Source organism: Mytilus galloprovincialis, chromosome 5, assembly GCF_965363235.1.
Source record: "Mytilus galloprovincialis chromosome 5, xbMytGall1.hap1.1, whole genome shotgun sequence".
NCBI lineage: Eukaryota > Metazoa > Mollusca > Bivalvia > Mytilida > Mytilidae > Mytilus > Mytilus galloprovincialis.
The window spans coordinates 85,460,208-85,532,296 of NC_134842.1; the positions used below are offsets into that span (position 1 = coordinate 85,460,208).

At 31.9% G+C, this 72,089-nt stretch overlaps 4 protein-coding genes and 1 long non-coding RNA gene across 5 annotated transcripts; 4 read left to right on the plus strand and 1 right to left on the minus strand.

The window, feature by feature from the left end:
• Positions 1–863: 863 nt before the first annotated feature.
• LOC143074181 (von Willebrand factor D and EGF domain-containing protein-like) lies at positions 864–15,761 on the plus strand. Its single transcript, XM_076249729.1, has 6 exons — positions 864–1,207; positions 2,725–2,804; positions 6,315–6,378; positions 7,879–8,067; positions 14,834–15,039; positions 15,461–15,761. The coding sequence occupies exons 1-6, from the start codon at positions 980–982 to the stop codon at positions 15,759–15,761; spliced, it is 1,068 nt and encodes a 355-aa protein (XP_076105844.1). The 5' UTR covers positions 864–979.
• Positions 15,762–16,192: 431 nt separating this feature from the next.
• On the plus strand, positions 16,193–24,117 carry LOC143074796 (von Willebrand factor D and EGF domain-containing protein-like). The gene is made up of 6 exons (XM_076250066.1): positions 16,193–16,336; positions 17,325–17,538; positions 18,493–18,686; positions 20,217–20,477; positions 21,522–21,700; positions 23,158–24,117. Exons 1-6 carry the CDS (start codon positions 16,262–16,264, stop codon positions 23,225–23,227), a joined length of 993 nt encoding a protein of 330 aa, XP_076106181.1. The 5' UTR covers positions 16,193–16,261; the 3' UTR covers positions 23,228–24,117.
• Positions 24,118–24,164: 47 nt separating this feature from the next.
• Positions 24,165–39,221, minus strand: LOC143076591 (protein GUCD1-like). Its single transcript, XM_076252414.1, has 9 exons — positions 39,187–39,221; positions 36,675–36,801; positions 35,844–35,909; positions 35,039–35,138; positions 29,663–29,754; positions 28,038–28,140; positions 27,185–27,242; positions 26,703–26,777; positions 24,165–24,279 (listed from the first exon to the last, which is right to left on the minus strand). The coding sequence occupies exons 1-9, from the start codon at positions 39,191–39,193 to the stop codon at positions 24,188–24,190; spliced, it is 720 nt and encodes a 239-aa protein (XP_076108529.1). The 5' UTR covers positions 39,194–39,221; the 3' UTR covers positions 24,165–24,187.
• A 21,034-nt stretch (positions 39,222–60,255) lies between these two features.
• Positions 60,256–67,499, plus strand: LOC143076593 (uncharacterized). Its single transcript, XR_012978710.1, has 4 exons — positions 60,256–60,433; positions 64,694–64,851; positions 65,881–66,131; positions 67,361–67,499. It is a non-coding gene; the product is annotated as an uncharacterized LOC143076593 (long non-coding RNA).
• Positions 60,995–63,797, plus strand: LOC143076592 (uncharacterized). Its single transcript, XM_076252415.1, has one exon. The coding sequence runs from the start codon at positions 61,022–61,024 to the stop codon at positions 63,653–63,655; it is 2,634 nt and encodes an 877-aa protein (XP_076108530.1). The 5' UTR covers positions 60,995–61,021; the 3' UTR covers positions 63,656–63,797.
• Positions 67,500–72,089: the final 4,590 nt, after the last annotated feature.

The window sequence follows — 72,089 nt, forward strand, 5'->3', positions numbered from 1 at the left end:
AATTACATAATGCTAATCTTTTAATTACCTTGAGTTAAACTACGCATTCCACATTCTTTAGGTGTCACAAAACAATACACATTTTATTGTTTCCACCGTACAAGCAAGTGAAAATGATTGCTGGAATGAAGCAAAAAGGTCAGAATACAAACATGTATTTTTAATACACTATCGATCATGTCAGTTTCGTATGTTTGTTTAAAGTATTTTTAGAAAAAAAATCATAAAAATGTTCTATTGTATGATTTACTTTTTATATTAAAATGCGTTTTAAAAAATCCACACGATCTTATTTTAAAAGTTGCATGGCTATCACTTATTTTTCGTTGGTTAATAGCTACACCAAAAGTCGTCGATGCGCTTTAAATCGCGTTATTAGATGGTTAACGAACAAGACTTAAATGAGATATTTTCACTCCCGGCATGCATCAAAGACTTAAACTACGTCACATAAGTCAGGAAGTTTCAAAAAATAAAATTAATAATTCCCAATTTTCTTCTTTATTAGATTTCATATCAAAATAAAACTTGGTGAATATGTTTTTTATGGTATTATGAACATAATAAGATGAAAAGTGAAAAATCGCGAATTATCCCTTTAAGGTAAGGATACAAAAAACTACACGCAAAAACATGACATTTGGATTTCTTTCCTTAATGTTAGGGATTTTGCAATGCCCTTAATACTCATTGCATTACTGTTTTGTACATTTGTAGATGTTCATTGCCTGAATAACAATATAATAGAAGTAATATTTCTGAAAACTTCAATTTTTAACTAAAAGGACTAAAAGAACAGTCTACAGTGTCTAGTACTGTTAGGGATGCTAAAACGAAAAGTTCATTTTTACTATAGGTAGATACGTCAACGTTAATAGTGAACGCTGGTGAAACTGCAGTTGTACAAATTCGTTCCACTGTTCCAATAACATGTTCGATCTATCATGGAATCAAAATCGATTGCCATATTCGATTTCAAATGTTAGAGTATAAGGCAGGACATGGCCAAATCTGCAAGACAAATGAACCACCAACATTGTGCAGTGTCTATTTTGATGCGTGGAAATGGAATACCTTTCAAAAGTTAACAATTCCTACAAAATCAGAACAAAGAATAATAAATGAGTACCCTGCAATAGTCAAGCTTAAGTCTGGTAAAATAAGAAGCGATGATCTATGGAACGATTATTTGCTTCCAGATATTGCAGTAAGTATAGATAAGATGTAAAAGTAGTTAACTTAGTTTGTTGAAATCTGATACCCATTTTGGATATACAAACTTGATGGTCCCAGATCCATAGCCTGTGGTTCAGTGGCTGTCGTTCTTTTTGTTATGAATTAGGCCGGTGGTTTCATGTTTTAAATTGATTACCATTTTAGTCAATTGCAACTTTCTAAAACATCCTTTTTTTGGTAATGATTCAATAGTGAAAAGGTATTTCTATCCTACCAGGTTCTTCCATAAATTTGATTTTCTTTGGTCAAAATGTTGAAATATAACTTATGTTTGGTATATATAAACAATCTGCATTTATTTACTCTAAAATATTGATAAACTGTGCATGATCATGTCAGGGGTCCTCAAAATGTTGTCTAAAGTAGAAAAGCTTAATTCTGGTATAAGTTAGCAAAATCAAATATGTCGGAAATATGATAATTTAGTTTAACATTTTCAGAGTAACTTGAAGCTGTACCTCTATTTTGAAAATTTTACCTATTAGGTCTGTTTTGTTCACGCATCGTTGTCAATATACTGTAAATTCTAATATTACTGCGTGCATTTATTATTGCGAATTTGCCATTTAGATTAAATACGATCTAAATTTTTGCGATATTGAAAAAATCGTTTTAAGTTCATATAACAAATTTCAAATTGCGAGTTTACATTAATGCGATTTTAATCCTTTCTCATTTTTTGCAATAATAAAAAAACATGGTAATAATTTCTCAATTTACAGTAATGGAATTTGATGCGACTGTCATACAAGTGAAAGGTTTAACGCTATAAAACCCGGTTCAATCCACCATTTTCTACATAAGAACATGCCTGTACCAAAACAGGAATATGACAGTTGTTGTCCACTGTTTGATGTATTTTATCTTTTGATTTCGCCATTTGAATAGGTTTTCCGTTTTAAATTTTCCTCGGCATTCAGTATTTTTGTGATTTTATTTTTATGCCCCACCTACGATAGTAGAGGGGCATTATGTTTTCTTGTCTGTCCGTCCGTCCGTCCGTCCGTCTGTTCGTTTGTGCGTCCTAGCGTTCATTCGTCCGTTCGTCCCGCTTCAGGTTAAAGTTTTTGATCAAGGTCGATTTTGATGAAGCTGAAGTCCAATCAACTTGAAACTTAGTACACATGTTGCTTATGATATGACCTTTCTACTTTAAAAGCCAAATAAGACTTTTGACCCCAATATCATGGTCCACTGAACATAGAAAATAAAAGTGGGAGTTTCAGGTTATAGTTTTTAGTCAAGGTAGTTTTTGATGAAGTTGAAGTCCAATCAACTTGAAACTTAGTACACATGTTCCCTATGGTATAATCTTTCTAATTTTAATGCCAAATTAGGTTTTTTACGCAATTTAACGGTCCATTGAACATTGAAAATGATAGTGCGAGTGTGGCATCTGTGTACTTTCGACACATTCTTGTGTTATTATACATTTGATATTCTTTTCTTCGTTTCAGAAGCATATCATTTGTACTTTTTCTTTTCAAGATCAGAATAAGAGGGAAAACATTTATACCAGCATCATGCAGATCAGTATCCGACCCTCATGTATTTACATTTGACGGCAGGTAAATAAGTGGTAATTTAAAGTTTAAAATAACCAGCCGTTATTTATTTTTATGGGACTTTTTTCAATTAAATGTCCCTGCACTCCTATCATTCATGGTCATTTAATGGAACTTTTTCGTTGTTGATTAAATCAATAATTGACGCTTTATCAATTGGGATTAAATCTTATCGTTTACTTTGATAGTTGAAGTTTTCATAGCTGCGCTTGACGAAAATGGCATGATTATTGAGTAAGATACATCATTTCAAAAAGATAGTGTAAAGAAAAGCATTAATGCTATGAACATATAGTGTTGCTCATTGTTGAGTTCCGTACGGTGTCTTACATATGTAAACTTCTATTTTATTTGGTATCTGTTGGAGAGGTGTCAGATTGTCAATCATACAAATCTTCTTATTTTCATATTAAAGAATTAGTATTGCTAAATGTGAGGAAAGTATCGTATTTGCAAGTTCAATGGCCAACACCGTTATTATATTCAAAGAATAGCTTCTGAAAATTTATTTCATTGAGAAAATGATAAATAACAAAAAAATAGGGAACAAACACACAAACGCCCAACGAACACACAAACGTCCAAGAAACACACTAAATGTGAGTCATAACAACAGCTAGTATTTGAATTCTTTCTAATATGTCTATTTTGATAACGACAAACTTTTTGACTGCTAACTAAAGGTAAAATCTTTCCCAACTTATATGTAGCATTCAATAAGAAATAGATTTAGAAACACATACATTTGAGGCAGACCATCACTATAACGAGCTCTAATGCGTACCGACACCATACTTTTCAAATAAATGTGCAACGTGTTGGATGAATCATGCAATGATTCCTAACTATGTGTGTGAAAAGGTTTACCACCATTGGAAAACAGTTGTGTATGTTACTTCGGAGTGCATATCCTTAGTTTCAAGAAAATAAAAGTGTGCACAATCAATACATTTCCTAACATGTACTCCACGTTATTAAGGATTAGTCGTTCATAGTATTTACAACCATTGACCAAGCATGATTAAAAATATCATTGATAATAAACAATGCTATTGTAAAATGTTTTTTTCTCTTTCAAACACTATAACAGCTGTGGCTATATCTTGGTAGATTATATCCAAAATGTCCGTTACCATGGTTACGATAAGGATTTGACAAAAAAGGATTCCGAAATGAATGTGTTCCCGTGGTCTAGTTTGTTATTTCGTTTCTCGATAAGAATAGGTCTGCAGTTACAGCTCTGTAGGGATTTTTTTCAATTTGAATTTTAACACAGCGAAATCATCATATTTCTTGCACATATGTTACGATATATATTGATTTACGTGTAAGGATAACTCTTCACAGCCATAATTATCTACGTCTGTGAGTCTGCGCTAAATACAGATGTATTGAGACATTTATCAAGCTGATGTTTACAAAGCGAAAAAAGCCTATCATACATACGACATGTTATGAATAACCGTTTCACAAATGATATCGAATGTGTTCCTTCAGTCGTAACTACAATCTCCTTCCCTTTTATGAATGTGACCTACCGAATTAGACTATTTACCGGATTTGTTATCACATAAGCAACACGACGGGTGCCACATATGGAGCAGGATCTGCTTACCCTTCCGGAGCACATGAGATCACCCCTAGGCTTTGGTGGGGTTTGTGTTGCTTATTTTTTTAGTTTTCTAGGTTGTGTCATGTGTACTATTGTTTGTCTGTTTGTTTTTTTTCATTTTCAACCATGGCGTTGTCAGTTTATTTTCGATTTACGAACTTGACTTCCCTTTGTATCTTTCGTCCCTCTTTTAGAATGCTTTTCAAATTTGTAATTATTTAATTTGTATCGGATACATATTTGCAAGATAAAAATGCTAGTATACTTGATTTAAAGATAGAGGGGTGAAAGATATCAGAGGGACAGTCAAACTCATAGAAGGAAAACAAACCGACGTCGCCATGGCTATAAATAAAAAAAGACAAACAGACAAATAATAGTACACTTGACACAACATAGAAAATTAAAGTCAAAGCAACACGAACCCCACCAAAGCCTAGGGGTGATCTCAGGTGCTCCGGGAGGGTAAGTTCTGCTCCATATGTGGCACCAATCGTGTTGCACATAATATTACAAACCCGGTAAAAAGTCTAATTCGGTAGGCCACATTAATGAAAAGGGAAGGGGATGTAGTTACGACGTAAGGAACATATTCGATATCATCTGTGAAATGGTTATTCTTAAACCATAAAACGTTCAACCAAATCGTGATGGCGATCAGCAACCCTCTATCAAGGAAATCGTGATAGGAAATACAAGCACGGGAATATCGTATCAATTGGGAGATATATTCTCTGTATGCAGGCGCTGCTGGAATATTACTACTAAGGAATGGAATGTTCACAATTGGGAAGCTGAAATCATCTCTTTTGTCGTAAAGTTTTGTTTTCAACCGACCCTCATTGTCAATTTCTAGATGTAAGTCAAGATAATAGACTGACTTAACTGTATCTGTTGTATCTTTTATGTCTAGTTCGTTCTTGGTCAAGAGCGTCACACTTCATAATGGGTGGAAGACCACCCAATGTTGATATGTTAAGAAACAGCAGTGACAAAGCTACAATATGTAAGATCTGTATAAGAGCCCATATACTGAAGATTGAAAGAGAAAGGCATCTAAATATTACCAGAAATGAGAGATACTGGTTCAATTGAAAATGAAATTATATTTGTTTACATTGTGAAAAATACTCAACTAAAAAGCCTATATTTTACCAAAAAGTTTCAAATTCAATCGATGATTCTACAAAATTTGAATAAAATGAAAATAATACAAGCATTTTATTAAGGTGTCACACCACCAATTACTCCCTCAAATTAAGAACGTATGTGAAATTAGGCCTACTCGGACAAAAATAGTGCATTTGATGTCATTGTTTACTTAAACTAACCAACAAATTGGCAGAAATGAAACTTTTGTTGACAGAGAAATATATTAAGACAATTTTGAGCTAAAATTTACTTGTTTATGAGTTTGCATTCAAAATTGAGGATTAATGCACTCCATAGTATACTAATTTAAGATTTCCAGAAAACCAGGGGTTGTTTTTAGTGGTACCTCTATTCGGAACACCTAATGTTTTTTATATGATTTTAAACATTTGTTGAAAATTGGCATGTAGAAAGCTGATACATGTATGATTCAGGATATACCTGGTTTCTATGAAGTTAAACTAAAGGTAAAATATTTAGAAAGCTGTGAAAATTGTAAAATTTGGTTGAACAGATAGGGACTTTTAATTGGTGGTTTGACACCTTAATAACAATTCGGATTAATCCTTAGATTGACTTTCTCTTTTATTTCAGACAGTTTGAACCTGCGTAACGCTTATCAAACTCTATTATGTAATTGACATGCCATGAGCCTTAAACATTTATTGTTGATGAGTTTGTGCCAATAAAATATTTATTCATTTGTACATATACTTGGCTTTATAAAATGTCTTTTGTCATTTTTTAAGGTATTTCACTACATTTGAAACCGGGGAATATGTTCTGTATAAACATTTACAAAAGCCAATTGCAGTAAGTATAAATGAATCAATCATATTTGCCAGATCGTTTTGCATGCTTTTATATAGATACTTATCATTTTATTTGTATTCACCTTGGTCATAGTAAGGGACGATAATAGTGTTTTGAAAGAAAATATTATAGGATTAAACGCCTTTATAAAAGAATTTTAAATTGGTGTATAAACTCGACCAATTCACTCCTAAACGAATAAAAGTCTTATAGGTTTGTGAGTGATTTGGTATAGTTTATACACCAATAAAATCCTTATAATGCTATAAAATTGGAATATATTTTTTTCACACTCGAAACCACTATGATACTCTACCACACGTAAAATGTATGTTTGTTTCATTGAATAGGACTGGCGCATTTATATATTTGTTAAGTAACGCAAAAATGTGTACTCCATGAAATATTATATCTGATAAAAAATTAACTACAATAACTTTTATTTTCTTTCAAACGAATGTTTGTGTTTACTATTTAATTTTACGCTTAACGCGAAGTGAAAATAAATTTTGTTTACGTCGATCAGAATTGTGTTTTTAACGCCGCCATCTTGTTTACATTGGTTACGAAAAGAAGTTCGGTCAACGTCGTCTATCGAAAAATAAACGACGCCAAGAACAACAACCGGAAGTCCACACAACCAATCATATCAACGTATTCCCTGATTTGCAAATCATATAAGAATTATTACGAAATATTTAACCACTTCTATTTCTATATTAATGATAATATTGGTTAAGGAGCGACAGTTTTAATGAGGAAATGGGTGTTCTAGCAAATCTGCTGAGGTCAGGATATTTATTCCTGACTTAAAGGTGACCATATTTTCCCCATTCAGACCAGATACAGAATATGTATTGTCCGTACGTCCAATGAGCGACAAAAAAAAAACCAAACTACACCCTCAAAATTAAATGGTCGTCCTTAAAATAATAAACCATAAAGATTTCGGTCTGCTGCACATACAACTTCAAACAAAAACTTTATGTTCAGTCAAAATAGACTAGATTTTTTTTTATATTTAAATATGAAAATATAAGAGCATGACAATCATGGGTTGATGATTCGGGCATATTTGCCTTTCACCTTGACAAAAAGTCCGAAGAACATATTTTGGTGCAATTTCCTTTGACGATTTAAAGCAAAACAAATATAGTAGCACCATTAATCTGTCACTGTCAATACTCTGTCACAATTGTATTTCTTTATAAATTTGGGGAGTGAAAAGGTCCAGATATACATTCTTTAGTATTATGGGGCTAGCATATATAGTTTAATGTTTAAGAATGCAAAATAATATTTGAAAGATTTAATGGACCAGAACATTCATTTTTTTTATTTGCCAGCCCTTCCCACCCCCACCCAACAAAAATAGTCATGTATGCAAATAAATTGAAATAAACAGCACTTTACGGTAATTATGAAAGAATTACTTGTCGACATGTGAAAAATATAATATATTTATAATCCCTACTAGAAAACCTTAAAAAATTCTTAAAGGTGCATGTTATTCATAAAAGCCTTGGGTCATACCCACGTTGGAATTGCGCAGTTGCAGTGCAAGCTGGAGCTGACACATTTATTGTTTATGGATGTGACAGACGTTGGCGCCACAGAAGGGCTTTCTGTGACAAAGAACACGGCTCATATCTTGATGTTTATGAAAGAAATCAGGGAAAGAATTTTGAGGTAAATCTATAGTTCTTTTACAAACTGAATTTAAACATACATATTCAGCATATTCATCTGATATCGATAAACATTTAATAATCCATGTTTACAGTTTCTAACGCTCTAAGTCGTGTTACTCGAAAATTAAGTGAATATAGATTTATTCTTTCGAGGAAGCGTTTTAAATAAGTACTGTTAATGGTAGAAAAGAAATTTTAGATAATATAATATAGTTTCTTTTACTATATTATTAGTTACATAAAAGAAACCAAAGACACAAATTATGGTAATTTACTTCTACTAATTTGTTAAACTTTATATGACATAGCAAACTTAGTTCTTTAATAAAAAAGATGGCTACTTTAGGAAAAATTTTAAATTCATTATTAAGAAGGCATGGTTGAAAAACTTTTCACAATATAATAGTAATAATAAATGGATTTAAGTTCATCAATCCTGTATATCTTTTTTTTGGATAACTTTATTTATATTGTTTTTATAAAAAGTAAAGGGACTCTAGGAAAAAAAACTTTAGAACAAAAATTTATACTTTGTATTGTAATCCCTTTTGTTCGTGCAAGACAACTTCCTTTCTCAAAATGTTTACAGAAAAGTTTTGATAAGATGTTTTATTAATATTGATTATGTTTCCTGAATAAAGATAAAATTTGATAAATGATAAATTATGAGGTTTCAATTTAATGCTACAATTTTAAACTTTTCTATGGACTTTTCTTTTCTCATATCTTAAAAGAAAGTGCAATAAAATAATTTATCTGGCCAGACCAATACCATTGCTATGATTTGTACCGTACTATTAAATATAGAAAAGTATTGGAGCATCTTTTTCTAATCTTAAAGCTCTCAGCTTCTTATTTTATCTCAGATTCTTTTTCTTCAATACATATTGATTTGTGTAAAACAATCAACCTATTATTTAAACTATCTATTTTTAGCATAATCAAAATGCAGAAAGTCATAATTTCATTTGATACCCTGAATGCCAATTGCAAGATGTCTATTTTTCGTAATCCTCCGTTTCTGTTGATAAATGTTTTTATATTACTGTTTACCTCTTTCAAAATTGAAATCATTTATTTTTGTTGAAGATTGTTTTTATTCAAACAGCAAACAGCATTTTAGTATTAAAAAATATTTCATATGGAACATAAAAGAGGATGCTCGAATATATTTATCCCTGCTGAAACTATAAAATTTGTATTCCCCTTACTATAATGTTTATATAAATGTATCATGCTGTTATATAAACCTTTGATAATAATGTTTTGTCTCCACAAAGATTATGTTCAGTATTTTTGAATAGCTGCAGACATATTTTTATCAGTATTTTTTACTTTTAAAATAGTGTAATCATATTTCTATATGTGTATATTAAACCACATAAAACAAGCACCAATATTTGGTTTAACTCCAAACAACTGCCACAATATCCTAAACTAAGGAACATAATTATGCCTAAAATTAATTTTGTTTGATGTTGGTTTTTATAATTATACTCATAAAATTAAAAACAAAAAATTAATCGTTTAGAAAAAAAATCAGTTTATATATATTTATATATTTGGGATCTGTTTTATTGATAGTATTTTTTGTAAAGGCCTAAACAAAAAGACTTTTTACAAAGGCGCTGAGCTTCCTCTTCATTGCTTTACTTCCCTTTTGAAGTTGTTTAGATATATCGAACAATTATTCAAATTATTACAAAGAGATGTAGAATATCACTGAATTAAAATCCATAAATAATACTCTACCATATTGTCTTAGTTCTTTCAAGGTATAATACCCCCAAAACATAGTATATCAAATCCAGTTACATGCGAAAAAGGGGCAAACAAGATTTGAATTTGACAGTTGTGATAAATTAACACTGCTATTCATTGCAGAAAAAATATTCTTAGTCTTAAACATGCATCTTGATTTTTTTTCACAGCAAAATATTTTTTTTATTTGGTGTTGCATTTAAATATTTACGAAACTTGAGGTGATATGGTTAAAAATAATTAAACAGGAAATAAGGGGAGGGGAATTTGTTTGCTTAACGTTTTGTGATGTTTACCATATTAAATGCAGGCATGGGACGAATTACATTGCAATGTAATCAATTATATTACAATTACCTTGACAAAACCATGCATTCAATTTTAATTCAAATTAGATGCATTTTTCAAAGTAATGCATTGAATTACTATTACTTTTGCAAAGTAATGCATTGAATTACACAAAAACATCAGTAAATGTTATCTTAAAGTGAAACAAAATCAATCATTTTGAAAAAAAATGAAGTCCCAAAAGATTCTAGCATATGCAATAACTGTTCCGTATAAATATAGAATTTAACAATCAAGTTAAAAGTATCTTCAATACAACTATTACGTTTAAACATCGTAAGGGTTTTAATGTATACATCTGTGTTTTCTCTTAATTGAAATTAAAGCAATAAAGTTTAATATTTATTTTAACAAATGTAAACTTCACTTTTATTAGCTCACCTGGCCCACGGGGCCAAGTGAGCTTTTCTCATCACTTGGCGTCCGTAATTTTAAACATTTTTTTTCCGTTTTTGGATATTATCTTGAATATTATTATAGATAGAGATAAACTGTGAGCAGCAATAATATTCAGCAAAGTAAGATCCTGAAATAATTCAACATGACCAAAATGTTCAGTTGACCCCTTAAGGTGTTATTGCCCTTAATAGTCAATTTTACCATTTTTTCTTAAATTTTTGTTCTTTTACAAAAATCTTCTCCTCTGAAACTACTAGGCCAAATTTAATCAAACTTGGCCACAATCATCATTGGGTATCTAGTTCAAAAAATGTGTTCGATGACCCGGCCAGCAAACAAAGATGGCTGCCACGGCTAAAAATAGAATACAGGGGTAAAATGTAGATTTTTGCGTATAACTCTGAAACCAAAGCCTTTAGAGCAAATATGACATGAGAATAATTGTTTATCAAGGCAAGACCTATCTGCCCTGAAATTTTCAGATGAACAGGACAACCTGTTGTTGGGTTGTCACCCCTGAATTGGTAATTTTTAGGAAATTTTGCCGTTTTTGGTTATTATCTTGTATATTATAATAGATAGAGATAAACTATTTCAGTACTGAAGTGTACATGGATAAGGAGATTATTTAAAACAGACAACAAATGGCAGAATGGGTTTTTGTCAAATGTTCATGTAGAACTTGAAAAATTTTATGGTTATGGAAGTGTTTATATCCAAAAATTACAACAACATATCAAAAATAGATTTTGGCAAGATGTTCTGAAAATATGGCAACTTCTTAGAGAAAAAGATGAATATGACAGTTGGGAATGCTTTCTTGCTAGTCCAATCTGGCTTAACAATAATATAAAGGTAGCAAATAAACCTATTTTTTTTTATAAAGATTGGTTTGAAAATGGTATAAGATTTATAAATGATATTGTAAATGAAGATGGGACCTTTTTCTTTAATCAAAAGATGGAAGAAATGTATCAGATGAATGTGAATTTCATGAGATATAATAGTATTATATCTGCTATACACCAAGCATCAAAACCATTTGTGGGAAAAAGTCACAAATTAGAACTACCTTTAATTCCATCTGCTATTAAAAGACTTGTTAAAGGTTCAAAAGGATCTAAAGATATGTATATTGTTTTAAATAAAAAATGGAAGTGTTCCCACTAGTCAGTTAAGATGGACTGAAATTTTTGGCTTTGATCAAAATCATTGGATTTTTTTTTATAAACTGCCATTTGTTGTCACAAATAATACTAAGTTACAGTGGATACAGTATAGATTCAATCATCGAATCTTAGCTACAAACAAATTTCTTCATAAAATTAAGATTCATGATAATCCAAATTGTACATTTTGTAAATTGAAACATTAGAACATTTATTTTGAGAATGTGAACATACACAATTATTATAAGAACAGATTGAAAATTGGTTTCTGACCAATGGAATTAGTGTACTGTTTACAACAGAAGTTTTTTTGTTTGGTAGCACTGCAAAAATATCAAAAGGCAATGCAGAAAATACTCTTTTTCTTACCATAAATCAATATAATATTTATAATTCCAGATGTTTAAAAATAAAAAAAACTGACAATAAACTCAGTAAAAGAAAAGATGAAATATGTGTATGCAATGGACAAAAATATTGCTATGAAAAACAAATGTGAATATCAGTTTCTTAGAGAATGGAATGTTTTTGATATATTAATTAGTTTAGTACAAAAATGTTTAAACTTTGCATTTAATATTATGCATGTAATAAATGAAGATGCTGTATTTATTATACTAATATAGAATTCAATTTCTAGATGAATTATATTGAAAACTCACCACACTATTCTCTCTCACTCTCTTGTTCAAACTGCTTTACTCTTTATCTTATATTTGTATATTTAAAAAAAATGCTTCCTAATAGAAAGATGTATTGATTAGATAATATCTATAGATTTATATATTATATATTGCTATTATATTTGTGTATATTATGTTGTAAATTGGAAGTTATAAATAATAAAAATTAAAAAAAAAAGATAGAGATAAACTTAAAACAGCAATACTGTTCAGCAAAGTAAGATCTATAAATAGGTCAAACATGAGCAAAATGGTCAATTGACCCCTTAAGGAGTTATTGACCTTTATAGTCAATTCAAACAATTTTCATAAATTTGGTAAATTTTGGTAAATTTTTACAAAATGTTTTTCTCTCTAACTACTGGGTAAAGTGCATTATAGATAGAAATATTGTTAATAGCAAGAGCGTTTAGTAAAGTAATATCTACAAACACATCACCATCACCAAAACACAAGTTTGTCATGAATCCATCTGTGTCCTTTGTTTAATATGTCAAGGTGAGCGACACAGGCTCTTTAGAGCCTCTAGTTATTTATATACTTTTGCTTTTTTAATTTTAATCAAAAATATTTACTGAGAATTTCTGTCCTAATTAAATAATAAACAAAGAGCTTAATTTCAACCCAAGTGTCAAAATGGTGAAAAGTGATTTTACTTTTTTTTATAACATGTATAACAAGTTTGTCATGAATCCATCTGTGTCCTTTGTTTAAAATGCCATAGACCAAGGTGAGCGACACAGGCTCTTTAGAGTCTCTAGTTATTTATATACTTTTGCTTTTTAAATTTTAATCAAAAATATTTACTGAGAATTTCTGTCCTAATTAAATAATAAACAAAGAGTTTAATTTCAAACCAAGTGTCAAGATGGTGAAAAGAGATTTTACTTTTTTTATAACATGGTTAACAATAGTCAATTTTCTGTTATGTAATCATGACAAGGTATTTATTTATCTTTTGACAACAATAAAACACTCTAATAATGCTTTTCAAATAAAAAAAAAAAACAATATTAAAAAAATTATGTTCTTACTCAATCCATAAATCTTAAATTCTCAAGTTAATCATTAAATTACAATTACATGTTATGCCAAAAAATGCTGCATTACACATAACATGCAATTGGTTAAAAGAATGTAATGCATTACCATTATTAATGTAAGTTACATTACCATGTATTACAATTACAAATTTGCATTACCCAATGCCTGCTTAAGTGCAATGGAATGCTTTGTTTATTTTCACTGTAGTACTTGACAGGATAAATTTACTCATGCCAAGTATTTCTTTTGTTTTTAAATATAAATTCTGCACATTTTTTTGATTATTCCAATTTAGTAGCCTAGGGGAAAACATTATTATGTTAAATGTTCACTGTGGTACTGGACAAGTTAAAACAATACTCATGCCAAGTATTTCTTTATTTAAAACTAAAACAAAATCGAAATTAACAAAGACTAGTAATTGGGGAAATAATGATGGTATTACTCTCAAATCAGCCTACAAATAAAGAATTTCAACTTGTCCATAATTTTCTATAAATTAAAGAACTAATATTTCTATTTCACCAAAAACTATTACTATTGTTTGTGTCGTGATCACTTTTATGTGTGTCATATTATATAGTATAAACTATAATTAAATTATCTAATAATTATTTTTTTATATTTTTTTATTTATCAAAAATGAATGATAATCAAATATAATAAGAACATGTTTTAATGACATTTCCTTTTTGTGGAAGCTTTTGGTTTGCTTCGTGTTGCTCAGTTTTTAGTTTTATATGTTGTGTTTGTATAAGGTTGTTTGTATTTTGGTCTATTGATTTTCTTTTTTTGTTTTTTTTTTTGCGTTTATGGCGTTTTTTACTGAAAATTAACTGAAAACCATGGCGTTTCCAGTTAATTTTCGACTTATGCGTTTGAAAGTACATCTAGTATCTTTCGCCACTCTACTAATAAAGATTAGCAATCAATAAAAATTCAGTTACTTGCAATATCCAAAAGTAGGTCAAAAGCATTTTAACTTATTTGATGAGAGTGTGTACTGGCCATACATTTTAAAAACTAATGTGACGTTTACCTTAATTACTGTAGAGAACAACGAACGCGTTTAAACAAATAACATGACGAGCAAGATCTTCACAACAATCACAATCTCCTACGGCCATTGCCGTTTTAATATTGAATCATCTTAATATTTTTCTTAAAGGTGACGAACAGACTTTTCATGATAAGAGTAGTAAATTCAAAATTAAATTGCTGATAATCATCATGCTAGAATAATGATATTCATAGTAAAGATACATGTGTACGGCGCTTAACTTTTTCTAACTTGAAAAATACGAAAAGAACAGAATATCACTATAAATTCATTTCAATAAATATATATAATATCTGACAGGTCCATTTGCCAACAGGTGCAAGAGTATCAATACAAGTGCAGGGTACCTCCAACTATCGCTTTTTAAATATTCAAGTATATGCCGCAACATCAGATGTGAACTTAACCGGTGGTTTGTGTGGAAAATTTAATAGAAATAGTAACGATGATTTTACAGATCCAAGAGGACAAATTTCAGAAGAAATCCCGTTTAAAACTTCCTGGCAGTGAGTTTAACAGTAGAAAGTCATTTTACTAGACAAATATAATGCCGATATTTGCATATTTGAGGCAAATTGTAATAATTGTTTCCAAAACAAAATATTCAAACGTTAAACATGAAAAAATAAGTATAGATCCACAGACACATATCTAACTCCATGCATCGACGAATATAAACAAAGAAGGAACTCATACTTATCATCATACCAGCTATGCTATCAAACGTCATTGGCGAATCGTTCAATCTATTACATACTGATTATCAAAACAATTAAAACTGTTTTCAATGAACACCCTCAATATTGTAAATTAGGATAAACGCTAAATATCAAAATTATTATTGCAAACTTTAATACGTTTCAGTGTATTGATGTTCAACACTTTTATTTATAACAGATAAAAATTTAAAGTGCTGTAATTTTTCAGTGTTAATCCAGTGAATAGTTTATTCATTGCGAAAGCTAGGAAAGAAGTTCTGGAGAGATCACAGTACGGCTGTTCTTGCAACAAGACGCCGATTATAAACGGTGATCTGTATACTAAAGCATATTGTGATTGTGATGAAAGTACACCCGTTTGTACCACACCTACATATTCGGAACAACAATGTCAGTATAAGCATAAACGAGAGACAAGGGATGATGATGAAATAGACGCACCTTTAGATTATGTAATTTTTAAACCAGCCCCCCCCACAAGTATGCATTTAAATTACAGTTATTCATGAGATTATATAAGACAAAACTTGACAACACAAACAACAACCTCTATGTTTGCACTGAGAGATAATGATTAAACGCATCTTTAACCGGGTTTGCTTAATCTATGTATCGAATATATGACACTACACTTAACGAAAACAATCAGCAATAGAACTATTGTTTCTAAATACATTTCTCACTTAAGGTACATGCTTAAATTGACAATCCATCTATAACAACAGAGTCTGTTTTTAACTATTCTAAAATGATACATTTTTGGTTTTCACGAGTGTTTCTGCTCGTTCCTGGTGAATGTTAATTGACAAATAACGCACTGGACGCATAAAATCATAAAAGAGTTAATTTCATTTGCTTGTTTCTGTCACTTATATATGAAACACATGGAAAAGCTATTTTTCCATTGAAATTATACAAATTTTGTTTGTTAAAGCGCAAGACGTGGCTGAACGGATGGAATGAAGCAAAAGCTAGAGACCATTGCAATAGTGTGTTACATCATTCCCGAATGTACACAAAATGTAAAGAAATAGTACATTTTAAAGACAGCCAATCAATCCAAATGTGTATGGAAGACATAAAGGTTAGAGAACATTTTTATGAAACTTACAAATACATTCTCAAAAATGTAACGTTTGTAAAAAAGAAGTAAAATATATATCATATACATTTTTAGATACTAATGAATAATTTGCACTGTTAAACATTAGCGAAATTTGGGATTTTATAATTATATAATCTCCAAGAAATTCAACATCTTAGATCACGCCCGACATTTTGAAAGGTTTGTGTTGTTCATCTTTTCTCTATTGAACTTTGTAGTCTGTTGTTTGTCTTTTTGTCTTTTTTCGTTTTTAGACATGGAGTTGCAAGTTTGTGTTCAACTCATGAAATTGAATGTATCTTTGTAAATAACTAGGGTTTTTAAAAAGACTGCAATAGATTTAGTAGATACATAACGGAACTTAAAAAGCAGAAAACAATTATAGGTATATGTCCTTGTTTTATAGACATAAGACGAACATTTGGCGGGAAATGACTTTTCATACCTTTAAAATTGGCATTTTTTTCCAAACCAATAAAAATTAAACAAGGATTTTATGAGATGTTCAAAAATATATGCAATCAAATTAAAAAAAAATAGAGGTAAGTGAGCAAATATTTTAATAGCATTTATTAGATTAAACCAGAGGATTCTGAATATCTGAAAAAAGTTATTGGCAAGTCCTCCTTGTCATTTTCGTAACGCTTTATCTAATACAGATAAATCTAAAAACAAATCAGCAAACATAATGAGTATGCAGAACAAAACAGTGGTATGTCATTCAAACGTTGATGGAAATTTTTACAATTTGAGTGCAAATAAACTAAATGATCTTCATTTTTTGCCTCTTCTTTCTTCATGGAACATGAGACATGCTCAACGTATGTACATATCTTTATATTTAGTAACTGCGCAAAATTCCTTTATGCATATTCCTTACTAACAAGTGCTTACATACACGATGAAATATGAAATATTGATAGGTACCAAACAAATTCTGATTATATCATCTTTTTCACATGTTCAGTTTTTAGGAACATCAGAATTGTCTCATCAAGTAGACAAACCTTTGACAGAAGCTTGTAAAAACATTGTACGCTTAAATTCAACATTATGGTCCGACGATCATTCCAAATCTTCCTCTGGTATACCAACGACTTCTTATACTTCTTCAATCATAGAGAAGAACTGCCTTAACGATTGTTCAGTAGGAGGAGAAATAAGAGGGGCCTGCGAAAATGGTAAATAGTTCTCATTAAAATGTGTGATGATACTAAAGACAAATTTGAGTGTGTATCATTTCTTGACTTTCGTATAAAAATTTACATTAAGGATCGTTTGAAAACAAAACTTAATGACAAACGTAGGAGTTCAGTTGTTATATTGTAAACTCTCCTTTTAAGCTTACCTGGCCCATATGTATGTGCACATAGACCAAGGCGAGTGACACATGCTCTTTCGAGCCTCTAGTTCTATTTATCAACAGCAGAACATGTTTATGGAGTTTATATATCCCAATTGATCGATATTTCCTTGATGAAGGTTGCTGCTTACAAGGGCTTTGAAACTAAAGATTCCAAGAGGTATTAAAACTGAAATAACCCCTGCCGAAAGTTTGACGGACGCTTTTATGAGTTTTGAATTATCTGTGTCTATAATTACAATGGATATATTACTAAAGTCGTAACCATAGTCCTGATATCTTTAACTCAAATTTGACTTACTGAATGAGACTTATCAAATTTGTACATACATTTGAAATATAACCTGTGCCACATGTGGACCCTATCAAACTTTCGAAACACCAGATATCAACTCTGGTTTTTGATGGATTTCGTGTTAAGTCTTGATTTAACTTTTCTATGTTTTGTTTAAAATGCTAGATTTTTGGGAGTCTTTTCATCGTTTTCGTCATCCTGTTGTCAGATGCTTTCTAAATATGAGATTAAAAAGAAAACCGAGTCCGAGGTCAGAATACAAAACCGTTAGAAATGACAATGATTCATAAAATTAACAAAGGGCTACTAGCAGTTACTGACATGCCAGCTACAGACCTCGTTAAACATGAGTTTGCAACATGTAAGACAAAGACACATGTCATGTATTGACACACATAGTTTAGTCACTGCTGTCTGCATTTTATGTTTAAAAGTATTTGATATCCCATTTAACAAAGAACAACACATTCATTGCAGGACAATGTTCGTGCTTCCAACATTATACCAGCGAGGACTGTTCAGTTGATACTCAAAAGGCACCAGTGCTTGAAGCAAGCGACGATGATAGTGTGTGCGATACAGCTATCAGCGGCTGTTCATATTTGAATGTTTATGGTGACAATTTCTTTAATACGGGATCACATTTTAAATGTCGTCTTGAGGAGCAAAAAGTAATTTACCTCCTAATTAATCAATCAAGTTTTTACCGATCCAAACTGTTCATGTTCCAAAAAAGAAGGCATGGTAACGTCTCTTTTTGTCCTTTTCAATTCGAAAACAAATCACATTTTTTTTATCTAATATATTACATCTACAAAGTGCTTAAAACATACATGAGTTTATGTATGAATGTGTCTGGCATTTTTTAACCATCTTGCAGTTTGGTACATACCTCAAAACTTTGAAATTGCCTCATTTAATTTTCTAACGTGTAACAATTAATATAATTAACAATGGTTTACCCAAAAAGATAGTTTGATACCGTTTGTACGTCATAGAGTTGTTAATGAGCATACAATATATTTGTAGGCAAACCTTTCTAAAATTTAACTTACATTAAAACTATGTGTAAAATAGCCAATAATTTCGAATATGTATTCAACGATTTGTTTATGTTATGAAGATGCATTTTGAGTGACCTTTCTGAACTGATGTGTCCAGATATATAGTATTATCCATTTTATTTACTAACAATAGGCATAAGTTTGAAAGGCTTGAGTGAGTAAACTACTTTTTGCAATTTCATGGTTAACAAATCGGTCTTTTCAGACCTCCTCCGTTAACCGATTACGAGATACCGAACATTTACAGAATCTTATATCTCAAACGCAATTTGTCTTTTCAAAATGTTCTGGTTGTTTTATGAGCATAGTTTTATTAACAATTCTACATGACAAACGTATCGTACTTCTACCCTATATTCGGTTACGGATTGTAAAAGATATTTGTGTGTTGTTATTGTTGCCATGGTTTGTTAGTCCTCCTTCATTTTATGAGTTTGAGTGCCCGTTTGGTAGTCTTGGTATTACAACATGATTTTTATGTTTATAATTGCAATTTTAGCAAGAATTAATGACCTGGTGTTAATCAAGAAGAATAATACTACGGAAAATAGTGCAACTTTTTAACATCGGAGAGCATTGATTATTCAACGTCGTCTTTTTTCATTTGTATTGATATGTTCATTTCTTCTGCTTGGTAACTTCAGTTGCAGCTGATCTGTAATTCTTTTAAGATAGCATCCTCTCATGAGCAATACTATTGCCAGGATTTTAAATCTACATTTTGATCTTAAAATAATGATACCAAATGAAAGTTGCAACTTCGACAATATTTGAAAAAAAATACAATAAATGTTTCATTCAGTTATTTTAAGTAAAATCAATACGGTAACAGAAGATTGTAAAATATTTGGTACTGACATTTTCATCGATTTTAACATACATGTGCAAATCTGCAGTTGGCAGGAAGAACCTTCCAAATTTAATATATTAAATTTAGCTGAGTCAACATCTTATTTCAATTAAGAAAACTGGTTAACCCCTTCATTTCTTTCCCTTTTTTTGTTGAGAACTTGGTTTTTTCTTGCAGTTAGCTCAATGGCAAAAGGGTCTTGGTACAAAATGGTAGTAAAATATAAGCGGTGTTGTTCATCAAAATATATTGTTATACTTGTTGATACGTATATGTAAACATTCCAGATTACTAACGAAACCAACGATAATACAAGAAAACACTATTTAACAGAAGCAGAATTGGTTTCTTTTGGAGAAGTACGTTGCCAACTTCCACGTAGAACAAACAGGCGACGACGTGCCATTTCAATGACACAACCGGCATCGTTTCTTGTCTCGATCACAACCAACGGAAATCTGTTCAGCAACAAAGTCCCAGTTGTCATTTACGATTCGTCATGCACAGATTGTGTACTTGTTAATGGAAATTTTAGCTGTACTCAAAAGGTTTTTCTTATTTTTTTGTTGTCTAGTTACGTTATGTGTAGGAATAATCAGTACAATTACTGACAATTACTGACACCACCATATGTGAACTTTTTCAAGGCACATACACAAATTTCTAAAGAAGAACAAAGCAAAAAATGGAAAGAAACTAACATTAAGTTTTTACGTATTGATACGCTATAAAGATGACGTCCTATCACTGACGTCATCTGTAAAAATACATGTCAACAAATCTACCCCATTGAGCACTGGCAAGAATGGTAAAGCAGACACGACTAAATCTCTATCGTACTGCCACTTACCAACGTCTATAATTGTACATCTTTATATAACTAAGTCTTTAGGAGAAATTGCTATCACGCACAGTTTTTTTGTGTTTTTTTTATTGCTTAATATTTAGTTTTTTATGCTGTAAACTGTTGTTTGTCTTTTTTTGGCCATTGCGTTGTAGTTTATTTTCGACTAACGCGTTTGAGTGTCCTTTTTGTATCTTTCGGCTCGGTTTCAAACGATCAAAAACTTTCATGTGGAAGGAAAGATTGAAAAAACTTAATAATATAATTTGAATACCATTGAAATCTTTAATAAAAGGGTTTCAGATTGATAAAAAAGGTGTTCAACCAAATTTGTTTCTTGTTAGTGAAAAAAACCAACTGTTTAAAGATCTTAAAACAGTTCTTGTCTTATTTTCGAATCATCATTATCCCCATGTAGATGAAGGGTTAATCACTTGTCTTAATATCACAGTATGAAAAAGGGAACACAAAAAGGTTACAATGCAAGATTGTGTAAAAAAACCAACCCTAAAGTGTGGATAATCTGTTCCAAAAAATGTTTGATACTTTTGAGAGCTGTAAAAATGTTAATGTTTTTTTTTTATTTATTAAACGACAAATAAATTACAGATAATTTCTGAGGATGGACATAACCAATTATTTTTGTTTGTTAAAAAAAAATACAATTATGTACTTTTAAATTGAAAGAAAATGTAAGTTGCAGTTTTTTTCTCAGCGGTATTATTTGAACAGACTTATTTCTTTTTAGAATAACATTTGCATTGTAAAGGGGAAGTGCGTTGATTTGATTAACAACCTCTGTGGCTCAAAGTCAAAGGTCAAAAGGGATGAAAGTAAACACCTGGTGGCAATAGGAGTTGGACTCGGAGTAGTGGCGTCCATCTTCATATTAGCATTAGTTGTTGCTAAAATAAGATTGAAATTCAGGTAATATTAAACGTCAATATGGATATCCTAAACAACTGGTTTGTCCATTGTTGTTAAATTATCAAAATTGGCAAGTTCTGTCGATGTCATTTCTAATTCATAAATTCAGATAGACAAACCGACTTTCCTTAGAACACAAATAACAAATAGCTGCGCCATAAGCGCATGCTACGCCCGTCCAATTTTCAAACAATAAAGTTCAATGACTTCTCAACTTCATATCAGAAATTTATGAAAATCGGAAGGGAGCTTACTTCAATAGATATGATCAATTCAATAAAGTTTCATGATAACTGCTGAAAGCATTTTTGAGAAATAATCAGAAAACTAGAAAATCCCCCCTTTTTATCTCACCTAACCCACAGAGCCAAGTGAGCTTTTCTCATCACTTGGCGTCCGTCGTCGTTGTCGTCCGTTAACGTTTACAAAAGTTTCTCCTCTGAAACTACTTGACCAAATTTAACCAAACTTGGCAAAAATCATCTTTGGGGTATCTAGTTTAATTAATGTGTCCGATGAACCGACCAACCAACAATGATAGCCGCCATGCTAAAAACAGAATACAGGGATAAAATGTAGGTTTTAGCTTATATCTCTGAATCCAAAGCATTAGTGCAAATCTGAGAAAGGGTAAAATTTACAGACGACTCAGACGGGCCATTGTTGAGTTGCTGCCCCTGAATTCGTAATTTTGAGGAAATTTCGAATTTTTTGGTTATGATCTTAATTATTATTATAGATAGAGCTGAACTGTAAACAGCAATAATGTTTAGAAAATAAGATCTACAAATAAGTAAACATGACCAAACTGGTCAATTGACCCCATAAGGAGTTATTGCCCTTTAAAGTCATATTCAATATTTTTGGTAAATTTTTGTAATCTCTTACCAAAAGACTTCTCTTGAAACAAATGATACGAATTCACCCAAACTTGATAACAATCAGCGTTAGGGTCTCTAGTTTAAAAAAGTGTGTCCGATGACTCTGCCAGCCAACCAACATGGCAGACATGGCTTAAATCAAACTTGGGGTGAAAATGCAGTATGTTACTTATCTCTAAAACTAAAGCAAAGGTGTAACAGTTGCATTACTTCATGCATCAATTGTAAATAAAAAAATCAGGTGAGTGACACTGGCTCATTGGAGCCTCTAGTTTAATGTTAAAACCCCACAACTCGGAATCTATGTTAGATAACCTTAAACACCATTCATAAACTATGAGATATGAGAAAGATTTTAAGGGTAAGGAGCTATAAATTAGGTCTAATAATCAGTATCATTATTCAATTATGCAAACAACCTACCTAAAGGTAGCAATCCCACCAAGGGAAGTCACATAATACAAAAGGTCAATACATAAAAAAACAAATAATGGTTGAAAAACTTCTACATTACTTTATAACAAAATACTACTTTGTTTAACATATTCAGTTTTTCATTGATATATTTTTTTGTAGAAAAAAGAAAGGTGCTGCTTATGATTGTACACCTGACCAGAGTCCTTCATGTGTTCCAAACAAAACTTAATACAGACAATTACAGCTTATATCTAAAATAACACTTGATGAATCAATGTGCATAATTAATCAAGTTTCTTTTGGTAAAACTAAAAAAACATTTTTTTTTGACTGAACACAATGTTTTTTTGGTATCTGATATGTTCTGAAAATTTCGTTTTATAAATATGAACTGTAAATGTGATAACATTTTACTAAAACTATTTTTAAAGATTAACATGACAACAATTTTATCAGCATCTCTACAGAATGAGTTACATAAGGGTCCAAATGCTGTGAACCTTGCAAATTAAACTCTGAACACCAATTTCATCTATTGATTATGTCTATAATGCATAGCCACTTTCTTCTGCAAAACTTTTTTCTAGCCTAATGTTTAACTTCATATTCATATTTCAATCTTCTTGTGATTCGTTATCTAGGAAATTTGTTGGCACTTGTTTAATTGCTGAAACACTGTCTTCCTTGATCTGTTTGACATGAATATCAATAATGTGGTCATTTTTATAAATTTCCTGTTTACAAAACTTTAAATTTTTCGAAAAACTAAGGATTTTCTTATTCCTGGCATATTTGCCGTACTTGGCCCAACTTTTGGGGATTTTGGATCCTCAATGCTCTTCAACTTTGTACTTGATTGGCTTTATAAATATTTTGATATGAGCGTCACTGATGAGTCTTATGTAGACGAAACGCGTGTCTGGTGTACCAACTATAATCCTGGTACCTTTGATAACTATCTTCACCCACATTATAAGTTATTAGATATGATTTCAGTTTTAAACTTAACAATACAATAAAAATTAAAATCATAACTATGGAAGTGTATGTTACCTTTCTATATTTACATACAAGAACCAGAAAGTTAATTTCTAATGGCCTCCTGTAATTGCAATATGTAACTTTCATTTCACACACCTATGATGCCAAAAGAAACAAAAAAACACTTTATTTAGAATATAAATATAATTCATGTATCATTGTATATAAACAAAGTGTCCTCATCTGTCCCGTAACTCTTTCTTGCCAAGTTAAACTCTGAAATTCTGCTACAACACATATCTGAAAGATAACAATGTTTATTTATTACCTTTGAACATCTGTTATATCAGTACAAGTGAATAAACTGTTATATTATATACACAGAGATATGTCTCACCTTTTTGTAATTTTGATAATATGCAAATGTTGAAATCTAAATAGCAATACTTAAACATCTTACACAAGTTATACAAATATTCAAAGTCAATGAACCATGATTGAGTTACATGGCTAAACAATCTCCATGTAAATGAAATGTGCCAATGCTAAAACAACTGCATACATGTACCAAATACTATTGACTTATTATAAGTCGTTCCCAAACCTAAATACAACAAGAGGCTGTCACAACGACAGCAAACTGGATTTATTAACATTTATTTGTGTCCTGGCAATATCACAAGAACCATTACTGATGAATGGTGAAAGTGAAAATCGTCAATATCAAATTTGACCTCCATTTTGTCATCAGCATCAACATATTAAAATTTGAAAAGCTTAGATTGAATGGTTCATGAGTAAATGCAATAAAGTGAATGGAAACACCATTTTACGATCTTTCAAGAACCATAACTCCTGAACGATAAAAGTCAAAATCGTAATTATTGAACTTGACCTCTATTTTGTCATCAGTAACAACATTTTAAAATTTGGGAAGCTTTGGTAGAACAGTTCATGTGTAAATACACTGACACGACTGGAAACTCCATTTTTCAATCTTTCAAGAACCACAACTCCTGAACGGTAAAAGTCAAAATCGTCATTATTTAACTTGACCTCCATTTTGTCATCAGTAACAACATTTTAAAATTTGGGAAGCTTTGGTAGAACAGTTCATGTGTAAATACACGGACAGGACTGGAAACTCCATTTTTCAATCTTTCAAGAACCATAACTCCTGAACGGTAAAAGTCAAAATCGTCATATCGCCATTATTGACCTTGACCTTCATTTAGTTGTCAGTAACAACATATTAAAATTTTAAAAGCTTTGGTTGAACGGTTCATGAGTTAATGCACGGACAACATTTGATTGCCGCCCGGCGTACATCCCCAAATCAATAACCGACATTTTTGTCACAAAAATCCGGTTAAAAATTAACTTGTAAACTATGTAAAAGTTTCAAAGTCAATGAAGTATGAAGAGAGGGTGCAGCTATATAATCTCCATGGAAACAATGCTTGCAAAAATGTAAATAAATTTGCATACCAAATATCATTGATTTAACATTAGCAGTTCATCTTAAACTGATCTAATCACAAGCTGATACATGTAAACTAAGATAAGTTTCAAAGTCATTAGACTGTGACTGAGGGACAAGGCCAAATATTCTCCATGGAAATGAGATGTGCAAATGCTTATACAACTGAATACCAATTGCATTGGCCTACCACTAATGGTTCCCCTTGAACTGACCTAATCACAAACTAATACATGATAACTTACAAAATTTTTCAAAGTCAATAGACCATGACTAAGAAGGCAGAGCCAAATTCTCTCCATGTAAACGAGATATGCCATTGCTTATATAACTGTATACAAATATCATTGACCTACCACTAGTGGTTCCCCATAAACTGACCTAATCATAACTAATACATGTAAAATAAGCAAAAGTTTCAAAGTCAATACACCATGACTGAGGGGGCAGGGCCAATTAATATCCATGGAAATGAGATGTGCCAATGCTTATACAACTGTCTACCAAATATGATTGACCTACCACTTGTGGTTCACCATAAACTAGAACTAATCACAAACTAATACATTGTTGACGCCATCGCCGTCACCGATGCCAGAAACAGCATACCTATGTCTCGCTTTTTGACTCTGTCAAGGCGAGACAAAAATATACTTTTCTAATATGACAGTGGCATACAAGTTTAGGACACATATACCTCATAAATGTAACTGATATAAAACATATACAAATATATCTAGGTAATTTTCTGTCAGTTCCCTCAACTAATGATTTGATAAAAAATAGTAATAAAAAAAAATGTTTTTAAATTATACACATGTGTCCTTTGTTTTCAATGGTTAGCTATCTCATTGGCAATCATACCACATCATTCATTTAATATGCAATCAACATTTAATTCCAGTTCTGTAATATGGAATTTGAGATATATATTTGATTTTATGCCTTAATTAGTTCTAAACCCACCTTTCTTTGTTTAATTCAAATGAAAAACAAATTGGTTACATAAAATGAATAAGAAAAGCAGCATTGTCCTGATTGAGGTTAAGAATTAAAATTAAAAAAAAAGGTTTAGTATTTTTAAATATACAACTAAAAAAAGTTCATTAAATGCAATTATAATGTTTATGACTACCGGTATGTGAAACCTGTAACAAAAGATGTTTCTGATACATGTATATTATTTTTCTTCAGCATCAGCGTTCAACCAACATTTTATGTGACTATAATTTTATAAATATACCTTTATTATATGAAGGGTTCTTGTAAAATATTCGATTTTTCTTCCTGTCAAAACCACATAAAACAATGTAATGTCCTATAAAATAAACATGGATATCAATAGTGAGCATGTGTGAAAAAATACATTATAAAGATACATGCATTCAAATCATCAATGCCATCTTTGGTCTTCTAAAAAAAATAGTGACTTTTGACAAATGTACGAATAGCAGCATACTAAATCATATATATAAAGTCTTAGCACATTTTTTAATACTATTGAGAACGAGACAAAAATAAGCCGAATCGAATGGAAAAATATATTCAATCTATGATAAATAGATAAATCATAAGATGAAATAAGGGATGCACTTTTAAGTTCATTTAATGAAATCTCAAGAAAGTTGATTTTTTTGTAATACAATGTTATCTGAGGGCTAAGGAATTCAAATCAAAATCTGTTTTGATGCTGTATCAATCTTAACACCCAGATTGTCTACTTACCCTGATATCTATCGCAGCATTTCGTACAGCGTTTTAAACATGTTAAACAACTGATTCCCTGTAAAAAAAAAAAAAATAATGATTGGACTAACTGCTAATGTGCTATTGGGCAGAATGTACATTTTGAGTTAAAATTGACCTTTTTGACATCTGAATCATTTCTTTTGAAAAGCAAAACAACCTTTAAATTTTGTTTTAATATCATCTGTACTGAGCTTTTATATTCCAATAATACAAAACAAATTGGTAGTTACAAAATTATAGATAATATAAAAAAATTGACCTGAATGTTCTTATTATACAGTGCAATAACATTGCATGTTATGCATGCATTGCAGAAATCTTCTTATCAAAAAAAAAAGTTTTTTCTTTCATGGCTTTACCCGTTTTAAAATTCAAGTTTTGGCCAATAGTTGATCACATACTTCAAGAAATTTTGGAATGTTTTGTTTGGTCAAAAGCTGAACACTTATTTAGTTGAGCAAAATTTGTCACTGTTACTTATTTCATCACATGACTCCTGTTAATTTGACAATATGTACAGAAAATTATGATTTCATTGTAGCACACATACCTTGCTTCTCGTTCTGAATTAAAAAAAAAAATCAAAAATTTATAGGGCCAAATGGATATAAAAGATGTGGTATGTGTTCCAATGAGACAACTCTTCATCCAAGTCACAATTTGTAAAAGTAAACCAAGATAGGTCAAAGTGCAGTCTTCAACACAGATATCCAAATTGTAATTTCTCTTTATTCACAATGTACACAGTCTAGATAAAATAATTTCTCTTTATTCACAATGTACACAGTCTAGATAAAACCAATCAGTCAGAGCAAATGTAAATACTCACTAGCTTGTCACACCATATACACTCAAGGTATGACCAGTCAACCAAAGCAATTACGAGGTTATCTCCCTCTAAATGATTCAAAATCTCATCCATTGGTACACTTCTGGAAAAAAACACAGGCAGTTTATGTAGATATGAGTTATACTACTTAAAGCTATTTTCCTAAAGCTTGTAGTTTAAAGGTTTGGTTGGCTTGATAGCTTTGTTTGTATGTTTTATCACAGCATTGTAATTAAGATTGACATCTGCAATCAATAGGTGGGAGAGTCTTCAGCTTGTATGTCAATCTTTATTACAAAACTTGAGCAAACATTTATACAAACCTAACCTTTAAACTACAAGCATTAGGAAAATAGCTTTAAACTTTTCTAACTGTCTCTTCCTACTGTGGTTTCATTATTATTCAAAATTTCAATGATTTCATTGGTGAAGGTTAGTTGTTCAACAAGGTACAAATATTAGATAGTTTTGTATACAGACTTTACCAAAACCTGAAAATCAAATCATTGAAATATCCACGAAACAAGAATGTGTCCATATATAGTACACTGATGCCCCACTCGCACTATCATTTTCTATGTTTAGTGGACCCTGAAAATGATGTAAAAACTCTAATTTGGCATTTAAATTAGAAAGATCATATCATAGGAAACATGTATACTAAGTTTCAAATTGATTGGACTTCAACTTCATCAAAAACTACCTTGACCTAACACTTTAACATGAAATTTGCACTATCATTTTCTATGTTCAATGAACCGTGAAATTGGGGTCAAAACTCTAATTTGGCATTAAAATTAGAAAGACCATATCATAGGGCACATGTGTACTAAGTTTCAAGTTGATTGGACTTCAACTTCATCAAAAACTACCTTGACCAAAAACTTTAACCTGAAGCCAAACAGACGGACAAACAAACGGACAGATGAACAATCAAAAGAACGAACGGACGCACAGACCAGAAAACATAATGCCCGTCTACTATTGTAGGTGGGGCATAAAAAAAGAAACGAATCCACAGAAGTGTACAATAGAAAACAGTTTAAAACACCAGATTATCTAATTTGTTAAAGTTCTCTGAACAGATTAAGGTGACATACTTTCTGTTGGAATATCAAATCAATCTCTTACCATAATAATATACATGTATAAGTAAAGAACCATTTACACCAAGTTAAATAGTGGACTGATTGACCCTAAAGCAGGAGATGGAGGACTAAAACAATTATTTCACTAAACCTTTTACATTATCCAAATAATTAAACTTGCAGTGTACATTCTTGAAAAATCCCAATAATAAATGTACACAATAATATTTTTGAAATAATGAGGCTTTTCTACCTCAGGCATAGAAAACCTTAGCTGTATTTGGCAACACGTTTAGGAATTTTGGATCTCAATGCTCTTCAACTTCGTACTTTATTTGTCTTTTTTTTTTTTTTTTTTTAACTTTTTTGGAATCGAGCGTCACTGATGAGTCTTTTGTAGACGAAACGTGCGTCCGGCGTATATATAAAATTTAGTCCTGGTATCTATGATGAGTTTATTTTCTGAATTTACAGTATCTAGTTACAGTTGGTTTACGTGAAAAATCTAAGTGAAGGCTCATATATAAAAATACAAACCCTTTCTCAACGACTATTCCTTTTGATTCGGCTTCCTGAAACAATGTGTTCACTCTGTTCTCATCTTTTGTAAAACTTGCCTTGTAAAATGACTATTGAAAAAGAAAATGTTCTTCAATCAATTAATTAAATATAACAAGAGTCAGAGGTAATACTTATACAACTTGAGAAGTTTTTTTATTAACTGGTAGAGGTAAATTATTTTGGAGATAGGGTTATTTCCCTTAAGACATTAGGAAGTTTTAACTCGATTTATTTATTACTGAGCAAACAGAAAAAAATCTGATTAGTTATAGAATAACTAATCGAAGAATTCAAATAGAGAAAAATATTCAACGAGTGACCAAACAACACATTAATTCACGAAAAGCATGTAGCGCATGAGTTAATTATCAGTGTTGTTCGGTCACAAGGTGAATATTTTTCGATATTTGAATTCTTTAATTAGTTATTCTTTTTATTACATTGGCAAATGGCTTTTTTAAGAGATTAATGTAAAACATGTAAGGGACTATATCTTTTTTCTACGTATTCACAATTTGTTTTGATCCGTTGTTATCAACGTCTTGACAACGCCTATTGTTGTGTGATGTCAGAGATTCACATGTGAAATTAAAGGTATTTATTCAACTGGGAAATCGATGTAATTCATTGCAACCAATGTAATAATAAAGGAATTACTATAATATTTTTTCTGTCTATGAAGAAATAACATAAAAAATTTGGTGCACACTGAATAATGCGTGTTATGTTTTTATGTTATTTCGAATAGACAGAAAAAATATTACAGTAATTTCTTATAATTTAATTCTAAATTCCATTTTAACCGTAGAAAACCATGAAAAAATGTTCATGACGTCACGGTCACATGACTAAATTATGTCTATGGGCTCATAACAAAATAACGTCAGCCAATCAGAAGACGTGTTACATCCAAAATTAAATTATTTATATATATCAGTTAAAAATATATAACTTGTATAAGTAAATATCTGAAGAACATTAAGGGAGATAATTCAAACCTTGAATATAAAATAAAAATCTAACAAATTTACTTATACATCATGTACATTCTACAAGTATTACCCCTGACTGATCAGTACTTGTAGTTGATCAATAATGTATTAAGTTAGACACAAGCATTTTAAAAAAAATCGACATACTACACTACAATACCAAACATATATGTTACATACATGTGAACAAGAAATAAACAACTCTTATTACAATCCTGCATGAAAGAAAAATGTTCTGCACTTCCCTGATATTTTTTGTTTTGTCAGTGAAGTATTAATAAATCACTACCTTAATTTCCTGTCAATTTCGTTTTTGGAAGCTACCTGATAATACTTCCTGAATAGATATGAAAATTTGTTCTTAGTTATAATCAATCAATTCTGAATTAAGCATCAATGTTTGTTACTAGCCATATTTATACAAGCTTTTTTCAACCAATACAACTTTAATTATTCAAAGAATTCTCAAAATGTAGCACAGTTTAAAATATGGATAGATGGATGGATGACTGTTTAACACCCAGTGGCAAGTTAAATGCTTATTAAAGAAAAACTATTTATGTGGTTCTAATAATAAGAATCCTTCATTGTACTAGACCTACAAGCTGAGCAGGATTTTAATGAAATTCACAAGGTAACGGTCTGCAGGAAGCTATATCACCTTACCTGGACACATTATTCCTACTCAAGGTACCAGTATTTGTTTTTTCTAAAAATTAAATGTGTCTAAACCATGAATTAAAAATGCCTTTCCATATAGAAATAACAGATCTAAACTAGAGGCTCTAAAGAGCCTGTGTCGCTCACCTTGGTCTATGTGAATATTAAACAAAGGAAGCAGATGGATTCATGACAAAATTGTGTTTTGGTGATGGTGATGTGTTTGTACATCTTACTTTACTAAACAGTCTTGCTGCTTACAATTATCTCTATCTATAATGAATTTGGCCCAGTAGTTTCAGGGGAAAATGTTAATAAAAATTTACAAATTTTATGAAAATTGTTAATAATTGACTAGAAAATGACAATAACTCCTTAGGGGGTCAATTGACCATTTCGGTCATGTTGACTTATTTGTAAATCTTACTTTGTTGAACATTATTGCTGTTTACAGTTTATCTCTATCTATAATAATATTCAAGATAATAACCAAAAACAGCAAAATTTCCTTAAAATACCTATTCAGGGGCAGCAACCCAACAACGGGTTGTCTGATTCATCTGAAAATTTCAGGGCAGAGAGATCTTGACCTGATAAACAAATTTATCCATGTCAGATTTGCTCTAAATGCTTTTATTTTTGAGTTATAAGCCAAAAACTGCATTTTACCCCTATTTTCTATTTTTAGCTGTGGCAGCCATCTTGATTTGATGGCCAGGTCACCGGACACATTTTTTAAATTATATACCCCAAAGATGATTGTGGCCAAGTTTGGATTAATTTGGCCTAGTAGTTTCAGAGGAGAAGATTTCTGTCAAAGATTATTATTATTATAAACTAAGATTTACGAAAAATGGTTAAAAATTGACTATAAAGGGCAATAACTCCTAAAGGGGTCAATTGACCATTTCGGTCAAGTTGACTTATTTGTAAATCTTACTTTGCTGAACATTATCGCTGTTTACAGTTTATCTATATCTATTATTATATTCAAGATAATAACCAAAAACAGCAAAATTTCCTTAAAATTACTGATTCAGGGGCAGTAACCCAATAACGGGTTGTGTGATTCATCTGAAAATTTCAGGGCAGATAGATCCTGACCTGATAAACAATTTTACTCTGACCTGATAAACAATTTTACTCATGTCAGATTTGCTCTAAATGCTTTGGTTTTTGAGTTATAAGCCAAAAACTGCATTTTACCCCAATGTTCTATTTTTAGCCGTGGCGGCCATCTTTTTTTGTTGGTCGTGTCACTGGACACATTTTAAAATAGATACCCCCAACATGATTGTGGCCAAGTTTGGATTTATTTGTCCCAGTAGTTTCAGAGGAGAAGATTTTTGTAAAAGATAACTAAGATTTACGAAAAATGGTTAAAAATGGACTAAAAAGAACAATAACTCCTAAAGGGGTCAACTGACCATTTCGGTCATGTTGACTTATTTGTAAATCTTACTTTGCTGAACATTATTGCTGTTTACAGTTTATCTCTATCTATAATAATATTCAAGATAATAACCAAAAACAGCAAAATTTCCTTAAAATTATCAATTCAGAGGCAGCAACCCAACAACGGGTTGTCTGATTCATCTGAAAATTCCAGGGCAGATAGATCTTGACCTGATAAACAATTTTACCTCATGTCAGATTTGCTCTAAATGCTTTGGTTTTTGAGTTATAAGGCAAAAACAGCATTTTACCCCTATGTTCTATTTTTAGCCATGGCGGCCATCTTGGTTGGTTGGCCGGGTCACGACACACATTTTTTAAACTAGATACCCCAATGATGATTGTGGCCAAGTTTGGATTAATTTGGCCCAGTAGTTTCAGAGGAGAAGATTTTTGTAAAAGATAACTAAGATTTACGAAAAATGGTTAAAAATGGACTAAAAAAGGCAATAACTCCTAAAGGGGTCAACTGACCATTTCGGTCATGTTGACTTATTTGTAAATCTTACTTTGCTGAACATTATTGCTGTTTACAGTTTATCTCTATCTATAATAATATTCAAGATAATAACCAAAAACAGCAAAATTTCCTTAAAATTATCAATTCAGGGGCAGCAACCCAACAACGGGTTGTCTGATTCATCTGAAAATTTCAGGGCAGATAGATCTTGACCTGATAAACAATTTTACCTCATGTCAGATTTGCTCTAAATGCTTTGGTTTTTGAGTTATAAGGCAAAAACAGCATTTTACCCCTATGTTCTATTTTTAGCCATGGCGGCCATCTTGGTTGGTTGGCCGGGTCACAACACACATTTTTTAAACTAGATACCCCAATGATGATTGTGGCCAAGTTTGGATTAATTTGGCCCAGTAGTTTCAGAGAAGAAGATTTTTGTAAAAGATAACTAAGATTTACGAAAAATGGTTAAAAATGAACTAAAAAAGGCAATAACTCCTAAAGGGGTCAACTGACCATTTCGGTCATGTTGACTTATTTGTAAATCTTACTTTGCTGAACATTATTGCTGTTTACAGTTTATCTCTATCTATAATAATATTCAAGATAATAACCAAAAACAGCAAAATTTCCTTAAAATTATCAATTCAGAGGCAGCAACCCAACAACGGGTTGTCTGATTCATCTGAAAATTTCAGGGCAGATAGATCTTGACCTGATAAACAATTTTACTCCGTCAGATTTGCTCTAAATGCTTTGGTTTTTGAGTTATAAGGCAAAAACAGCATTTTACCCCTATGTTCTATTTTTAGCCATGGCGGCCATCTTGGTTGGTTGGCCGGGTCACGACACACATTTTTTAAACTAGATACCCCAATGATGATTGTGGCCAAGTTTGGATTAATTTGGCCCAGTAGTTTCAGAGGAGAAGATTTTTGTAAAAGATAACTAAGATTTACGAAAAATGGTTAAAAATGGACGAAAAAAGGCAATAACTCCTAAATGGGTCAACTGACCATTTCGGTCATGTTGACTTATTTGTAAATCTAACTTTGCTGAACATTATTGCTGTTTACAGTTTATCTCTATCTATAATAATATTCAAGATAATAACCAAAAACAGCAAAATTTCCTTAAAATTATCAATTCAGAGGCAGCAACCCAACAACGGGTTGTCCGATTCATCTGAAAATTTCAGGGCAGATAGATCTTGACCTGATAAACAATTTTACCCCATGTCAGATTTGCTCTAAATGCTTTTGTTTTTGAGTTATAAGCAAAGTGATGGGAAAAGCTCACTTGGCCCTTTGGGCCAGGTGAGCTAAAAATGATTTTGGTTGAAAGTAAGGTCAAGGTTTTGTAAAAATCAATACAAGAATTAGTTTCTTAAATTAATGTGCAGTATTATAATTTGTGAATTGAAGTTTTTATGTTCTTGTGAAATTGTGAAATGATGTATGCATTTTATTATTAGAAAACAAAAATGTCTCCATAGTATAGGGATGCCCCACTCCCACTATCATTTTTGATGTTCAGTGGACCGTAAAATTGGGGTAAAAAATACAATTTGACATTTAAATAAGAAAGATCATATCATAGGGAACATGTGTACTAAGTTTCAAGTTGATTGGACTTCAACTTCATCAGAAATACCTTGACCCAAAACGTTAACTTGAGGCGGGACAGACAGATGTACGAACAAAAGGGACTGACGAAGAAATGGATGTACAGACTAGAAAACGTATTACCCCTCAACTATCTTAAGTGGAGCATAAAAAAACCTACAGATGAACCATATCCTTTATCTACCCCAAGTGTGGTCGTCGTTAATCTGTTCTTAATACCATACTTCTGTAGAAGGAAGGCCAAGTCAATTGTCCATACACTAAATATAAAAAGAAATTATCAACAAGACAGCTACCTCACAATAAGATAGAATATCTATATGAAAGTCAATTGTCCATACACTAAATATAAAAAGAAATTATCAACAAGACAGCTACCTCAAAAAAAAGATCTATAATACATGTAATATGAAAGTTGGCTATATCTCTGGCCTTTGTTAGTCTCGTACATGTATGTTTTTATATTTTTAGTTCAATTATATGTTTCTGAGTTTAGTGAGCCTAATTCTTAGTGAACTAGTACCAATCTTTGTTAAGTGGCCAGATGAAGCAATACTCTGGGTACAGGATTTTCTTGCTGTGTTGAAGACCCATTGGTGGCCTTGTGGTGTTTTCTGATCTTTGGTAGGGTTGTTGTAGACAAATTCCCTGTTTTCATTCTCAATGTGATGAAAACCCATTGATGGCCATTTGCTTTTATCTGCTCTTTGGTCTGTCTGTTGTCTCTATGACAAATTCCCTGTTTTCATTATTGCTGTGTGGAAGACCCATTGGTAGTATTAAACTATAATTTGCTCTTTAGTCAGATTTTTGTCTCTTTTACACCCCCATGTTTAAACCTCAAAATTTACAAAAAAAGTACAGACTAACCAGTTGTGAACCTTGAAAGTGTTAAGGCATAGTTTATATCCTAGATGAATAAAATGTTTAGCATTTATGAATAATACCGGTATGTGTATATTTACCTATCTCCACAGTCTAAATCTGTATGGTCTTCTTTGTAAATCTTACTGTCATCTATACCTAAATGTCTGTGAAACAAACAAAAAAATAATGTATTTTATGAACTATTGGCTCCAACGCTTGACCTTTCACATTAATTGGGCAACCTTGCGACCTGACATCTTGTTAAAAATTTGTAAAAAGGTGTAATGTTAAACTTAACCTATCAAAATAGATTTAGTTAGGTTAGGGGAGGGTTGTTTACTTTAACTCCCACACATTCTGTACATATGTACCTGTCCCTAGTCATGAGCCTGTTATTCAGTGATTGTTTTATTTTTATTTAAGGAATGACTGTAATATTTTTTCTGTCTATGAAGAAATAAAATAAAAAATTTGGTGCACACTGAATAACGCACGTAGCGGGTTATTTAACAGTGTGCACAACATTTTTTATGTTATTTCGAATAGACAGAAAAAATATTACAGTCATTTCTTATAATTTAATCCTAAATTTCATTTTAAACCGTAGAAAACCATGAAAAAACGTTGATGACGTCACAGTCACATGACTAAATTAAGTCTATGGGCTCATAACAAAATAACGTTAGCCAATCAGAAGACGCGTTACATCCAAAATTAAATTATTATTTTTTATCTGTAATTCAGTGATTTTGGTTTGTTTCTGTGTTACATATTTGTTTTTCATTCATTTTATTACTCTTCTGGCCTAAGAGGATACACTACGGGTTCTTGAATTTGATACTGTGTAATTTTGACATACACATTATTTCATAAGTGCCAACCTAGAGCATGTAGAGTCAGATATTGGTCAATATATACCAAAGTCTTACCGTAATACCATACAAACACATGCTAATCCGCAATCCCATGAATATTTCTGTTCAAAGGATGGCACATCTATTTCCTTTTTGTTTGAATGAGTTGATTGAGTTGGCTCTGCTATATATACTGTTCTATCTGAAGAAACAAAGTATATGAAGTAGATATATTAAGAATAAATTTTGTTTTCACAGCATGGGACTTTTCTTAAAACTTGTCTGTTCTATCATTAAAATGATGTAAAGTATTGTTGATCTTTGATTAAACCATACATACTGAATCATGATTGATTTGATTTTTGGCTTTTCAATGCCACTTTTTAGCACCACATTTGGGTTCCTACAGTTATTATAGGTGGAGAATAACGAAGTTCCAGAGAAAACCACTGATCTTTGATGGGAAAACTGACAATTCTAGTAAATAAAGATAGCAGTCAAGTGCACGGCACAAGCTGGGTTCGAACTCACATGCTTAGCGTTGACCAATTAGTGATTATTGTAGTAGAACTACTTAGACTGTAGGCCATCAAGGCCCTACTGCATCATATATAAGATAACTCAAATTTATCCATTTTCTCATTACTGATAGCTATAGGCAATCTCAAGATCTGTTTTCACACTTCTAACTTTAAGACATTTAAATTTAGGTATTTTGAATTTTGAGCCAGAAGGTCTTTGGAAGAAAAACACCATCATTCAATCAATCAATCTGGTCTGTGTGTAACAAATTTTGGTTAGGTTTGTGTTGATGAGCAATGTTAAATTATAAGATTTCTGAGTTTTGTTATTGTTTTTTGTAATTTAGTCTTTTAGTTATGATGTTGTATGCTTTTATTTGATATAATGATTAGGATTTTTTTTTTTGCTGCTTACTTAAATTCTCTCATTTTTTGTTGTTTTATGTAAACTAATGATTCATGTCATTGCTTCAAATGTTTTTTTAACATCTTCTACAATATATATATAAATGTAAAAATGAATGATAAAAACATAATTTTTAAAGCATTGAATCTTTTATTTAACACGGACAACAAAGAAATCTAAAAATTTATATAATTGATATTCAATAAAAAAGATGGTAACTAAAAAAAAAAATTGTGCTAAATCATGTAAATTTTTGACACTTTAACAAATAATTTCAACATAAAATTAACCAACAACTTATTTCATTTTCTCTATGTATTTGCAACACATACAAAAATGCTCCTCTGGCTGTGTTGAAGATGAAATCCATTTTTTAACTAGCTGTGAAAATTTTAAATCAGATAGAGATGATCTCTTTGACTTTGTTTGCCAAAGAATTCCAAATTTTTCTATACTTGATAGTCAGCATAAATTTATTTATTTATTAAACTGTGAAGACAATCAGGTCCTTAATGCTGTTGGTAAATTTATTAAAGTGAATATGAGTTAGTAATTGTATTGTAACTGTATGTAAAAAAAATTTTGTATCTATGTATCCATGGTATCTATGCAAATCAATATTCTTTTTCCTTATTCATGTATGCTCTGTATGCCCCTGTGGTCCCTTAATTGGAAATAAAATATGTTCTGTTCTGTTCTGTTCTGTTCTGTTCTGTTCTATACATGTATCATATATACATGTAAAACAATGTAAATGCACCTTCATATCTGATATTTTATTTTATTGTAAAGTTTGCAAAATCAACGGCATAGCACCAGCAATGACCCGTGTATATGTAGCATTTTAAGCATGTTCTTTCAAAATATTTACTATAATCATTCCACTTTCAATGGGTGGTTTGCCTCCCTGAAAACCCCTGCTTAGAATTTATTTGTCATAGACTTTTAGCCATTAAAAATCATATATATATATATATATATTACATGCACATGTATGAAGAACTGTTTTATTTAAGGTAACACAATACATGCAATACAAAGATTTTATAACTTCAACTCCCAAGTTTTAAAAAACTGTAACTTTCTTCCAAAGGGGTTGTAAAACTAAAACGATGTCTGAACCAATGGGTGTCAGAGTATTGGGGCATCATACTAGGGGGTGTTGAACTAATCAGGCTTCGTACAATCGCCAATTGGGGCATGGACTAGTCCAAATAATTATGACGTCTTGACGAAGTAAGGCGTCAAAGTAAAAAAATTATAATAGCCTTTCAAAACGTCATAATTATTTGGACTAGGGCATAGACATGGTTCTAATAGTGGGTGTCGGAATATCGGGGTGACCCTAAAAAACAGTGAAATTGAACCCTCCACGATTTCACACAAGGCCTATAGCACAAAAGTAATTTGTAAAAAGAGGCCTCATAAGCTATAAGAAGAAAGAATTTTATGATGAACTGATTTCCGTGTTTGCAAGTCAATTTTTTTTCTCGTGAAGACTTACATATGTATGTCAACATGATCAAAATTCAAAGTTTGACCATTAAGTATGAAATTTTAATTAGAAATTTTCATGTAATCTCTAAAAATAATCATTAAAGTTTGTTATCGGAACGTAGGACACCGTTAATTTTTTGAAAACATAATTTTGTATGTTTACCATTCATTCCAAGGGAGGTAATTATATAAATATTGTTTTAGAAAATCATATCGGAACGCAACGGGTTTCCGGATATGTTTGTATCACGTATTTAGTAGGAGTTAATAATGTCCCCAATGAAAAAAATGTCCACCAGACACATTTTCATAGTTAATACTGTCCATGGACAATTTTTACTTATTTAAATATGTCCTGGACATAATTTTCTATGAAAATATGTCCTCATGTATGAAAAAGTGTCCATGATTGAACATGGATAGTCCAAATAATTATGACGTCTTGAAAGGCTATTATAATTTTTTTCCTTTGACCACGCCTGGTAAACCATCTAATCTCAACCAAATGGTTGAGACGAAAAAAAAGTATTCTGGCACTTCCTGTTTTAAAAGCTTTTCTGGTTCAAATTATCCAAAATAAACATAGGGTATGTCGACTTTTCGTCAATTTACTGAAAATCAATGCGTTTTTTGTAAAATAGGAGAATGTCATGCCATAGATAATTGAATTAGGGTTTTTCTCGTGTATAACATGGACCAATATGATTTAAAATGACATCGGAATGACTTTTCTCCAGCAGGTAAATGTGGCCAGTGCAGTCAGCTATTGACAAAATGACAGCGATATCATTGATAAACTAACGTATATATATATCAGTGAATTAGTATTTTTCTAAAACCTTATAAACATAAAATTACAGTTTGTTCTTTATCTTTACTTATATAATTGCATTAAGCGAAATATGCTATAAAGTATGTCATTTTGAGATTTTCTGGTATCGGTTGTGATATTCTGGAACAATGTTGAGATCTTCTGGTGAATGAAACTTTCAACTAAAGCTTAGTATCAATTACATATACAACCGTCAAAACATTGCAACTGTCATTTAAATCTTGTCTGTAGTTATAACAACAGCTTCTAAAGAGACCTTTGGTTGTAATAGAGTCTAAATAGTAAACAACTGTGTGTTTTTTAAAGCATTAACACATGGCAAGAGTAAAATCTCTTTGTTCTTACTGTGCTATAATTTAGATAATGCACATCAAAGGTGTGCATTAACTACCTCAGATATACCGCACAGTTCAAATCTATTTTTACCTTTAGGGGCGGTTCCCGGATTTTGAAAGGGGCGTTATTCTATCAAATTAAAAAAACCAAGAATGTGTCCATAGTACACGAATGCCCCACTCGCACTATCATTTTTCATGTTCAGTGGACCATGAAATTGGGGTCAAAACTATAATTTGGCAGTAAAATTAGAAAGATGATATCATGGGGAACATGTGTACTAAGTTTCAAGTTGATTGGACTTCAACTTCTTCAAAAACTACCTTGACCAAAAACTTTAACCTGAAGCGGACGGACGGACGGACGGAAGAACGGAGGCACAGACCAGAAAACATAATGCCCCTCTACTATCGTAGGTGGGGCATAAATATCACCGAGTGTAGCGAGACTAAAGACAATATTGACGATTTTAAGCTAAAAAACCCTACTTTGTCCAATCCAAGGGTAAACGACCCTTTCGCCCCCACCCCCGAATCCGCCATCTGAACGAATTTTGAATAATTATTCCTATAAAGAGACTATATTTGGATCGGATTTAATGAGGACCATATTAAAGTTTGTTTTAAAACTGGGTGATTAGCTGGAGATCAATCAGACTTCATTTAGATGGACGTGTCTTAAAAAGTAATACAGTAGATTAAAAGAAATGGGGGGGGGGGGGGGGTGCGGGGAGTAAAAGGTTTTGAAAGAGAAACATATTTTCTGTTTATTTAACCTTTTAAATTTAGGTATTACAACATCTTCCTCGGTTCTTTTAAGCATATCATTGAGGGAAAGATATTCAAAAGCAATTAATCTTATTTAAACTCAACAACCCTTGCAGTTATGTTTTTTTTTCATACACCGATTTGAAAGTACACAATTTATCAAATTCTTAATCGTCACCAATTAAATAAAAATTGGGAATAAATTAACGGAAACGATTTAAAAACATATACCATTAAGGTGGTAGACCTTGGTTCAGGGAGATAACTCTTTAAATCAGTTAAGCGTTTGTAAAAGTCAAGTTCATCAAAGTATTTTAAGCATTTACCTGAAACAGATTGAAAATAATCTATGTAACCTAGAAGCTTAGATTATATTTTTGAAAATGGTTGACACAAACGTACTGATGATTTTAAGAGTTATTTACCTTAACCTAGGTCTACCTCCTTAAATCGCTATTTTAGAATGAGTCTAAATATTAAAAAAAAAATTAATTTAAAACTTACCAAAGTCGTATTTCCCCCTTTCTTTACCCTACAAGAAACTTTCCTAGGACCCGTGGATTGGAGAATAACGTCCACATTTCTAAAACGTTCACGTAAATTGATTACGTCATGTGTTAAAACAGTTATTGGCCAATCAAATCGGTATATGTAATTTAATCTGCACAGCACGAGATGACCCAATAACCCGAACTCCTACGTCGTTCGGGTTATTGGGTCATCTCGTGTTGTGCAGATTAAATGACATATACCGACTTGCTTGGTCAATAACTATAACTTAAAGTTCTACCGCTGGAGATTAATAATCTAGCGTTTGAGATGCAGTTTTTCACAGAAGCTATAAAGTCAATAATGGTGTAATTGACATCTCCAAAAGCTAGAATGTATTCCTACATCGCTTATCTTGACATCTCAATAGCTAGCTTTTCGATATCTACATCGCTATACTTTACATTTGCAGTGCGGGTGTTAACATCTACACTACACTTTATCTACAGAACTCGGTTTTAAAAATCGTTAGCACGGGACAATTTGCATCCCCTGCGCTATATTTACATAATCAGTGGTTAACTGTGAATCTTCAACACCAGACCTTTTATATTCTGACAGCCTCATATCTTGGTATGGGGTTCCTTCTTTATAAAGAATACATAGACGTGCCACAGGAATGGGTCTCTTTTTCATTGTCAAATTATATATCAACGGGTAGCAATTTCACCAAAGTAAATGTCAGTGGGTCAGTTATTTTCTATAATGTTTTTTCTATGTTTATAATCAACATGAACAGGAGTAAAACTGCAAAAATTGTAGTATTCATTGATGTTTGAAAGAGTCATTAACACCCATTTTCTAACTACATGCATATTCAAGACGAGTACATGAAAATGTTGCATGAATATAAACCCTCCTTTGTACTAGATTGACACGCCGTGCATGCATGTGTGCTTTTGAAATGAAATTGATATGCACGTCCACTTGTATTTGTGTACTTCTGATGAGTTAAGCCTTTTTCAACTGATTTTTATGATTCATTCTTATGTTGTACTGTTATTCCACTGTCCCAGGTTAGGGGAGGGTTGGGACCCCGCTATAACATGTTTACCCCGCCACATTATGTATGTATTTGCCTGTCCTAAGTTAGGACCATGTATTTCAGTGGTTGTAACTGAAGAAAATTTATCAGTGCGCGGTACTATTCGAGTTTAACTTTTTAACGGTTAACTTGATTTATGTTTTCTGTCTGTGGTAAGTTAAAATCTGAATACAGATACAATTTTAAGAATTGCCGATAGAAAAATGCATGCCTTTCAAATATAAATAAGATTAGTTAATATATAAATATTAATATGATTTGGGAGAATTCGATTCCTAACAGACATTGTTCAATGCCGAAAATGCGTACCTTTATAAAGAAATAAAATTGTTAAAAACTAAACAATCGAACAGGACCCCCTTCTCTAGGTTTGTTTTTTCGTACACATCATTTCAGGATGAGTTCTCACTCTAAAAGGTGGTGATCATTTATTTGTGAGCAAAAGATGTTATTTTTGTCATTATAAAAACAAGATATGATTCGATTTTAAAACTGCTTTGCAAGTACTATAAGTGACGTCCAACTTAGATCAACTTAGTGTAATCACACGTGTTGTATTGAAATAATTATAACTTAGATTGATTGATCACATCTGCAGAACAAAAGAATCGAAGAGTAAGCATGTTCAAAACTTTGAATTAAGGGACGTTCAACGGATGAAGTGTCCGTTGTACATCCGGTAGGCGTCCATTTTTTAGAGGTGATTTTTTACGGTATGTGTCCGTTCCGTTTCCGTTTTTAATCCGTTTCTTATCAACGGACTCCCAACGGATATCAATTTTGTCAACGGAAACACTTTCTTTTATCCGTTAGGCGTCCTTTCGTGCTATCCTGTACGGTGTGATCATAGCTGAAGTGAGAAGTAAACACTTCTAGGCTTAGATTTAGAATAATGTGTTCTTAAAAAGGGACAAATATTAACTGCGGGACAATACCTTGTGTATACTATAAATATAGATATAAAAGAAGATGTGGTATGATTGCCAATGAGACATCTCTCCACAAGCGAAAAAAATGACACAGAAGAAGATCATTCAGAATTTTTCATTTCTGTGCTAAGACTATGCTTGACAATCAAATATTCTTGTAATTTACAGAAGTGGTTATCGTAAAGCATAAAAAAAACCACAAATAATTGACATATTTTCTTGCTAAGGGAGCTACCATTTGATTTTTATGGGGGGTGGGGGGGGGGGGGGGGTGGGGGGGCTAGGATGAAAAATTTTGTCCTGCATTTTTTTTTTAGCTGTAATCTCTGTCCTTCCTTTTTATTTTTCACTCTGTTCGGTCCTGCCTTTTTTTTTTTTTAGTTTATCCTGACTTTTTTTTACCTAAATTGTCGTCCTGACTTTTTTTTTTGCAAGTGTCTCATCCTGCCTTTTTTTTTTACTCAAAACTCCTGTCCTGCCTATTTTTTTCAAATTTCATCCTAGCTTATCGACAATATACTTTATTAAAAGTGCACAGCTGACGAATGGTCGTAGTTATTAACCACAATATAAGAATGAACGAAAATGAATATGCATATACCGTTTTGTATTGATTGAATTAAACTCCTATAAAATTATCTCTAGTAAATGTTTTCGAATAAATTTCATTAATTATTGTTGAGATTTTTTTCATAAAACATTTATTGAATATTTTTACTGATATTGAACTGAAAATATTTCAGTTCTATTTACCGTTATTGTTTTGATAATCATTTCAATCTGAGACTACTATAACACATAGTAGTCTCAGTTTCAATGCAAGTAATGTGTGAGCAAAGTGTGTATATTATTTTGTAAAGGTCACTGTATATTTCTCGGCTTGAGGTCAATTCGTTTACCTTGTAGCTATTTAGCCGCAGGTATGAGTTCAAGCGTACACAGGTATGAATGTTGTTATTTGGAAAGGATAAACAGAAAGGATTGGAAAGAGTATGCTGTATTTAATACACTAAGATTTAATACACGATGAGAATAAAGATACAATAATTAAATTGTGTAAATTAATTGAAAATAAAATTCAGATTTATAATTCCGAAAGTGTATAAAAATAAAAGGAAACAATTTTGGATTACTTTCTTAGCGGCAATTGGCGTAAAGATTCAAATATGAAGTAAAAAATAGTAGTTTTAATCTTTAATAAAAACTAAATGCAATATTTCCCAATTTGATATACCATTGCACATCTGTTTGATATCATTGACTTTACCGGAATTTCCTAACTTGTATTCACATCTGGCTGTGTTTAATGCTCATAAAACTATCGCAATTTTAAAGTTTTTAATTGAAAAAAAAATACAACATACAACATGCATGATTTTTTTTAATTTCTTTTTAACATTTCATTCTTACATAATTAAATTCATTTGACAATCATTTACACGAACTTTTTGTGAAAAGAATACCAATGATCTAAGCTAAGGCATTATCTTTTTTGAGGATTTTTGTACATTTTTTTTTTAAATTCTATGATAATATTTGTGCAATGTTGACTGACATGATAGCCGTCATTAATCCAAATAAGTAATACAGTAGTTGTAATAAAACTTATATTTTAGTCATGCATAACTGATATCGACGAATTTAGAATAGTTCGTCCATACATCGTTGTTCTTGAAACAATCATTATTAGTATACATGTAACTTTTTCCTGACGTATAAGCGCCATTGAGGATGAGCTCTATAGAAAGCAGACTAGTAGCGTTTCGTTCGTTTGTTTGTTGGGAAAGGAGAGGAAATGCAACCACTTGTACAGATAAACGACAGAATTACCATACAAGCATTTATAGTCAACACAACCAGAAAGGGTTCCCATCGTTGGACGGGGAATATGAAGGCTTCCAAGAATGAACAAGTGACATGTCTATAACTCTGAACAGTTAGAAAACGGACTATCGACATCGACCGCTTGTTCTTGATATTTGAAACTGCATGCATATATACGTATACGCTTATGATAGTGATGAGTTCTTGCGACTGACAAAAACTAAATTCCTTCATGGTTATATCTTGCCATACGTTTATTTTGGTTTGTAAGGTGCTAACTCAAAATCGTTATTTGAAGATGTAGATTCATTTCAATACAGAAATTTCGTCTATATATTAATTTTCACAAGTGTATACCACGGAGAAGCTCTGAAGGTACATTACTCCCATTTTGTTTGGGTGTGAACCATCGATGTTTACAGCAATATCAAAGAATAAGATGATGATGGTAGAAAGAACTATGGGCGTCATGTGGCAAATATTACATGCATATCGGACCATGAGTTGTCAATCTGTATGAAAAGATTTCCAATACAACCATATTATTGAGAAGGAATGTTTACATGCTATACTCTCGTACTAGTATTACAGGGTTCTTGTGGCGTCCACCTTAGACACACATCTTTTTAACGATGTTTAAAAAAAAGACAGAACCAATTTAATGTCATATTTCCCTTGAATACCAAGAAAGAAAATAAATCCCGAAATTAATTTGAAACTTTGATACTCAATAGTTTCCCAGCAAAATATTCACATCCCTTGGGGATAATAAGTGTTCGTCCAGTGGCATATATAACAATTGTGATGACGAATTCCTTCCTTTATTCGAGAACAATCTTATTGAAATATAAATCTGTGATTTTACTATGTCCACAACTTCGATGAACCAAAACAAATTATACATCGACCTGTATTTAAATCAAATTGGTTCTCTTCTTCTTCTTCTTCTTCTGGTATACAATAGTCTATCGACATTCGATGATTACATACTGTTGGCATACATGGACTAGTCTATTTACAAAACCTTTACCCCAATTTATTCAAAATATATGTTTTTTTCTTATGTTCAATGTATACATGTATATATTTTAAATTGCGCTATAGTTTCGTAACTTCCTACCCAGTCGTATTAACGAATCGACAAGTGCGTACATTTTTTTAAATCAATATTTCTGGTATGTTCCAATCTGTCCTTCACTATTGACAATGAGTATATATTACATTTTACCAAATTCACCCTTGGAAAAAATATTTAAATAGATTTTAATTTCATCAAATCTTATTTTTTTTGGGGTATTATTTATATTTTTATGAATAATATTCTTTACACCAGAAATGTTATTTATAAACAAGCGTATGAGTTTAGTAATGACAAGTAAGACAGAGTTGTATATTATACATCTGATAGTTCAAAATGGAAAGTTATAAGTTATCCGCCGTGTACACAAATCAATACCTGCAGAGGTGAAACGATGCATGAACTTGCAAGCCCGACAGGAAATCGCTTTCGTCCAGAATACCTGGACGTGTCACCTCACACCCCTCACAATACCCATGGAAGTAATACCTTTAGCCATGCTGGTGATCAGACGAGGGAAGATCCGAATTTATTTGAAAAAAAGTTTATTACTTTAAAGAATTATGAACAAATTAGATTTTCGAAAACAATTTTCACGGAACACTTATTTATGATTTCAACATTGACTTTTTACATAATTCCAATATCAACAGTTTAAAAACAACAGACCATGGTAATTTAAAAAAAATAAGAATATTTTCCGTATCAAGTTAGTTAGTCGGATAAAACAACCGTACGATTGACAAGATATCGACACGCAATTACGACTACATCGGTTACTGTAGTTTTGTTTCTTTGTGGTTTATAGACATACCGTTGTTATTAATCGGGAAAGAAGACCAAATGGCCGAACGCAGAGAATTGCTACTCTAAATTTAAAATCGATGGTGATCGCTTATCTAGCGGAATAAAACTTTAATAACTATGAATTTGAGTATTTTTATACTGAATGAACATAATATCAATTTTTGATTTTTTTGCGAAGTTTCCATTTAATATCATAGTAGTTCTATCGGATTCAAAGAAAGTAAACATGACAATCCGTAGAAGAAAAGTGATTGTGACTTCAATTTCAGATATTTTGAACCAAGAAGAGACATATTAGTTACAATTATCATTTATCTATGGCATGACATTCTCCTATTTTACAAAACAATCATTGATTTTCAGTAAATTGACGAAAAGTCGACCTACCCTATCTTTATTTTGGATATTTTGAACCAGAAAAGCTCAACAGGAAGTGCCAGAATACTTTTTACCGTCTCAACATTTGGTTGAGATTAGATGGTTTACCAGGCGTGTTTGACGCCTTACTTCGACGGTATTCATATTTCGCATTTATTCTTAGTGTTCAGTGATTGATTGTCAATTTTTTGTCCCTTTCCCATGTTTGTCTCAGTTTGTACATTTATTGCCCTACTTTGTGACTATTGTTTTAGTGTGAATTTAATTTGTAAATTTATTTCAAAATTTTGTTTGAAGCTTGAATTTTTATTCAAGAGGGTATTCTTAGGAAAACTATATAACTGCTCCGGGAGAGTAAGCAGATCCAGCTTCACATAGAACTTAAACATAATATATATATATACATGTATATAAAATGTGGGAGCAGAAGATTATTTCTTATACATGTAGGCCTTTAGATGATTTGCTTGCAGGTATTTAGACCCGACCGATACCAGTGCGGGCGAGTGGACAAATTGATATTTGATATGTACTTAGTGTTCAAAATATTTCAAATAATTTCATATATGTCTTTAATAAATCATTATTTATGGTCCATTTTAAAATATTTTACAACAAACTTTTGCTTATTATAATAAATAAAGAAACAAACATCAAATAATATTTTAAAATCATATATTTGAATTCTATTCAAACATTTTTTTGGTGATATATGTTCAAAAATAGGCTTAGTTAATGAATTTCATATATCAAAAGGGAGATAATTCATGAATAATTATTTTTCCTGAACATCAGTATGTGCGGCTACAACTTCGACCTGATTATGATAATATAAATGTCCACACTAGTCTACGGTAAATATTAAGATTTGATAAGATATAACGCATAATTTTGGACAGAAACAAAACCATGATGACTATAAAGGTGTTATTTCACATTATTTCAATATTGCACTTGTCTAGAGGAAAAGAATCATCCAATAGCTGATTTCAAAATTACTTTTCTAATCGTTTTAAAAGTATAGCTCAAACCAATCATCAATTAATGTTCTCAGATAAATAATCAAGAACATTTTACTTGCTTAAATAGAAATAACTGATCAAGCATAAAAGGAGAGGGTCCCCGGCCCTTTTCGGAAATCCCAAATCCGCCACTACATACAAGATTACCGGAGACTAGTTGTTTAATGATTTATACCATTTCGTGAAAAAAAATACTTTTTTAACTCATATATATTGGCTTAAGTTTTAAAACAGCATTTATAAGGACCTGGTTGTCTTTACAGCTTAATATATAAATGATTTTTTGCTGATTGTTCAGTAAACGGAAAACTGTTTGGTTTTTGTTGGACTTGAAAAACAAAGTCGAAGAGCATCCCTATCATGCATGCAGAGTTAAATTTTCCACATGCAGTTCAAAATGGATTTTATCTTCAATACAGCCTGAGGAGCTTTTTTTTTTTACAAATTCTTTATTTCGTGGAATATTTTAATAATAGCCAAATTCAATTTCAAGTTAATTGTTTATAAACAGAATTTTTAAATTTCAAATTGCATTATAGTTTGTTTTTATGTATATTGTCTTGTCGTTTGTTTTTTGTTGCAACTCTGTGTTTCTGTTGTTTCCTGCACGGTTTTCCCTTTACAGTTTATGTTTCCCTCGATTTAAGTTAACTTGTATCCCGGATTACATTTAATTGCAATGAGAGAGAACATTGTTTAAATTTGTAAAAGTCAGTATTCACTGATAAAATGTTCAGTTGTTTTTTGTTTGAAGTTCTTGGTACGGTTTGGTATCAAATTGAATATGATGTTTAGGTCGTTCACTATTTTGTACAGTGGTAAAAACGTACGACGTCCTTTTCACAAGACTTCTTCATCACGGAGGCAGAGACATATTATACACATAGTAACCGTGATATATATATATATACACATATCGTCACATCTATTTAAGGAATGACTGTAATATTTTTTCTGTCTATGAAGAAATAACAAAAAATTTGGAGCACACTGAATAACGCGCGTAGCGTATTGTATTGTAACAAAGTCAATGTAGGAATTTCTTTGATACATTATAGTGTCTGGGAGACACAATTAATGGTATCGCACAATAGAGTGCAATAACCAGCTGATAACTATAACTGTTAAATTTTAAGGCTTACACCAAAAAAATGACAAAGTTAAACTATTTCCCAAAAGAGCAAATATTAATCATCGAAGAATCAAAACCCTGACCACATGCACACCTTCATAGTATGAACAACCAGACTGCAAAGTACAAACTTCCTAGGATTTAAACTGTAGGAGAAGTTATGCAGAATAACTATATACTCATAATGGGACGGACGGACAGACGGACGGAAAGGGGTAAAACAATAATATGCCCCCAATTAAAAAGGAGACGAGAATAGCGCCTGTTACTGTAAAAAAATCAGATCTATCATAACTCGTGTACTCGTCCTCTACATGTTCTAAGCATAACGAAGTAAGATATCTATATCTTAAATACCATGATTAGATATTCGAGTTATACTGACATAAACAACGTAACAAAACGAACAAATATGTTCAGCGGCGGATTCAGGTAGACAAGGGGGTGTTGACAGCGTACGCCCCCCGTTGTATGGCCAAATAATAATAATTATATTATGTTTTCACGATTAACATGTTTGTTAACATATAGTAATGCGTCCAAAATTTGTCTATATAAAATCCCTTTTACGGAATTACGCCCCTTTCAAAAATCCTGGATTCGCCCCTAATGTTAAATACCAAAGGAGGGAAGCATTGCGTGCTATACATGTACTTTTTGTGTACATGTATCAGCAGGAAATCTGTCGGTTCATCTCTGACAACAAGACATATCTACAAATATGCAGGTAATTATTAGGGGTGGATTTAGAATTTTGAAAGGAAGGCTTAATTCCTGATTATTGAATATCGTTTAAAATTATATACAACTCAACTTTGTTCTTGAAACATGAAACATGAAAACTTGATTAAACGCCTATTTCTACATATACAATATGTATTCAATGGCGTTGTACATAAATGACATATAAAATACAAAAATACTATACAAAAAAATACAATATGTATGTACTATACCAAAAATTGAAAATATACACTGTGATACACAAGAAAAAAGTCAGAAAAGTTCAAAATAATTTTCGAAATACAATGTTTTCAACCGACATTTAAAAGTATCCAAAGATTCAGAGTTTCTTACATTTGTACCTAGTTCATTCCACAGTTTTGGCCCAATAGTACTAAAGCTTCTATCTGAAAAAGTTTTCTTTTTGTTATATGGGACTGCATAACAACCAATAGATGACTCTGACGACCTTAATGAACGTTTCGACACTTGAGGATTTATCAAATTGATCAAATATGACGGTGCATTACCTACATGACAGTTGTACATATATGTTAAGATTTTGAATGTAATTCTGGCTTTGATCGGAAGCCAGTGTAAGTCAAACAATGCCTGCTTGGCACTATCATACTTAGAACGGTTTAACACAAGTTTGGCACACATATTCTGTATACGTTGCAATTTATATAAATCAGTTTGTGAAATTCCAAAAAGTATAACATTGCAATAATCTAAATGTGATTTAACCAAAGATAAGACCAACGTTTCAGTTGCTTCTTTCGATAGATAGGATCTTATGCACTTTATTTTGTAGTAGTTCATCATTGCTGTTTTACGTTTTTTAGTAATATGGTCTTTGAAGTTTAGAGTCTCATCCAGAAAAGCTCCTAAGTACCGTATACATGTTTTTGATTTTATAACATCTCCACAAATGATTATTTCTTTTGTCTGACATTTAGAGAGTTGGTGTCGCCTGCCAAAGAGAATAAACTCTGTTTTCGCATTGTTCACTTTTAGTTTGTTGCTGTTCATCCAGGTGTTTGTATGAACAGCGCAGTCCTGTAAGTCACGAATTGCATCCATCTCATTCGTTAATGTTGGCACGAAACGTTTATTAGCATTATGGTCGTCGGCAAATCCGTACACAGTAATAGATGGTGGAATAATGTCGAATAGAGTTCCGGCGTAGACTAAATAAAACCAGGGACCTCAGTAAGCAACTTCCCTGTGTACGCTACACTCAAGTTGTCGCTCTGATGATGTTGTAGAGCTGACATTTACACGACAGCTTCGAGGTCTCAAATAGGAATCGATCCATTTAAGTGCGGTTTCATTTACACCGTACTGATATTCGAGTACTTTTATAAAAATACTATGATCTACAGTATCGAATGCTGCACTTAAATCAACGGCGATCATAGCGGTGACTTCTTGATGCTCCATCCCATCGAGTATGTCATTAACGAGTCGTAGAAGGGCCGATTCGCACGAATGGAATTGACGATACGCAGATTGGTTTGTGGGAAGGAGATCATGATCTTTCACGTGTTCATTCAGTCTATATAGCGCACATTTTTCAATTAATTTAGACAGGAAAGACAAGTTGCTTACTGGTCTATAATTTGAGTAAATTAGTTCAAGACCAGCCTTTTTCAGCAGAGGCCTGACTACCGCTTGCTTCCATCTTAATGGGAAGACGCCTTGACTAAGAGACAAGTTAACTAACTTTGTGATAACAGGCAACAATTCACTAAGGAACGATTTAAGTACTTTCGTAGGCAAAATGTCAAGTTCGCATGATTTACATTGCAATTTATTTATGATGGTCTTAACTTCGTCTTCTGAAAGATTTTTAAATGATGTAAATAACGAAACGTCTTTGAACAATGGTTTGTAATCGTCAAAGTCTCTCAGAGAATCACGAATTGTTTTTATTTTGTTCATGAAGAAGTCCGCAAATTTATCGGGAAGTTCGTTTTCGTTTTCTTGTTTGGCTTTATATATAAATATTTTGATATGAGCGTCACTGATGAGTCTTTAATATATAGACAAAACGCGCGTCTGGCATACTAAATTGTAATCCTGGTACCTTTGAAAACTATTAAGCTGTTTTCGGACAATTTGATACTAAAGACTGGTATATATCGTGAAAAGCATAATATTTTTTCCTTGGCGTTAACGTTCAAATGAGGGTACGGGTCAACAAACTTGGCAACGACACTGTCTATTACCATGTCACTAACTAGTTCACGGTACTTCTCCATTGCCATTGCTATTGACTTGATTTACATTGTTTTGTATTTGACCCAATCGTTATGATGTGGGCGTGAGAGCACAAATAGATTTTTGGTATATAAGTTAAATATTAAATGTAGATATTATTATCTATACGTAATTTAATAAATTATTATTAATGGTCCATATTAAATCATTATATTACAAAGTTTTGCTATTTATAATAAATACAGAACAAAAATTAATTAATATTTCAATTTTATATGTTCAAATTTTATTTAAACATCTTATTTTGATATTTTTTTACATGAATAGGCTGAAATAATGCATTTCATAAACAAAGGGGAGATAACTTATAACGATTAATATTTCCTGTACATGTTTGTCGTTTGTCAACCGAAATCCGGTAAACTTGTGCAACTCACTTGAAAGTTTGCGATCAACAACCGCTGAATGAAATATTATTTGTCGATAAAAAGTTATAGATCGACGTGACAGAAACCCAGGCACTTGTTTCTGTCAATATGAGGTTTATATATATCCATACCCGTACGCAATATCACAAAAAAAATGATATTTCGTACGATCTCGTATGGGTATGGGTAGTAAACCCTAAATTGACAGAAACAAGTGCCTGTGGAAAGAAATATGAAAAACATACATAATGGGCATCAGTGGCGTAGCCAGGGTTTAAATGATGTGGATGTTTCGCCGAGCGGAGCGAGGCAAATTTTTTTTTTTAACCTTTTTATGCAGAAAATTATTTTTTATTTAAGCACATGTACTCCCCCATAGTCCGACACTAGATAGATTTTTGTTAAAATTCAAAATACCCACCAATTCATATATTTATATTTTCCCACTCAATCTTATATTTGACATATCAAAAACGGACCTCATTACAGCGGCACTTTTGTATAATTAAGGAACTTCGGAACATAGGAACTGAAGTGACTCTTCTTTCCAGGAAGTTGAGTCTACAACCTTGGGTTTTTTATTTTTTATTACTAGTACTTAGCTAAACGCGTTGCAGGAGACATAACAATACCGGGCGTCCGACCGTCCGGTCTTGTTAGAACTCTCATGTGTACAATTCTTGCCAGATTTAGTGAAACTTATATCATCAGCAATATGTCTTTGACACTTTTCGAAAATAAGTCGTAATCAAATATTTAACCAGTTATGACCCTTTGAAATATAAATGGTAATGGAAATCCCATTTCATTAGCTGTGAAGCTTTTATTTCTCTTAAGATATCGAAAAGAAAAAAGAAAAAGAAAAAAGTGCTTTTTTAGTTATTCCCTTATTCCTTGCCCTTTGATAGATAAAATATGACATGTAAAGTGCATGGCGGGGAACATTGGAACTTTGTCCTTAAATTGAAAATAAAATTAGAATTTGAACCTAGATAGAAACGGGAATCCATAAGCCTATGAATTATCACGATATATTACAAATTGATTTTTTTATCACGTCTTTTACCATGTCACAAGAAACGATATCAGGATATGGTGTTTTAGTTGTTAGTTGCTATAGTCAAATGGGAAGCCATCACTCCACTAAGTTCAATTTCAGAGGAAACATGTCCACGGGTCTGCATTTCATCATCCTCTCCGCTTGCCTTAATTAACCGATTACGTAGACTTTTTTTACGAACAAAAGTTAACTTGAAACACTATTTTGCGGTTTACATAAACTTAATTATCCTGAATGAAAGACCAGGCATACTGCTTCGACAATGACTGGACTTTATCCTCATATCCTCAGCCTTGTTACATTTGGATACTTCTGAGTTGTACTGCTGCTATTTTTTTGTTTTTTTTTATTTTTTTTTGTCAAAATGATGTGGATGCTTGAGCATCTGAGCATACATGCAAGCTACGCCACTGGGCATGTAATTAAGTTATTAAATATGTAAGATCATATACATGATATAAGCATGCACCAGTGCACTGGTTCAATAATTCGATAACATATATAGTACTAGTCAACAAAAGAAACGATACACGACTTTTTTTCAAATTAACAATGATAAAGATGAATTTTTCTGTTTATAGGACCAACATTGAAGGTAGTAATATTTAATGACCATGGAAATATAAATCCGTTTAAAAAAAAATTTTTTTTTTGCTTTCATGACGTCAAGCATTTGTCGAAATTCAAGTTTTTTGATAAAATTTACATTAAACGACAATTTAAAAAAACAGAAGTTCCAACTAATGATGTCAACCTCTCATTTAAAGATAAAGACAATGTTTGCCATCAATTCTGTAGTTTTTTTTTGTTTAATTGTAAAGCAAAGTTCGGCCGGCCCCACAAGAAATCGTTAAAATGTAAACATTATCAATTGATTTACCAGTAGACATGTTACGAAAAGGTATATTCTCGACGCTGAGGTTGACAAATTAGACTTTAAATGTGGGGACGGTGTCAAAACATTGATTTAAAAGATTTAAACAGGCAAACTTTAATTCATGTGATTCTTGATTTATTTCAATCACAATATCTAGAAGATCATATTATAATAGAATTTATTGCACGCTAACTTTTGGTTACGTTCTGTGGGAAATATTATATTGCTATACAATAATATCGAATATGACAGTTGCTTTTTTGCTATCGCTTTTTTGCTATCATTGCTGGCGATTATAAGACGTGAAAGTTGTACGCGTGCAGGAATGAGTGGACCGGAAAACAGGGGGACTGAGAGTTAAATATAGATTGATAATATTTACATAGTAAGCCATTTATATATTAGTCTTATTGTTTTATTACAGTTCCTGAAAAATTAAATGTGCCGCCTCACTAATCCCGTATTATAGTGCTCTGCAGTCTTGTTGATTTTTTCTATCTCGGGTATCTCATTACGCCTTCAATAAATCTGAAAGTTTTTCAGTCCCTTATAGCGTGTTCGACATATACCCGAAATTCTGATATACGCAAGTTCATTTTTTTTTCTTTACATTTTTTCTTTTTGCTCGTGATTTAGCTCTTAGTTGATGGCGTATGTGGAGGGTAACGAGGGGCGATCGAAATGGATTAATTTTATCCGCTAAGATGACAGAGTTCTGCGTGAAATCTAACTCTAATCCTGGTCCAATTAAAAGTATGACAGGGTTAAAGTTAACATGTTTGTGAGCGCCCAATGTTGCAGTTCAACACCCCCTCCCACCCACACTCACACATACACACAAACTCTCGGAAAAAATTACTGGTACCTTCGTAAATTACCAATAGGTACACATGGTTTTAGAGATAGCATTTGTATCTCCAATAAAGGAAAGACCGGCTTTCTAAAATGCAACATATCTTTGTTGAATCGTATAAAAATCGTGTTAATGTGTTATAAAATGGACCACGTCAGATAAAAAATTAGGATGTAAAAAACTTGATCGAAATACATTTGGTCACTTCTTTTGTTGCTTTTCATAACAAAGTATATAAAAATAATCGTCACAATTTATTTATATATATCCCGAGTAGGTATAAAAAAGATGATAAAACTATATTTGCAAGGTCTATTTTAAAAGGGCTTGCATGCCCTAAAGATTACCCATTAGTCATTCATATACAGCTTTGCCGAAGAATTCACATAAGTATGAACCAAATGTATCCTCTGCTCTGCACATCTACCACATTTACCTGCCCACCTTTTCTTCCAAACTTTTTTGCATTAGAGTTTCTTAAACTTTGAAATATTAAAGAATTTATAAATATCTGTTTCTTAACACATGGCAAGAGTAAAATCTCTTTGTTCTTACTGTGCTATAATTTAGATAATGCACATCAAAGGTGTGCATTAACTACCTCAGATATACCGCACAGTTCAAATCTATTTTTACCTTTAGGGGCGGTTCCCGGATTTTGAAAGGGGCGTTATTCTATCAAATTAAAAAAACCAAGAATGTGTCCATAGTACACGAATGCCCCACTCGCACTATCATTTTTCATGTTCAGTGGACCATGAAATTGGGGTCAAAACTATAATTTGGCAGTAAAATTAGAAAGATGATATCATGGGGAACATGTGTACTAAGTTTCAAGTTGATTGGACTTCAACTTCTTCAAAAACTACCTTGACCAAAAACTTTAACCTGAAGCGGACGGACGGACGGACGGAAGAACGGAGGCACAGACCAGAAAACATAATGCCCCTCTACTATCGTAGGTGGGGCATAAATATCACCGAGTGTAGCGAGACTAAAGACAATATTGACGATTTTAAGCTAAAACACCCTACTTTGTCCAATCCAAGGGTAAACGACCCTTTCGCCCCCACCCCCGAATCCGCCATCTGAACGAATTTTGAATAATTATTCCTATAAAGAGACTATATTTGGATCGGATTTAATGAGGACCATATTAAAGTTTGTTTTAAAACTGGGTGATTAGCTGGAGATCAATCAGACTTCATTTAGATGGACGTGTCTTAAAAAGTAATACAGTAGATTAAAAGAAATGGGGGGGGGGGGGGGGGGGTGCGGGGAGTAAAAGGTTTTGAAAGAGAAATATAGATTCTTACACTGCAACAAGTGTATTACGATATTTCTCCACTCGAGACAGTTAAATTTTATTATTTAAAGCGCGAGGCTTGCCGAGCCCTTTAAATAATAAAATTTAACTGTCGAGAGTGGAGAAATATCGTAATACACGAGTTATAGTGTCGGAATCTGTTTCTCTAATGCTTTTTATCGTTCTTTTTCAAAGATTTTCAGAAAATTGTGCTCTTTATATGCGACGTCATCAGGCAAGGTCGCCTTTTTTCATGACGTCACAATAGGAAAATTGAGAAGAAACAAAACATTTTGACGTCATAATCAAATTTCGACTAATCATTTGCCGAGAACAGATTTTTCACTAGTGAGGAGAAATATTTTTCTCACACCGGTCAGGAAATGTGAAAATAGCACAAAAATTAGAGAAACATATTTTCTGTTTATTTAACCTTTTAAATTTAGGTATTACAACATCTTCCTCGGTTCTTTTAAGCATATCATTGAGGGAAAGATATTCAAAAGCAATTAATCTTATTTAAACTCAACAACCCTTGCAGTTATGTTTTTTTTTCATACACCGATTTGAAAGTACACAATTTATCAAATTCTTAATCGTCACCAATTAAATAAAAATTGGGAATAAATTAACGGAAACGATTTAAAAACATATACCATTAAATCGCTATTTTAGAATGAGTCTAAATATAAAAAAAAAATTAATTTAAAACTTACCAAAGTCGTATTTCCCCCTTTCTTTACCCTACAAGAAACTTTCCTAGGACCCGTGGATTGGAGAATAACGTCCACATTTCTGAAACGTTCACGTAAATTGATTACGTCATGTGTTAAAACAGTTATTGGCCAATCAAATCGGTATATGTTTTTTAATCTGCACAGCACGAAATGACCCAATAACCCGAACTCCTACGTCGTTCGGGTTATTGGGTCATCTCGTGTTGTGCAGATTAAATGACATATACCGACTTGCTTGGTCAATAACTATAACTTATATTTCTTATTGTTCAAATGTTATTGAATATTCGTTCCATACGGAATATTTATAATAAATTGCCTCCAAAGAATCAATACAGTTTTAAAATGATATCCAATGTATACACAGCTAATATCTTTTGTGTTTTGACATAGTCCCCACATTTAAAGTGTAAATTGACAACCTCAGCGTCGTGAATGTACCTTTTCGTAACATGTCTACTGACAGTATGTGTAAAGTGAAATTAAAAAAAAAATGCTAACAATCTTAAAACTAATCCAAAAAGGTTCCAAATTTACAGTGTGTTGTTTTCATATCTAAAACATTGATTTGAGACGAAAACATTTTTTTCTTTTTTTTTGCATTTTTTTAGATTAAAAAAACCCACCTTTTTTACCCAAAATTTAAAAAAACAATATTTCAACCCATTAGTTACATCATGAACATAACTTGATTAGCATATTGAATATTTTTAAACAAATTTGAAAATTAATTTTGGTACTTAGAAAATTGTGTGTCGATTTTGTGTCCAACTTTCCGCAAAAATTATTTGCACCCTACTGATCGTTTACACGGAATTTAGTTACTTTCCGAAATGTTTTGATTTTCATTATCACATGTGCATACATTGCAAATGAAAGCTTTTGAAAATAGTGTATCTCATTTTGTTTTAGTTTTAATACATTTTGATAAATTTTATTCTAAAGTCATGTATCACTTCTTTTGTTGACTTAGTTTAAACATATTTTATTTGTATAAATGTGCAAAAGGGATGAGACACAATCTAATCAAACTTATAAAGTCTTCTCCCATAACAATTTATAACAGTAGAATATTTACAAAGCATGCATACAAACAATACATTATGTATATATATATATAAAATATTTGAACTCTGAAAAGATGGTGTGTGATGATGTGAGTGGTAATACACTATATGCATGTATTTGCACTTTATTATGTTCTACATTACACAATTAGAAACCTCTTAGACTCTTTAATAAACTCATATACATTCTTTACAATTCTTTCATTTTCAACATTACTTAAAGACTTATCGCCGGAGGTTAAGGTGTTCAAATTAAGTAGAGAGTTATCTGGTAACCAATGTAGATTATTAAATAATTTGGTTCTTATATTCGAATAATTAGGACAATAAAAAAAGAAGTGACGTCACGTGAATCTTCGAATTTAGCACCACAACTACAAGACGGATCTGAATGTTGACTCTGTTAAGATCATAGTTCAAAAAAGAAGCTGAGCACCTAAGTTGTGTCAATATAATATTGAGTTTACGATTGCCAAAGTCATAATGTTTTGGTACTTGGGCTTTTGAATTCAATTTAAGATTTTTTAGTTCGGTTTTAATTTTACCTAAAGAGTCAATGTTGCGTGTCACCACATTAAGGTTCCGCTAAAGTCAAAATTTCAATCTGGTGGTGCAATTACCAAATGTACATGTTTTGTACCTTAAACAAATTACTGAGGGCTGAAATTTTGTCAAATTATAAAATTTTTACCATTATTTGTGGGACCATGCAGGGCTTGTATCAAACCTTAAAATTAAATACACTATTCCAATGTTAAAAGTTGAAAATGCATCTTCACAACACACATTTTTTCAAAAAATAGAACATTCTTAAATCAATGTTATATCACCCAAAATTGGCACCGAGTATTCTTTATGTTTCAATGCAGGTCGAGCTATACCTAAAACTTGCTAAAAGTCATCTGTCTTTCTATTATGTTAAGAATAACAGAGTGTCCCACGCTGTTGGATAGCCGCCATTTTTACAATGTTGTTGTATGATTGAATTTTTACTATTTACAACTGTTTAATTTGCTTGATCTCCCTTGACACTTTATGACTTGCAAATTCATATGTGTATGAGAATATTTAGCTGTAATTTAAAAACATTTTTTACCATTTACACAATAAAATAAACTGTTGAATTGGGTGTTCTGTGATTCTTCTGAAAACGAAAGTAGAATTTCATGATCTGATATCACACCGCACTTTCGAATATAACAAAAATAGCATTTTTTTAAAATTGAATGAGTGTACTGATATTTTTTATTATATATTTCAGGTGAATTAAGTTTTTGGACATTAAACAATCGATTTAATCATTAAATTTTGATGCGAAAGAAATAACTATATGAGAGAAATCACTTCCGGTTTGAAGAACTACGGTTGATCTTTTGATCAAGTGAAGTAAACATTGGGAAAATGTCAGTTTATTGTCTAATCGGTGAACTTTGATTGGTAAGGAATTGATCCTATATATTGAAATACTTGTTTAGTACATATATATCTCTAAAAAACAATCATCAGATATCACAGTTAAGTTCTTAACGGAAAAATAAATACAATGTAGACCAAACAGACATGTTTACACGTGTGTCATTTTGGTGAGTTTGTATTACTTTTAAATTAAATAATTATTTAAATCATGGAAATATGAATGGTAAAAATATGGGTAAGAAACACATTGCAACCAAGGTAAGTGAAAATAAAGTTATATTTAAAAATGTTAAAAACCGTGTATGGAAAGCAAGGTTGACAAAAGGAAGCCACTACATGTGTTGACAATATCAAAGAAGAATTTATTATGGGCAGTAAAAGTAAAAAGAATAGAGTGTTTGGTAGAAGTCTGGGTAGGCATAGCAGAGTAAGGAGAGGGAGGCATTTAGGGAGACCTATTTACAGAATTAAAAAAAAATCTAGAAACATCAAAAAAGACATTTTGAAGATAAAGATAAAGAAAATACATAATTTCTATGGCACTACTTTGAAAAAACATATGTCAAACACCTTATTTATACCGCATTTTCCTATGGTGATAACTTCAGAATGAGGATACTCAAAGTTAAAGACCTCAGTCCAAAAGGTTACAGAATGATGAACTTAGACTGTTTGCAATCACATGTGTCTGAAATAACAATGCATGTATGTTTATGTGTAGAGGCAATGAAGGTTTCGTCTGAAGGAAAAACTCCTATCAAGCTACAGACAGAGGTGAGATCGTTAGGTTTAGCCAGTGTGATGATGGCAGAGTGCCAAGGGTGTTTCAAGAAATTTAAATTTGATACGAGTCCCAAGGTCCCTGGTTCAAAACGTTACGACGTCAATGTGCGTGCTGTTTGGGGTAGTATGGTCACTGGCAATGGCCCAGCACATCTGAATGAACTAATGGCCACATTGAATTCACCTGGTTTGTCTCAGCCAACTTTTACATCAATTGAAACTGACATTGGGAAATGGTGGCACTCTATATTAGAACGGGAGATGATGCTAGCGGGTCAGGAAGAAAGACGTTTGGCAATTGATAGGAATGATTACCATCATGAGGTTCCTGCTATTACAGTAATAGTAGATGGAGGTTGGTCAAAGAGGACTCATAAGCATTCCTATAACGCTGCAGGTGGGGTTGCTATAATAATTGGGAAAGAAACTAAGAAACTGCTACACATAGGTGTTCGGAATAAATACTGCTATATTTGTGGTCAGAATGACAATAAACCCCACACATGCTTTAAGAATTGGGACAAAGACAGCCAGTCCATGGAAAGTGACATTATTTTAGAAGGGTTTAAACAGGCAGAAGAAAAACATGGTTTGCGGTACATGAGAGTGGTAGGCGATGGGGACTCTTCTGTTTTTGCAACTATCAGGGAAGGAGTGCCAGGGTGGGGAAGACAGGTAACTAAGGAGGAATGCGCCAACCATATATGTAAATGTTATCGTTCCAACTTGGAAAAGATGGTTACTGAAAACCCACTGTACAAAGGGAGACATCATTTGTCTAAAACAACGCGAGTGCGCCTGGTTAGTGCATTAAGATGTGCCATCCGCTTTAGGTCAAAAGAACTAAAAGAACAAACAGTAGATGTATCAACAGCAATTAAACGACTTCGCCATGACATCATAAACTCGGTCAATCATGTTTTTGGTCAACATGATCACTGTTCTGACTTCTGCCGCGCTAAAACCCAACAAACAGATACATCATCTGATATTAATACATGTACTTCATCAAACTCTGATCATTCAACAGCATCTTCACCCACCATAGTAAAAAACTCTGATGAACCAGATCTTTTAGATTGTCAGATAGATTTCTGGTCAGAAGGATCGTCCTTGGCATCCCAGGAAGAGTCCAGACTTGGTACAACCATACAGTACAGTAATGTAGAACAACATATAATTAAGGATGTCTTGACCTTGCTTAACAGAATAGCTGAGAAATCTGACCGCCTTATCAGCAACAGTACAACTAACCTGGCAGAGAGTTGGATGCACATCCGAACCAAATTTGATGGAGGAAAGGTCTATAACCTTTGTAACCGTAGGTCATGGCATGCAAGATGCTATGGAGGAGCTCTTCGCATGAATTTAGGTCCGCAGTGGTCATGTCAGGCTTGGGAAACGTGTACAGCAACAGAACCAGGAAAACATTTTACAGCTAGGTACAAACGTAACGAACAGATGCTTAAAAATTCCATTCGGCACAAATCAAAGCCAGATGTCAAACAAAAAAGGTGGAAACGAAAAATCTCATCTCTGAAAGGCTGCACTACAAGGAAAGCTAGACAATCGTATGGTACAGATGCCATTGAGGTTACTACTGATGTATCTACCACAGCGCTTGAAAAACTTCAGAATGATTTTTTGGATACACACATCAATCTTTCGGCAGATCAATGTAAACAAATTACACTATCAACAGTTCAACAGTCTCAATCTGGTCTTTGGCATTCTGAACGTCATAAAAGAATAACTGCTTCAAACTTTGGCTCCATCATTAGACGAAACCCATCTTTACCTATAAATAAATTTGTCCGTAATTTGCTGTACTCCCAATTCAAAGGAAATAGACATACACGAAATGGCATTCTACAAGAAGATACCACCATAGAGGAATATAAGCTTAAGAAAGCAGAAGATAATGAGAATATCTATGTGAATAAAACTGGTCTTGTTATTCACCCAACCAACAAATTTTTAGCTGCTAGTCCAGACGGGATTGTTACATCATCAACTGACGGCACTGGACTTATTGAAATAAAAAACCTTTTGCATTCAAAACCAATCAACCTTTTTGAAGCTGCTAATTCAAACAATTTCTGCCTGATTACTATCAATGGAAATTTGAAGTTGAAGGAAAATCACCCTTATTTTTTCCAATGCCATGGCCTTCTGAATGTTTGTCACAAACCATGGATAGACTTTGTTGTGCGTACACTGAATCCATATCAGATGTTTATACAGAGAATTTATCGAGATGTTGACCTTTGGGAGAACACTCTACTACCAAAACTCAAAGCTTTCTTCACTAAGGCACTTTTACCTGAACTTGCCTCACCACGAGAAGGAAAGAGCCCAGGCATTCGAGAACCTGGAATATGGGTGAGTTCAATATTAAGTTTGAAATCAATCCAAAAACAGCCTTGTTTAAAATTCAGTTGTTTACGGAACAACATTTGATTTAATGAACTTATCAGGGTATTGTATTTTTTAATAAGAAACATCTTCCAATTATCTTATACAGGTATTGTATACAATTGTCAGCTTATGTCATTTTCTGTCATGTATGTATTGAGAAGAAACATCTTCCAATTATCTTACATGTATACAGGTATTGTATATAATTGCCAGCCTATGTCATTTTCTGTCATGCATGTATTGAGAAGAAACATCTTCCAATTATCTTATACAGGTATTGTATATAATTGCCAGCCTATGTCATTTTCTGTCATGCATGTATTGAGAAGAAACATCTTCCAATTATCTTACATGTATACAGGTATTGTATATAATTGTCAGCCTATGTCATGTATGTCATTTTCTGTCATGCATGTATTGAGAAGAAACATCTTCCAATTATATTTATACAGGTATTTGATTCATTTTGTAATTGTCAGCCTCTGTCATTTGCATGTATTGAGAAGGACAATCTTCCAATATTCATTATAGTAGGTAATTCAATACACTCTCAATTATCATGATTATAATTGAAAACATATATATATATAATTATTATTATTTGTATTTAAAAAAAAATTCATATTACATGTATTATGAGAGGAGGTGAAATAGGTTGTATAATTTTTCTATACTCCTTAATTATTTTCAACATATATATAAACCTTGATGTCCTAGAGCCCAAAAATATAGCTGCCTCACAACTCTAAAAGTTTTAACGGCAAAAAAAAGCCTACTAGAAAAGATTTTTCACCAAAAATCACATTGTTTGCCTATTAATTAAAATAGTGGTATAAACACACAAGTTCACTGTATTTTCAAGATCTCAGGATGAAAGGGAAACATTTTTTTTTATCAAAAGGGGTGTCTATTATATTGTAAAGATTTTCACTATGCAACAAACCAAATTTGACAATCATTCAGCTTTTATTTTCATTATTCACAACCAATTATATTGACATTATCATTGTGTGTGGTGCTGGTATGAAACACTGAGTATATTAATGGAATATTCTTATAATACAACTTTTATAATTTCAGTTTGTTGATTCCAAAACCAGTATAAAAAGAAAGAGAAAGATAACATCAGCTTCAACGAATAGAAGAAAGACGAAAAAACAGAATCCAAGACCAGACACTTCATCAGACTCTGAAACAGCCAACACTCAAGCTAAAGAACCTGCACAAAATAGGCTAACGTATGTAATATTATATTATATCTAGCTAGTTTCCCATAATCCTACAAAATTTCATGATTTTGATTTCAAAATGTTATTGAAGTATGCACATCTACATATCATACCAATACATCTTACCAAATGTCAAACCTGTTTCAGTATTTGTGTTCACAATACATATAGATTAATTTTGAGATAGCGGTTACATTTTACTGAGAAAAATACATCATCCAAAAGTTACATTTTTCTTAAAAAAGGTACATGATCCAATAGTAGAGAACATAACAAGCTATCGAGAGGTCACCTCTTGTTCTTAAACCCAAGTAAACAAACACAACACATCACGGAAGATTGGTGTGTTTCTTTGACAAGAATAAGATATTTGACAATTGTTGTTTTATTAAATTTTTTTCCAATATATTCATTATTAAAAAGTGGTACAATGTACATTAAAGATGTACATTTACCCATATTCATATAAATATTAATTAATTTATACCATTTCAATATAAACATAATTATATATATATATATATAGTTAAAACCCAAAATCATGTTGGGAAATGATCATGTGATTGTCTTGTACACCACATGTATGTACAAAACGAAAAACACAATTTTGTATTATGTAAGTCATTAGTACGTTTACAATATATAGTACATCTCTCTTACTATATAGATGAGATATGTATTGCATCTAAATATCTAATACAAGACATACAATGTACATGTATACCTTTTTTAAAAATAGATATTTTGTTAGTCTTGTATTATTTTAATTTTAGTTTCTTGTGTACAACTTGGAAATTAGTATGGCGTTCATTATCACTGAACTAGTATATATTTGTTTAGGGGCCAGTTGTAGGACGCCTCCAGGTGCGGGAATTTCTCGCTACATTGAAGACCTGTTGGTGACCTTCTGCTGTTGTTTTTTCTATGGTCGGGTTGTTGTCTCTTTGGCACATTCCCCATTTCCAATCTCAATTTTATATATTAAAAGAACATCTAAGTAACTTGTTGTTTTAATTTAGTTAGTGATTTTTAATTTAGGAGAGGAAGGCAGAAACAGACCAAATTTGTTGGACGTAGCATTAAACAACAGTGGATAATTGACGAGGATGCAAACCATAAGGAATGGTACAAAGGAACAGTTGTTTCATTACTTAAAGGGACAGATGGAAAATTGAATGCAGTCTATGAAGTGTTGTTTGATGGAGATGATGATGTTTATGAAATTGACCATTTAGTTGCAGATTATCATTCTGGTTCTGTTCAATTTTGTGACTTATGATACATGCCAGGTATGCACATTTTTATCTCGCCATTATTGAAATAAGGGTGAGCTATTTTCTGTTTGTAGCACATCATTTATAAATTTCTTAAGGAAGTATAATTTTTTAAGCCTTAAAGCCGCCAATTATAAAGTAATGAAAACTGAGAGAAAACTCTGTACATAAGAAATTTCGTTATATATCTGGAAAACTAGTGTATGACTTCTTTGTATATGCACATTACATGTACACAATGGAGGATTTATATCCTCCTGATGTTTATCTTCTTTTTGATTTAAAATAATGACATATTGCTGACATCAAGTGTTTTTACTATGCCCCACTGTTTTGCTTGCAGAGATTTATGTTTTACCTTTGTCCGTCTGTCTGTACCACACTTTGTAGGACTTGAAATTAGTTTCAGCTGTATATAAACTTTACTTTGTTTGAACCAAATATTATGAACATTTTACAAAAATTGCGACAATAACCATAAAACACATATCATGTTTGACTTTTAGAAATATCCCACGAACAGTTTTAAAGTAACACAGCAGGAGGTTTGGAATCATTGAGACACATTCTTATTTCATTTCATGTAGTACGGATGGTCATCCAAAAATTGTGAGAGCAAGATTTGATTCTTTCATAATATATTTTCTAGTTCTACATTATCAGTCATTTATATTATGAAATAATTACATTAGATGTATGTTTCATTATAATATTTTATTCTGATTGGCTAACTGCACATCCCGTGTTATTCCGTAAGCAGTTGCATTGCTCAATACAACTTTCACTCATGATATCACGTGCTCCAACAATAAAGTACACAGGTGAATTAAATAATAAAACATATAAAATTCGTGTTTTCATGACCATAGCTAAAAAATGTAATTATAAGTATTGAATGGTTCTTTTTGTAACTTTATAGGGTTGTAAAAGCGTTGATCGTGCGTACATTTGTAGAATGAAGCGCTTCCGCGCTTCATACAAAATGTACTTTGGTCAACGCTTTTACACCCCAATAAATTTACAAAAAGAAGCATTCAATTCTTAAATAAACTATTATAGATATTTGTTACTTTTATTTAGGATATCATAAAGAAGATACCATGATAAAAATTTCAATACCTGTTTATTGTAGATGGTAAATTTTGTCTCATCAAATTGCAATTTGAATGTTTCAAATGAACTTCAACATATATTTTTGATAATGCATTGCAATTATTTCATATATTTCAATATTTTATTTGAAGGTTGTACTGACATGACTGATTATGATTTCCTGTGAGATGGATTTGGAATTGCCTATCTGTTTTCAACTTTTGAATCTGAAATAAGTGTATAATGAAGGCTGTTATATTTGATGAACACTTGGATTATTATAGACCTTGTGATAAAATTGCAATTATTGTATCACAATCAGTTTCACCTTATTGTTGACTGAGGAATTTCATTTACAGTTTATGACCAATGATCTGCACTGCAATAAAAAAATCAATCATTATACACATTTGAGGTACGTAGATTAACCTTATTTTATTGTATTAAATAAAAAATGCAAGCTGCAAATTACACAAACACCATTTCAAATGTTGACAAATATTGCTTTCATGGAGTTATGTTCCTTTATAAAATAAAACCTACTTTCGGGTAATGATTTCCATCTACAGAGTTATGGTCCTTGGAAATTGAATAATGTTATGTCCATAGGCAAATTCAAAACATAATGTAAGGAAATCATCTTCATGTTAAATCACAGTCATCTTTGTTTTAGGTACTGTATTAGTTATTGTGAATTACAGATGTAAAAAAGAAGAGAATTCAATAAAAAAAGAAATCAAGAGCTTATCATGTTCAAAATGATGTATATATACATTTTATATAATTTTTTAAAAGGACTATTGTCTATCTTATAATGTGTATTCATGAGATATGACTGTTTTTATTTATTGTTTTTCAGCTGACATTTTGTTTTCTGCTTTTCAAAATAATGTCTTTTGTCCAAGAGCAAGTGACTGTGAACTATTACAGATATTGTTAAATGATAACTTTGAAATAGTAAGTTTGTAATTTTTTAAAGTTCCAATTATTGAACAATGATCATGATTAGCTTTGTAGTTATGTATAAACAGAAAATGTAGTATGATTGTCAATGAGACAACACTCAACAAATGACCAAATGACACAAAAATTAACAACTATATATGACCATACAGCCTTTAACAATGAGCCAAGCCCATACTGCATAGTCAGCTATAAGAGGCCCTGAACCGACAAATTTAAAACAAATAAAATGAGAAGACTAATGGCCTTATTTATGTACAAAATTGAAGGAAAAACAAATATGTAACACATTAAAACAAAAGACAACCACTGAATTACAGGCTTCTGACTTTGGAGACACATACATACAGAATGCAGCTGGGTTAAACATGTTAGCTGGATCCCAACACTCTCCCTAACCTGAGACAGTAGTGTAACAATACAACATAAGAATGAACTATACAAATCAGTAGAAAAAAGCTTAGCTCATCAGATGGATACAAATAGAAATACATCCAACAAAAACACAGAGAGGATGTTGGAGTTTAATTGTACATCCCAACAACTAAAAAGACAGTAAATACTGATCCGAAAGTACAAGCAGTTACTGACAGCTAGTTACAAGCCACTGACAATGAATAAAACAAAATCGTGCATCTAAGACGCAATTATCAATCAATACACATCATAAACAGTCACACAGTCAGAGAAACACATGACCTTTATAGTTTGTTAAAAAAAAAAGAAAAAAGGTACCTTCAATTTTTGTAAGCACAGAATAAATCGTGGTATTGGCAAAATTTAGCTGACAAAGACATATGTTTCATTCTTTTCATTATGATGTTGACATAAAGACTTGATTATACTTGGTTATTGTGTATAAAGATACCCAAAGCAAGCACCATATGTTGAAGAGGTGATCTTGTAGCTCACTTAAACAGATCAGAAATATATCTTCTGTTGAAGTTAGCTCTCAATTTCTTTTTTGTATTGCATTTTTGGAGTTGGTAATGTCTTGATTCCTTCACCCATATCTGTTTTATATATATAATGTATAAAAAAAGCAACAATCAACATTCAATCAATTTAGGTGTGGATCAGATTGTGCAAATAAACTGATACAGTTACTGAATTAAGATTATATAAATGTCTAAGAATATAACTTAAACGCGCTAATTAATTATATACATGTATGTATTAAAACTTTTTTGTTTCTTAATCTGAACAGTCTTTGAAACTTTCAGGAAGCTGGAATTCTCAGATGAAAAGAAATTCTTTTTTGGTAGCACTTGTTGGAGGCAATACGTCACTTATAGATACTCTGCCCAGAACTAGGTAAATATACAATCTATAAAAAAGAACACCAACCTGGGAAATATATATCTTTAGCCATTTGAAACTTTTTTTTTTTGTGATTTAAGCTTTAAATATCAGGTACAAAACCTTGAAGCAAATAAAAGAAGGTCATACAAAACAATATACTCTAGAATATATGCTGAATTATTTCTTCAATCTGACTTTAAATGTTGGAATACATGAAGGGACCAAGGGTGGACATAGTGTAGTACTGATGAGGAAAATAGCAAAATACCTATCTTTCCTAAAATTTATGAAGCTGTAATTAATTTAATGTGCCCATGGTAACAAAGTAACTTTTTTATTCTGTGTAGATGAGGTTCTTATATATATATATGTAACATAACTCCCCCCTTTTTTTCAAAAACCTGGTTTAAAATTTTAAAAGCACTGAAGTCTTTGAAACATGTAATTTTGAAAAAAACATCTTCCTATTTCTATTTACATCAATGTTTGTATAGTGTGTTAATTTTATTTCTAAAACATTTATATTAATATATACTAGTTTTCACAATATTGCCCTCCATACTTTTCACAAAAAAGTAGTTCCTTATCAAATATGGCCGACTATTTTATTTTATGAAAGAAAAGTTTTAATGGCCAAACATGCTTTTATGGTTGCATTTTATTCAAAATAAATAATAGCTTGTACTAGAAATTCCTATTCTCTATAGTTTTATTCATATTTTTCAGAATTTTGTGTACATGGAAATGCTGTGGATTTATTCAAAGTGTGCCTCTATTCTGAATGACTTATTAGACTTATATACATGCTGAAGTGTTTAATTTTGTTATATATGTATTCTACACACCACAACGAAGATTTTGATATATGATATGGTAATCTTTGTTCCTCAAATAATTAATAAATTGACAATAAAGTTTTACTGAAATTTGACTTTAGCGGAACCTTAAGGTAATTCCAAAGTCGTATTGTTGACTAGTATATATATGTTATCGAAATTATTACTAAATATTTATATTTACATGTACTCTGTGACTATTATTGCAGTTGTTACCAATTATGTCAATCAACTATCTGATTTTATGCCCTTTATAGGCCCGGTAATTTTGGAAATAAAAATATTCTATTCTATATTCTATTCTATTCTACATGTTCTATAAGTAGCTGGTTTCATACGACTTTAATACTATAATGAATTAATTACAACATTTTTATAATTCTTTAAAAAGACAGCCTCGCCATTATAACTGTTTTACTCGGACTCGGGTCGGAGTCCAACGTTTTAAATGCTAATCTCTATTTGAAAGACAAAATACGTACCTTCAATATTTCATTAGTTGAAGCTAGTTATTCCGTGGGGTGGATGAAATCTATACTGGAAGTGTATTTTTAAGACACACGAATTGAACCAACAGTCACTTGAATGTTCTTCTTAAAATGCACCTCACACAATTATAAAATGGTGGACAGGGCTGGGTCCCCGATTCCAATTTCCATTCATACTTTTCTACCCTTATTCCAAATGCCCCTACTCCTATTCCCCTCGCTCTTATTTCCAATTAAAATGAATCGTTCAAAAATATTTCCAGGTTATCCCTGCTATTTTTACTCTACTTATTCCCAAATGCAACCCCCCCCCCCGTCGTGCTCCCTCATTCTCATGTCCAACTCCCCCTCCCTCCAATAATGAGAAAGGCTAAATACTCCTTTGCTTGTTTTAGTACTTTTGCTGCCCATGTACTTAATTTGTGTCATGAATGGATACTCATTTTCTATCATATATAACTGTGTGCTAGAAAATATTGTTCTAACTTTAATAAGTTGACTGTTAAGGATAGATTTATTTTTGTTAATTAAAATATTTAAAATAAAGATATCTTACACACGAAATGTGTGCCTTCGTAAGCAATAATGAAAAATGATCATAGACTATTTCGTAGTCTTTTTTTTGCTATTTTTCCTTTGATCTTTTTTGTGATCATGCTACTCGCTTGAGATGGAAAATTATCGCTAGAAACTAAGGAGGCACGTGTCGTTGCAAATGAAATTGACATGAAATTGACAACGTCGTCATAGGTAAAATAGCGATAAACAGATTTTATACTGCAACTAGTTGTTAACATACTATATAGTAAAAAATCATTTCTGTAGATCACCGAAAGGGGAAGTGGTCTAGAACACAGTATTATTTTATTTAGGGGGTTCACTATACACGCAAATTTTTATTAGTCTTCACTTCAAGGTTAATCGAGCAAATTTTATTTAATAAGGCTTTTTACAGTTTTTTTTACTTTACTACGGGCTCATAAGGATCTTAAATCTGATTTTATTGCTGTGTCCACAATAGACACAGCAATATTATTCTACGTATTTCACCTGTATCGGTTTGGACAATTCCATGGACTATTCCATACACACACCATTATGCTTAAGGGGTTGTCATATGTCATGTCAAGATGATATAGGCTATTTACCGTTGTTTGCCACAAAAAAAATCTGGTAAAGTCACTTTTCTGAAAAACCAATATAAATATAGTTAACATATTTATATATTTAATCTAACTGTGTTCATTGACCCGAATTTTTTAATGACAACTCACACCTAAAATTCGTTTTGG

Bases quoted from the DNA above. Each gene is read 5' to 3' on its own strand.
- LOC143076591 (XM_076252414.1), bottom strand. The intron at 29,755-35,038 runs GTAGGTTTTTTT...CTTTTTCAATAG, and splicing joins ATAAAGGATATGGTTCATCT to TCATTTTACAAGGCAAGTTT. The intron at 24,280-26,702 runs GTATATTTATAA...GTTATCTTTCAG, and splicing joins GAACCCTTCATATAATAAAG to ATATGTGTTGTAGCAGAATT.
- LOC143076592 (XM_076252415.1), top strand. From the start codon at position 61,022: ATGAGGATACTCAAAGTTAAAGACCTCAGTCCAAAAGGTTACAGAATG.
- LOC143074796 (XM_076250066.1), top strand. From the start codon at position 16,262: ATGTACACAAAATGTAAAGAAATAGTACATTTTAAAGACAGCCAATCA. The intron at 16,337-17,324 runs GTTAGAGAACAT...TCACATGTTCAG, and splicing joins TGTGTATGGAAGACATAAAG to TTTTTAGGAACATCAGAATT. The intron at 18,687-20,216 runs GTAATTTACCTC...TAAACATTCCAG, and splicing joins GTCGTCTTGAGGAGCAAAAA to ATTACTAACGAAACCAACGA.
- LOC143074181 (XM_076249729.1), top strand. From the start codon at position 980: ATGTTAGAGTATAAGGCAGGACATGGCCAAATCTGCAAGACAAATGAA. The intron at 1,208-2,724 runs GTAAGTATAGAT...TTTCTTTTCAAG, and splicing joins ATTTGCTTCCAGATATTGCA to ATCAGAATAAGAGGGAAAAC. The intron at 15,040-15,460 runs GTGAGTTTAACA...GTAATTTTTCAG, and splicing joins CCGTTTAAAACTTCCTGGCA to TGTTAATCCAGTGAATAGTT.